At 39.8% G+C, this 70,930-nt stretch overlaps 2 protein-coding genes and 1 pseudogene across 2 annotated transcripts; all 3 read right to left on the reverse strand.

Annotated features, from left to right (window-relative positions):
• Positions 1-25,628: 25,628 nt before the first annotated feature.
• LOC121982030 (GTP-binding protein SAR1A) lies at positions 25,629-30,972 on the reverse strand. The gene is made up of 3 exons (XM_042534880.1): positions 30,739-30,972; positions 30,507-30,638; positions 25,629-26,221 (listed from the first exon to the last, which is right to left on the reverse strand). Exons 1-3 carry the CDS (start codon positions 30,865-30,867, stop codon positions 25,901-25,903), a joined length of 582 nt encoding a protein of 193 aa, XP_042390814.1. The 5' UTR covers positions 30,868-30,972; the 3' UTR covers positions 25,629-25,900.
• Positions 30,973-33,049: 2,077 nt separating this feature from the next.
• On the reverse strand, positions 33,050-33,493 carry LOC121980075. Its single transcript, XM_042532042.1, has one exon. The coding sequence runs from the start codon at positions 33,491-33,493 to the stop codon at positions 33,050-33,052; it is 444 nt and encodes a 147-aa protein (XP_042387976.1).
• A 1,441-nt stretch (positions 33,494-34,934) lies between these two features.
• On the reverse strand, positions 34,935-60,705 carry LOC121983296 (annotated as a pseudogene).
• Positions 60,706-70,930: the final 10,225 nt, after the last annotated feature.

Consider the following 70,930-nt stretch of genomic DNA (forward strand, 5'->3'; position numbering starts at 1 on the left):
GATCGAAGCAACAAAGATGGCCGGACCAAGCATTGTTCCACCAAAATTCGAGGGAAACTTCGCAGACTGGAAGCGTCGTATGGAGGTATTCCTAAAAACAGATTTTGAAATTCGGTTTATCATGAAATATGGTTTTGTAGCTCCAATAGATAAAGATGGAAAAGAAAAAGAAGAGAGCGATTGGACAAAGAAGGAGCAGAATGAGTCGGTAGCAAACAGTCGTGCGGAACATCACCTGCTGAGCGTGTTACCGCCTCAAGAGGTCAACCGCATCGGAAACTATTTATCTGCTAAAGAACTTTGGGAGAAGTTCTTGGAACTCCACGAAGGCACGTCCGAAGCAAAGCTCGCTAGAAGGGACATCCTCCGCAACAAACTGATGAACATCCGTCTGGAGAAAGGTGAGAAAGTAGCTGGTTTACACGCAAAGGTAAAAGAACTAGTTACTGGTCTCGAGAACCTCGGTGAAACGGTAACAAACCGGGACACTATACGCTACGCGCTCAACGCATTTCCAAGAACTCCGGAATGGACATCAATCGTCGACGCCTACTTCATCTCAAAAGACCTTGAGGTAAGCACTTTAGAAGAGTTGTTTTCTACTCTTGAATTGCATGAAACCAGGTATGCAGGAACGACAAAGGATACAACCCAGACTATGGCGCTGAACGCAACCCAGAAGGATGAACTCGAGTCAGACTCCGAAGACGATCAAGAAGCATACATGGTAAGAAATTTTAAAAAAAAATTTAGATCTAATAAATTTAAAATGCAGAATAAAAGGAATCAAAAAGGTGGAAGAAAGGTGCGGTGCTACCAGTGTCAGAAGGAGGGACACCTAAGAGAAGACTGCCCAGAACTCAAAAAGGCCAAAAGGAAGTCTCCCAAGAAACACAACCTAAAAGCAACTTGGGACGACATTTCTTCATCTGAATCAGAAGCTCAAGAATATGCCGGGATAGAACTAATGGCAAGCTACGATAGACAAAGTATATCAGAACCTAGCATCGATGAAGGGGGAGCGACCTCGGATGAAAGCAGTGAAGCAGGGGGAGATTCAAGCTTCAAGTCCGACATGGTAAGTGAGGTATGCCTCTTACCCCTGATCAACTTTATTCTGGCATTAAGGCAATGACTAAATCCATGTATAAATTAGAAAATGAAAATATCAAATTAAAAAATAAAATTTTGGAAACAAAAAGAATTTTAGCAAAATCATGTCTTATAGAGGATTTTGATAAATTAAAAATTGAAAATGAAAAACTAAAAGAAGAAATAGGAAGATTGAAAAAATATAAAAGTTCAAATATTTCTACTTTTAGAAATTATAGAGGTTTAAATTGGTATTATAGATTTCATCAAAGTCAAATTAGAAATATATCAAAAATCTATGTACCTAAGAAATACTTGGTTAACCCTATAGGTAGGAACCTCTACTGGATTCCAAAAACCTGTTTAATTTAAAATTTAGACTTAGCATTTTCAGCAAGGAAATTAAACGACTAATTTCTTTATGAGGCTTTGTCTAAGGAAGTGGTTGTTGCTCCAATAACCAAGAAGGCCTAGTGCCTCGCCACGACCTGGAAGTCAACTATCGAAATGAAAAGTTTAATTGACTAACTGAAAAAGCATTAATTTAAATTACTTAATGCTTTAAAAGAGTTATTCAATTTGTGTTAGAAAATATTTAAAAACTTTCTTACTTAACTTAGAAATTTTTTATTATCTTAGAAATTTTCATGAAAATTGACTTAGAATTGTTTCTTATGAATATTCACTTAGAATTTTTTTTAAAATTTTGAAAAAAATTTTAAAAATAAGTTTTAAACTTTAATTTTTTTTATGACTGTTCTTATCTGCAAAATATTTTTGTTTGAATTTACCTTAGACTTGTTTATAACCCCAATTTTTATGTGATCAAAGGGGGAGAAGTATGTTAAGTCTAGGGGGAGGTACTATAATTTTTCAATTGAAAAATATTTGGACTTATTTTAATATAAATTGTCTTTATTGCATATGGTTACCCTAACTTAACTTGTGTTGCTCACATCAAAAAGGGGGAGATTGTTGGAACCCCAAGGTGTTTTGATGTGATCAAACAAGCTAAGTTAGGTCCTGCGTTTGTTTAACCCTTGTGTCTAAGTGTGCAGGAGCTTAGGAACACAGGAAGTCGAGCGGAAGACGCGGCTAGCGAGAAGGACGGCACGGGAGAGAGCCGACGGGCTCGGTGCGTCTGAGGGACGAGGTGTCCGCGGAAGAGTACACCGGTGGATGAGAAGAGCGTGCGCGGCGCTCGAGGGACGAGAAACCGGGAAGGAAGGCTGCTCGAGGAGAAGGCCGGAACATGGGTTCGGGTGAGCCCTATTCCGGAAGGCCGAAATCACCCAAGCTAGTGGAGCCGGAGCGAACAGACTCGGACCGAGACTGAGACTTAACGGAGAAGTGATCCCGGACAAAAAGTCAACCGCAGTTGACTTTTTGCTCCGGGGCGCCCGGAACCATTCCGGGTGCCCGGAGCATGATTTTGACCAGAATCGCGATTTTCACAATCTGACCGTTGGGGGATAAAGTTTATCCCCCCGGGGGCGCCCGGAACCACTTTCAGGCGCCCGGACTAGTACTATAAATAAAGTTCTGATCCGTACATTAAAAGCAACTACTTGTAATCCAGTGCTTTCATTTGTGTTATTTCTTTCTGTGCTTTCAACGCTGTAAGAGGCTACTCCGCCCAGAGGAGAATCAATTAGTGCGCCTTCTTTGCCTTGGATTAGTAATCCTCTGATTGCAAACCAAGTAATTCCTCTGTGTCTATTTTCTGTTTTAATTAGTCTCTGCCTTTTTAATTACAAGTTCTTTTAAGTTAGTTGAATATCCGAGAAGGGTTTTTGAATTTATCTTGTAGGGCAATTCACCCCTCCCCTCTTGCCGGCCTCCAAAGGGACCAACAAGAACATATAGCATATTATCGTTCATTTATACCTGATTAGGTTGTAGACTGGCGAATGCATCTCGATAGGCATGCAAAACATGCATCGGAACTCTAGTCACTCCAAACTCCACATTCCACCTTAAATATATGGATGGAAGATTATTAAACTTAACACTGCATATATAAAAAAATATAAATAAATAATTTAATCCATTGTATTGAAGTAAACGAACCTCGATCCATAAGGGCGAGTGAAATCGACTTCATCAGTGCGTCGGATGGGTTGAATGGTGGGTAACTGTTCCCAAGCCCACAACTAAAAGAAAATAATATATATTAAAAGAATTAGAATATAATACAAGATATCATTAAGCTATATTCAATTACCTGCAATAATACTAGCGGACCACATATCTCATTCGCCTTTGAATATGACGCTTTGCACAAACGTCTATATAAACAGGCCAAAATAGCACTCCCCCAACTCATAGAAGCACTAACAGACATATCGACCAAATTGATGAGGTGATGCATGTACACAGTGCTACCAGATAAATCAGATAACAAATTACCACCCAACAAATACAAAATATAGACTCTCGCCCGTTGAATATATGATTCATCTAATGCATTCTCATTTAGAGGCTTGCAGATGATATCATACAAACACCTTAGTAGTATTCGATTATTTGATATGGCACCATCCGGAGAAGTAAAACCCATCATAGTCTCACATATATCTATCCACTGCTCTAATGATTTGTTCATATCAGCAGCACACACAGGAGATCCTATAACTTGGAGGCCCCACAAAACCTCAACATCCTGTAGGGTAATTGTCGCCTCACCAATAGGGAAATGAAAAGTATGAGTTTCTGGACTCCATCGCTCCACTAGAGCAGTAATAAGACCATGATCGAGTTGGATATATCCACACCGAATGACACCCTCAAACCTAGATTCTCGTATGTGATGCATTACACGCTGTGGTATATTATCAACATGTCTCCAAAAACTACTATCACATCTTCTTACTTTAAGTGGGTCATACTTGATTTTCCCATAAAATAGATCCGAAGATCTATGCTCTTTGTGTAAGAATAACAAGTCTGGTATCAATGGGCCTGGATTTAAATTATAAACTGGAGGTGATGTCATTGTAAACACCCTACAAAATTAAAAATTAATTAAATAGTATTTAATTTATTCACTGCAGCATAAAGAACTGACATTAAACAAACAATATTCGTAACAAAAAAAAACAAATAAAGACAAAAGTACAAAGTCTTATATCACAGCAACACCAGAAAATAGAGTATAAATAAAGTTGTACAAGGTTTCAAATCCCAAATAACATAAATGTATTTGACTTACTGAGATACAATACAAAATATTAATTCCCATCACATGGTATTCACCTACTAAGATACATTATATTAAAAAAACATCAACTATCGACTTCATTATCAACCCTGGGGTGTGTATTTTGACAATTTCTCCTGTTGTGGCCAGTTTGGTGGCATCTTCCACATCTACGGGGTTCATCAGGGTGCCTCAGATCCATCTCGTTTTGTATTCGACTTTCACGTCTCCGACCCCGCCCATGATTGATCAATCTTGAGTAATCTGCTTGAATCTCCCAACCTGGATTTGTCCAATAATCCTTATGATGAATAGGATAAAACTTGCCAGAATATTGTGCCATGTAAGTCTTTGTGGTGTGAACTTCATCCACAAGGTCAATAACATTATCCCCTCTATGTCGGCAAACAGCAATTGCATGTGAACATGGAAATCTATGCATCTGCCACTTTCCACATGTGCAATCTTTTTCATAGTAAAGAACCGTGTGTACATGACCACCTTTACCATTCAATTGTCTTCTTGTTACAATCTTGTACACTCCATCTGTATAGTTAAACTCATCAATGTGATGTCCTTGTGCATGTCTTTCAGCCTCCATGAATTTGCTCCAATGATGTGGCGGGAGGGCTGTATTACAATGATGGGCTACCTGTTTATACCTTTGAAAAAGTTGAACATTTCTATGAAATGACAGATCAATACATGCCTTAATTGGCAACAATCTAGCCCCTCGTAAAACATTGTTCAAACTCTCAGAAGTGTTTGTTGTAAGACATCCCCATCGATGGTTACCATCGTAAGCAAGACTCCACCGTCTTATGCCAATATCTCTCAAATACTGCCATGCCGTTGGATCAAGTGCCCTAATCTGTCTCCTAAATCTGTTGAATTTCTGTCTTGAGTAGTACTGCCAATAGCCCAACAATAATGTTTCAAAGTGACATTCTTAAACTTTGTAATGAAATTACTTCGAACATGTCGAAGGCAAAATCTATGATATGCAATTGGTTCCTTCCATTCCTCTAAATTTGACATAGCATGAATAATTCCATGGTGTCTATCAGAAATAACACATAATTGTCTATCTTGTGCCACATAATACCTGAATTGTTCAAAAAACCAACACCAACTAGCTATAATCTCCTCATCTACTATAGCATAAGTAACAGGTAATATGTGATTGTTTGCATCCTTAGAAACAGCTATAAGCATCTTTCCCTTATAAGCCCCTCGCAAATGTGTACCATCAACACTGATAACCGGCCTACACATGTGGAATGCATCAATTGCTGGTCCAAATGCCCAAAATATATTTTTGAAGACTTTCACATTTTCAGTGCTACTTGGGTGATGATGCCAGTTAACAATAGTATTGGGATTAGAATGCTCTAAGGCTGCAATATACGAAGGTAGCCCAGCAAAATTACTTTCCCAATTTCCATAAACAATCTCTATGGCTTTTCTCCTCCCATGCCATGCCTTCTTGTATGAAATATCAACATGCAATGATTGTTTAATATCAGCCTGGACATTTTTTATAGGATATCCAGGGTTCACCTCAATTTGATGAATAATGTGAGACGCAATGATAGCTGAAGTTAAATTTCTATTATTATTGCCACTGATGGAGCCAAGACAATTGTGCATATTTACCCATCGAGTGATTTGCCACATCTTATGCGTCGTCTTATGAACTGCACGAATACACCAAAGACACGGTGACCTATAATTCTCAGGCCCAGTGTTAGAAGATATGTCTGACGGCGCCACTTTGCATTTTGCAACCCATGTGTTGATTCTGCTTTCAACTACCTTAAACTCCCGATTTTGACTGATAGACCATAATGTCACGGCTTTCCGCAGTTGAGACTTGCTGTCAAATAGCATTCCTAGCCGAATTTGATTTTTTGATTCACTCCAAATATCAATATGAACTGCATCTTCTCGATCTACATTGTCATCATCATTTTCCATGAAGTGCATCACCCTTTCATTATATGGTGGAATCTCACCACAATTAAGATGAGTATCACAATCACCATCATCAGGAGAGTCATCATCCATAGGAATGCTCAAAATGTCCCCACTATCTTCAGAAGATTGAGAATATTCACTACTCCGTGCCTCATCATCCAACTGCACCTCCGGTGGCAATGGAAAAGGAATCATGGTATCATACATTGGAGATTCTACATGAGGAAGCTCAACAAAATCTTGAGATGGTAACGGAGGACCCATATTGATGTTTTCACCTACAGTCATCTGAATTGTAGGTTCAGATATCAAACTTGGTACATAATTCAGTTCAACAAATCCATTAGAAGATCCAACATGAGACATTGATCCCATAAAGTTATTAAGAAGTGCAACCATGCTCGTGTGTTCGGTTGGCAATAATTCTTCCCGTTGGATCGAACTTTGCGGAATTTCTTCCATCTCAACATAGATGTCAGCCCAAAAATCTATAACTGTCTGGGCCAAATAGAATAAAATTTGCAATGACTTATCATTTGTAATAAGGGTGGATCTGGATTTCCCATTTTGTTCATAATCCAAGATAATATTCATCTTAAAATGTTTTCTATCCACACCAACTTGTTGACAAATCTCATCTACCAGCTCGTCGTAACTCAATTTATGTTCAATCACTATGGTAGCGTTAGAGATAGACTGTCCATGCTTAATAGAATCATTCTCATATTCAATCTTAGCTCCCCAAAACAAGCTCACAGGAATTGGAGGTTCTAAAACCATATTAATAAGCCAAACAACCCTAATTAAATGGTATATGCAATACATCAGTACATTACCTTATGAACTATTTTTAAAAAAAAAGGAAGATTTTTTAGGCGATAAAACTCACTGTTGTTAAGTTGAAGAACAGTTCGATGCCGACGAATTCGACGAGAATCGGGTCTTTATATTCACAGTTGGGCCTTGCCTTCTAATACTTCGCAACAAGTTAGACTTGCCTTCTAATCCTTCGCAATGAGGTGCTCCGGCGTGGCCTGATCAGACAGCTCCTGGGGCGGGCAGCCACGAGATCGCGAGTAGAAGAAGAAGAAGAAAAAGAAGAATAAGGCGGCGACGATTTAAGGTTTAGGTGTTCGGCGTGGCAAGATCGGACGACTAATGGGGCGGGCGGACACTGTGAAAAGAAGAAGGACGAGGAGGCGGCGGCGATTTAGGGTTTAGCGTGGCTTGATGTGGGGTGGACGGGCTGTGAGGAAAAAAAAGAGGAAAGGTGTCGGCAGAAAGAGGAAAGGTGTCGGCAGAAACATTTTAGGGTTAGGCTTACAACTTTCGCATTTAAGAAATGCGAAACAACGAAAGTGGCAAAATGTTAAATAAAACTTTTTTTTTTGAACACCTATAGTTTCGCATTCGAAGAATGCGAAACTTTATTAAATTTCACATTTTGCAAATGCGAAAGGCATACAAGCGCAACTTCTCCAAAAAGAAACATACTGTTATCCATATTTTTAAAAAAAGGTATATTTTAAGAATTTTTCCTGACCGTCAAGGGTCCTAACACTTTCGTCCTAGGCGGAGAAGCATCTTACAAGTGTTGGAAGCACACAAAGTGTTGTGCCCAAAGGATGTCCACATATCTCCACAATGGCATGATATTGTCCACTTTGGGCCTAAACCCTTATGGCTTTGCTCTTGGGCTCTCCCCAAAAGACCTGATGCTAATGAAGATATCCTACATCCTTTTAACCGCATGATCTTTCCCAAATTTTTTCAATGTGGGACTTTGATTGAATCCCAACACAAAGTAGTAGAACACTTAAAGAAACTCATATACAAGTGATTCTAGACTACTGGGATCAGGGTTATATTTATAGCCCTGCTCGGGGAGCCTAGAAGGGTTCCAGGCGCCTGAAGGGGGATAAAATTTTATCCCCATCATGATGGCTCGTGCCACGTTACGTTTGGCTAAGTTTTCAACTCCGGGCGCCCAGAACCAAAAAGTCAGCATCCTGTTGACTTTTTGGTCCGGGTCTTCCGTTCCGGTTTCGCTCGATTGGGTGATTTCGGTCATACGAAGTAGGGCTCGCCCGAACCCATCTTCTGACCTTCTCGAGCAACCTTTCGCTTCGGCTTCTTGTCCCTCAAAAACATTGCGTGCCTTCTTCTCATCCGCCAGCATACTCTTCTGCAACACCTTATCCCTCAGACGCACCGAGCCCATCGACTCTCTCTCGTGTCGTTCTTCTCGCTAGCTGTGGCTTTCGCTCAACCTCCTGTGCTTCTAAGTTCTTGCACACTTAGACACAGGACATTAAAACATAACAAGATCTAACTTAACTTGGTTTGATCACATCAAAACTTCCACGGGGTACTTACACCTCCAACCTCATCCGAGGCGCCTCCAACCTCAAATATTATCTCGTAAACTTTGGCTTTGATAAACTCCGACACATGCAGTCTCTATCTATGTGAGGGCGCCTCTAAGCTCTCTGAGACACCTCCAATGTGCCTCCTAGGTGCCTCCAGGGTGCCTCCGCACCATGAAGCCTTATCTGTAAATTTAATCTCCTTAAGGGTGCCTTCGACAAGTACAGAGCACCTCTGAGCACCTCTGAGGCACCTCAAATACTATTTATCCAAGGTTGATTTTTGCTACTTTAATCCTGCAAAATCAATTAATCAAAAAATAAAGTGTAACCTACAAAACAAATTTAGCACAATATAAAATAACATTATTAATTAGATTCTGTCTTTCCAAGACTAGAATCTAGTCATGGTCTTAGTTTAGACTTCTAAAATGAATCTAAATTAGACCAGTGTCTACAGTTCCAACTGGGACTCATCTTTACTGGATCACTCTCCTCAAGTGAGATACCTCACTTACCATTTATCGTCCTTGACTTGCCTTTTGACCCATCATGTCTTCCCGTCAGTTGTCACGTCCACAAACCCAACTGGATTTCGGCCAGTTGTCAGGTCTCACGGACTCAGCTAGACTTTCCGTCAAATATCGAATCATTCCTTGACCTATCTGTACTTTCCACCAACTATCAGGTCTAACCTGCCTAGCTGGATTTTAGTCCAATATCAGGCCCTCTGAACCTGTTAAGTTCTACACACTTGGTAAAAATGTTAAATCACACAACATCTAACTTTAATCCATTTATCATTCATCAAAAACTGAATTTAATCATTGGTACTAACTACATCAGTATAGATAACATCAAATTCATCGACTGGCATAATGGTGTAGCCAGGTTATATCGTCTTAAGTAGACAAGCTGATAATTTCATCGTCAATGTTGTTTAGTGTCTTTCAATTGAGTAATTTATCTATCATGATATGCATTCTATATCTTTTTCTTCTAGTGGCACAAAATGTGTAGGGATATGTTTTACTCTTAATGCTTAGACTCTGTAAAGTTGGAATTGATCTCAAAAGCTTTGAAGCCAGTGACTTTAGTTTTGGCTAGAAGTACAAAAACTCGAAACCTTGAACTTTCAATTGTTTTGTCCTTGTGAACAGATTTAATTAAACTAGTTATAATTGTTAGCATTAATAACACTTTCATGAGTTCATCTGTTCAGATTTTTGTGATACTTTACATTGAAGTCAGTAGGCCTGTTCATGTACATTTCAATTGCAAGATTGGAATCTTGCTTTCCTCTCAGCTGAATAACAAAAGTTCGACAAAAGTTAATAATAAAATGTGTTAATTTTGGAAGTCAACCATATCATTATCATATTCTTCTTCATCAAATTTAAGCCACGTTGCTCGATTCGATTCGATTCCAATCCAAGTCCATCGCAGATTCTGCGCATCGAAATGGAGTTTGGAATCATCCTGCTCAAAGATTCAATCTTTGTCGTCTAATCGATCGTGGAACTCCGTGGACCAGAGCTCCCTCTCTTTTCCGCCGCGCAATCGCTCGACAGATTGCGCATTAAAGCTTCATCGGCCCGCGCTTTCGGCCGCCGCCACAGCCACAGGGATTCCTTCCCCCCTCGCCGGCTATAAATTTCGGCCCGCCCCCGCCCTCTTCTGCTCGAGCTCTCGGTCGAACCGCGATCCAGTCATGGACGAGGAGGCGGCTGCAACCGGTGAGGGAGGCTCGAAACCGGGGCAAAAGGGCGGCGGCGGCGGCGGGGGGGAGGGAGCGGCAGCGGCGCCGACGACCAAGGGCGCCGGGTGCCTATACTCCTCCCTGGTCGCGCAAAGGGCTCTGTTCGGGCCGCACCGGCGCCGCGCGAGGAAGGCGGCCGGCGCCGGCGACGGCAACGGCAAGGCGGCGCCGAGTAGGCTGAGCAGGGTATCGACGGCGGAGGACGGCGCGAGTTGATGTTGTTCGCCGTGGAAAATTATCGCAAATGAAATGATATAACTATAAATGTTTGCTTTATTATGTGCCGATGAATAAACTATTATTAGGATTTCAGTCATAATTATCATTATAAATATTTAATTATAATTATAAATATCTAATATCATCATCTAAATAAATTATTAATTAATATAACTAAATTTAAAATTAAAAAATATGATCTAAACTTAATTATTATGAATATAATAATATAAATATCATGTATAATTTTTAATTTATTGAACGATCAGATAAATTTATAATTTTATAAATAAGGGTAATGATCCAGAAATAATTTTATATTTAGTATTCCATCGATAAAATCATTATATTTAGTATTCCATCGATAAAAACAAAGGCGTTTTATTTTTTCGGAATCATGGCACATTTTTTTGGACTCCGCCCCCATCAACCTCTGTGAAATGTTTTATAATCTCAGATGAATTTGACCAACAATATTTACATAGTATAAGCTACGAACGATAATTATTATAGTAAATATAAAATCATAATTATTATAATATTATAGTAATTATGATTTTATAGTTATTATAATGTCGATTTATCTGATTCATAAGATAATTGTACCAAAGATGATGGTATTAAAATAATATATTGTAAGACAATTAAATAATTGTACCTGCGTTAATCATTAAAAATTTTAAAAAATATATCCTTTATGATTCTGAAAAATGGACGTCCTTTTATTTTTGCCCATAATTGACATAAGAGTCCATAGAAATCACTAAATTTTATATATGGTCCATCCACTTTTACTATAAGTCCTCAGAATCTTTGAAGTGACGGCTTGAGTGATGGTGCACTTGTGTAAAAGCATCCCAGATGAAATATTCTAGTACAACTTGATATTTCTCGTTAAAGTTTTTTGGTCTCTCTTTATTTTCATAATCGAATTTAGTTTCTGATTATAATCTATTAGAAAGATATTGTCATCTATGTTTAGAATTTATTATCCCAAGGAATCAAAATATCTCTGTTTAGGATCTGTCTTTGTTAGTGATCATGACTGTTTAGTATCTATTAGAAAGATGGGGGATATAATGGAGAAAAAAGATACATGAGCTAATTAATTATAGTTTTTTAATTCTGCTTTTCATCATTATTTTTTTAAACTCTTATTTTAGTTTCTGTTTATGAAAACCATTGATAATATATTGACCAAGGGAAAAAACACATAATTACATCTAAAACTTTGGCTATAGAATAATTCATGCAAAGCTGGCAAAGGAATTTTAGTGGTAAATGATAACATTGATCGAGGATTTTGCTGAAAGTATCTACTGGAAATCTCAAATATCAAGTCATGAAATCTACTAATTTGACAAGATATGAATCCAATGAATATTGATGCGGCGATATAGAGAGGTCCATCTGGCACAAGGTTAACTATTAAGGTAGAGATCAAAGTTAAGGTGATCAACATCAAGATGTCAAAGGATAGAACGGAGGATGATTGTAACGGTCGGTCGGGACAATCAATACCCGACCAGCGCGATACATGTCCGAGCAGACCACCTGTCCAGCTCGGGATAATATGACAAGATACTCACGCTCAATATGGAGCAACAGAACGCCAAGGAGACCAAAAAGCTTGTCCGAATGTGGAGGTCACGCTACTACACAGTCACCGTAGGGAAGAGTGACTGAGACAGAGCGAATGGGTCTTGGCCGAGCGGCTACCCCGCTTGACCAAGCAGCAGGACTGTGGTCATATCACTCGATATCATTTTGAGAAATAGTGTCGTTGACACAAGGCATGGTCGACAGGCAAATCGTACGATGGAAGCTTCTACTGTCTTGTCAGGGATATGCACACCCTGTTAAGGTATGATGTCATAGGTACTTCCCTGATAAGTCCCTTCATGAGACATATTGGAGAACATGCTCACGCCTCAAAGAGTGTGTCGTCACCCACCAGAGCTCTATATAAAGGGGGTCCATCACCGGCGTCACGTATTATTTACTGTTTACGCCTACGTTACTGTTGCTCCGCTTTCCTTCTACACTTCCGGTGACTGAATTGAACGTCAAAAGGCCAACGTCGAGGACCCCTTCCCTGACTCAGCATTAATGTTACTTGTTTTGCATAGCGGAGCGAGGTCTACAGCTTGAAAGCGAAGCTGCCACATCCCCAGCTGTCCACCTTCCTGCTTTCGGACAAGATCATTTTAGCATCATCTGTGGAAATGTAGCCTGCATCCGAACGAGAATATGGAGGACGTTGGACGATTCACCACGGTGACGCTGATGCAAAAGGAGCTCGACATGTTAATACAAGCCCAAGTGATAAAAATAGTGGAACAGCAACAACAACAAGCGTTGCCCGAGCGCCAAGCTCAAGAACCTGTAGCATCAGCCACTGGCCAAGCGGCTGAATATGAAGACTGAGCGGACCAAATATCCACTCGAGAGAAGAACAAGAAACCTACTGGCATGTATGAAGAAGCGCTCAATGCGCCGATCTCCTTCCATCGAGCACTGTTCAGGACCCCATCGGAGGAACGAGCGGACAAGGATCGAGGATCTTCCTCAGATGATGCACCGGCTCGGGACGCAAGGAAAGGAAATGAGCCAAGGGACGACGATTCACCCGAGCGGATCAATCAACAATTTTCGCAAGTGATTTGAATGACCCTCTGCCTAGACATTACACCCGGCTAACGATCGGGGAATATAACGAAAGCACCGATCCAGACGATCACTTGGTCAAGTTTGACAACGCAACCACACTTTATCAGTACACGGACAGGGTGAAGTGTTGGGTCTTCCTCACCACTCTCTCTAGATCAGCACAACATTGGTTCAAGAGACTGCTGATCGGCTCCATCCATAGCTTCACCATTTCCCCAGCAACCATTGCCACCAGAAGACGAGCATGAATTTATTCTCACTGAAGCAAGGGCCCAGGGAAGCATTAAGAGTCTACATACAGTGCTTCAATCAGGTGACTATGGGCATCCCAGCGGTCTCCTCAGATGTATTGGTGAATGCCTTCACCCAGAGGCTCACCGAGGGACAATCAATTAAGTCATGAAATCTACTAAATTTGACAAGAAATGAATCCAATGAATATTGTTGCGGTGATATAGAGAGGTCCATCTGGCACAGGATCAACTACTAAGGTGGAGATCAAAGTCAAAGTGATCAACATCAGGATGTCAAAGGGCCAAACGGAGGACGATTGTAACGGTCGATCGGGACAATCAATACCCTACCAGCGCGAGACATGTCCGAGCGGACCACCTGTCCAGCTCGGGATAATATGACAAGATACTTACGCTCAATATGGAGCAATAGAACGCCAAGGAGACCAGAAAGCTTGTCCGAATGTAGAGGTCACGCTACTACACAATCACCGCAGGGAAGAGCGACTGAGACAGAGCGAATGGGTCTCGGCTGAGCGGCTACCTCGATCGACCAAGCAGCAGGACTGTGGTCGTATCACTTAATATCATTTTTGGAAATAGTGTCACTAACACAAGGCATGGTCGACAAACGGATCATACGGCGGAAGTTTCTACTGTCTTGTCAGGGATATGCACACCCTGTTAAGGTATGGTGTCAAAGGTACTTTCCTAATAGATCACTTCATGGGGCATATTAGAGAATGTTCCCATGCCTCAAAGAGCGTGCATGTCACCCATCAGGGCTCTATATAAAGGGGGTCCATCACCGGCGGAGGTACGCATTATTTACTGTTTGCGCCTACGTTACTATTGCTCCGCTTTCCTTCTACACTTCCGGTGACTGACTTGAGCATCGGAGCGCCAACACTGAGGACCCCTTCCCTGGCTCGGCATTAACATTACTTGTTTTGCATGGCGGAGTGAGGTCTACAGCCTGTCAGCGAAGCCACCACATCCCTAGCTTTCCACCTTCCTACTTTCGGACAGGATCATTTTGGCACCGTCTGTGGGAACGTAGCCTGGATCCAAACGAGAATATAGAGGGCGTTGAATGATTCACTACGGTGACGCTGATGCAAGAGGAGCTCGACATGTTGATACAAGCCCGAGCGGTAAAAATAGTGGAGCAACAATAACAACAGGCGTTGGCCGAGCGCCAAGCGCAAGAACCCGTAGCATCAGCCACTGGCCAAGCAGCTGAACATGAGGACCGAGCGGACCAAATATCCGCTCGAGGGAAGAACAAGAAACTTACTAGCATGTATGGAGAAGTGCTCAATGTGTCGATCCCCTCCCATCGGGCACTGTTCAGGACCCCATTGGAGGAACGAGCGGACAAGGATCAGGGATCTTCCTTAGATGATGCACCGGCTCGGGACGCAAGGAAAGGAAATGAGCCAAGGGACGACGATTCGCCCGAGCGGATCAATCAACAATTTTCGCAAGTGATTCTGAATAACCCTCTGCCTAGACATTACACCCTGTTAACGATCGGGGAATATAACGGAAGCACCGATCCAGATGATCACTTGGTCAAATTTGACAACGCAGCCACACTTCATCAGTACATGGACAGGGTGAAGTGTTGGGTCTTCCTCAACACTCTCTCTAGATCAGCACAACATTGGTTCAAGAGACTGCTGATCGGCTCCATCCACAGCTTCACCATTTCACCAGCAGTCATCGCCACCAGAAGACGAGCATGAATTTATTCTCACTGAAGCAAGGGCCCAGGGAAGTATTAAGGGTCTACATACATTGCTTCAACCAGGTGACTATGGGCATCCCAACGGTCTCCTTAGATGTATTGGTGAATGCCTTCACCTAGAGGCTCACCGAGGGACAATCAATTAAGTCATGAAATCTACTAAATTTGACAAGAAATGAATCCAATGAATATTGTTGCGGTGATATAGAGAGGTCCATCTGGCACAGGATCAACTACTAAGGTGGAGATCAAAGTCAAAGTGATCAACATCAGGATGTCAAAGGGCCAAACGGAGGACGATTGTAACGGTCGATCGGGACAATCAATACCCTACCAGCGCGAGACATGTCCGAGCGGACCACCTGTCCAGCTCGGGATAATATGACAAGATACTTACGCTCAATATGGAGCAATAGAACGCCAAGGAGACCAGAAAGCTTGTCCGAATGTGGAGGTCACGCTACTACACAATCACCGCAGGGAAGAGCGACTGAGACAGAGTGAATGGGTCTCGGCTGAGCGGCTACCTCGATCGACCAAGCAGCAGGACTGTGGTCGTATCACTTAATATCATTTTTGGAAATAGTGTCACTAACACAAGGCATGGTCGACAAACGGATCATACGGCGGAAGTTTCTACTGTCTTGTCAGGGATATGCACACCCTGTTAAGGTATGGTGTCAAAGGTACTTTCCTAATAGATCACTTCATGGGGCATATTAGAGAATGTTCCCACGCCTCAAAGAGCGTGCATGTCACCCATCAAGGCTCTATATAAAGGGGGTCCATCACCGGCGGAGGTACGCATTATTTACTGTTTGCGCCTACGTTACTATTGCTCCGCTTTCCTTCTACACTTCTGGTGACTGACTTGAGCATCGGAGCGCCAACGCTGAGGACCCCTTCCCTGGCTCGGCATTAACATTACTTGTTTTGCATAGCGGAGTGAGGTCTACAGCCTGTCAGCGAAGCCACCACATCCCTAGCTTTCCACCTTCCTACTTTCGGACAGGATCATTTTGGCACCGTCTGTGGGAACGTAGCCTGGATCCAAACGAGAATATAGAGGGCGTTGAATGATTCACTACGATGACGCTGATGCAAGAGGAGCTCGACATGTTGATACAAGCCCGAGCGGTAAAAATAGTGGAGCAACAATAACAACAGGCGTTGGCCGAGCGCCAAGGGCAAGAACCCGTAGCATCAGCCACTGGCCAAGCAGCTGAACATGAGGACCGAGCGGACCAAATATCCGCTCGAGGGAAGAACAAGAAACTTACTAGCATGTATGGAGAAGTGCTCAATGTGTCGATCCCCTTCCATCGGGCACTGTTCAGGACCCCATTGGAGGAACGAGCGGACAAGGATCGGGGATCTTCCTTAGATGATGCACCGACTCGGGACGCAAGGAAAGGAAATGAGCCAAGGGACGACGATTCGTCCGAGCGGATCAATCAACAATTTTCGCAAGTGATTCTGAATGACCCTCTGCCTAGACATTACACCCGCTTAACGATCGGGGAATATAACGAAAGCACCGATCCAGATGATCACTTGGTCAAGTTTGACAACGCAATCACACTTCATCAGTTCATGGACAGGGTGAAGTGTTGGGTCTTCCTCAACACTCTCTCTAGATCAGCACAACGTTGGTTCAAGAGACTGCTGATCGGCTCCATCCACAGCTTCACCATTTCACCAGCAGTCATCGCCACCAGAAGACGAGCATGAATTTATTCTCACTGAAGCAAGGGCCCAGGGAATCATTAAGGGTCTACATACATTGCTTCAACCAGGTGACTATGGGCATCCCAACGGTCTCCTCAGATGTATTGGTGAATGCCTTCACCCAGAGGCTCACCGAGAGAGAGTTCTTCCAATCACTCATTTGAAAGCCATCGAGGGACTTCGACCACATGCAAAAGAAAGCAACATAGTACATAAATGTAAAGGAAGCCCAAAAGGCCAGAAGAAGGGAGGTGTCGAATGAACCCGTAGCAGCGCCTGAGCGACGTCCGTCGAGCAGCCATCAGCCTCCCAAGGGGCCTCGATCGAGGGGAGTGTAGTCACACAATGAGCCCAAAATGGATGTCATAAAACATATGGCGGTCGGTCGCCTAAAGGTTGCAAAAGGAAAAGTGTGGACGTTTATGTTCTGCTCCTTCTACCAGTCGGCAACGCACAACACACGGGACTACTACGACCTAATGCCAATAGCTAGCAGGTCGGCTCGGCGGGGATATCGCCGTCGATCACCATCTCCTGATCAGAGACACAGACAACTATCGGCCAGGCGAAGGGAGGAGGAAAGGACGACGGTCGAACCATGCCCTCATAAATTTCAGAGGAGGAAAAACTAGAGTCCTGCTTGAGCCTCTGTCGAGCGGAGCAGACCTTCGACTCGAGAGGAGGAGAATAGGAGCAATGTCACTCGAGGAGAAATAGGAATGATCGTTGATGGGCTGACATGCGGTGATTCCAACCGAGCAAGGAAGTCGCACGCTCGGTGACTCGAGATCCATGTAGTTGGCTGTAGCAAGGAGAAGGCTGAAGGACTCGAGATCAATTTCGGGCCGAAAGACTTAAAAGGAGTGCAGATCCCTCATGACAACGTGCTGATATCCGAGCGGTAATCGCTAACTACATTATTCACCGAACCTTTGTTGATACAAGGAGCTCGGTGAATATTATATTCAAGAAGGCGTTCGATCAGCTGCAAATCGACCTAAGTGATTTGCTGCCCATGACGACTCCACTCTACGGATTCACAAGCAACAAAGTGTTGCCGATCGACCAAATCCGTCTGGTCATCTCGCTCGGGGAGGAGCAGCTAAAGAGGACAAGGACTATAAATTTCAATGTGGTGGACGCATCGTCGGCCTACAACGTCATATTAGACCGACCAGCACTCAATGAGTTTCAAGCGGTGGTGTCCACCTTTTGCCCGAAGATTAAATTCTTGGTGGGCATCAAGGTGGGCGAAGTCAAAGGCGACCAGCTGACCCTCAGCGATGCTATGTCGAGGTGGTCAAATCCAAAGCAAGGGTCGTTCACTAAAACCCACACTTGGAGATGAACGCTATCACGGAAAAGCCTCCGACGCTGGTCTATGAAGAAAAGGAGGAGGTTCAAATCCACCCAAGCTGGTCAGAAGCAACTACCTTTGTGGTCGCCGACCTGGAAAGTGAGAAGAAGACAGAACCGGTCGCTTGCCTCAGACAAAACCACGATGTGTTCGCCTGGTTGACACACGAACTCTCGAGCATCTTGCCGAACATGGCTCAACACGAGCTTCATGTCCGACCAGACGCTCGGCCGGTAAAGCAAAAGAAGAGGGACTTCAGCGCAAAACAAAACCTGATCATCGTGCGGAAATAGAAAAATTGCTGGAGGTCGGCAACATTCGAGAAGTTCAATTCCCAAGCTAGCTCGCTAATGTCGTACTGGTCTCCAAGCCGGGCAATAAGTGGCAGGTCTGCATCAACTTCAGCGATTTAAATAAGGCGAACCGAAAGAATTTATATCCGCTGTCCAAAATAGATCAAATGGTGGACTCTACAGCGGGTTGCGAGCTGATCTGCATGCTTGGCGCATACCAAGGATACTACCAAGTGTCGCTCACCCAGGAGGATCAAGAGAAGATCAGCTTCATCATGGCTGACGAAACCTATTGCTACAATGTTATGCTATTCGGATTGAAGAACGTCGGTGCCACCTACCAGAGGCTCATGAATAAAGTGTTCCGTCGGTAGATCGACCGTAACATGGAGGTATATGTCGATGACATATTAATAAAATCTCTCCGAGCCACTGATCTTTGTGCAAATATCGAAGAAATATGTCAAACCTTAAGGGCATATGGGATAAAGTTGAACCCAAGCAAATGCATGTTCGACACAAAGAGTGACTGCTTCCTCGGATAGATCGTCACTGAACGGGGCATCGAGGCGAATCCGAGCAAGGTAAGGGCGCTACAAGACATGCCCCCACCCCGCGACTTGAAGGAGGCCCAACGGCTGACGGACGGATCACCGCACTATCAAGATTCATCTCCAAGTCATCCGATCGGAGTCATCCATTCTTCAAGGTGCTGCGTCGAGCGATAAAATTCCAATGGGATGCAAAGTGCGACAAGGCGCTGGAAGAGCTTAAGGAATATCTCAATTCCTTGCCTGTATTGGCCAGCCAAGCGCTGGCGAGCCGCTCTGGATCTACCTGTCATCCACCGAGTATGTAGTTGGCTCGACATTGGTAAAGTAGAATGACCATGAATAACAACCCGTGTATTTTTTGAGTCATATATTGAAAGATGCAGAATTCCGCTACACATGTCTTGAAAAATTAGCATACACATTGGTGCTAGCCGCTCGGAGACTCCGCCCGTACTTCCTGGCACATCTGATTGTCGTGATAACCAACAACGCCCTAGGAAGGGTCCTTCTTAACCCTGAGATGTCCGGGTGGCTAATCAAGTGGACAACCGAGTTAAGTGAGTTCGACATTCAATAGCAGCCCCGAACGGCGATTAAAGCTTAGGCCTTAGCTGATTTCATCACTGAAGTCCAGAATACCGAGCCAGATGCAACTTGGAAAATTTACGTCGATAACTCATCCACTCAACAAGGCAGCGGGATCGACATTCTGTTGATTTCACCTCGGGAGGACCGAATGCAGCTGTTCATTCAGCTGGATTATCAAGCAAAGAATAATGAAGGTAAGTACGAAGCCTTGATAGTCGGCCTATAGACAGCTCGACACGTCGGAGCTACAAAAATCCTTATGCACTCGGACTCTCAATTAGCCGCTCAGCAACTATCGGGGACATTCGAAATAAGCAACTCCCGACTCAAGTTATATGCAGAAACTTTCGAAAAGCTGAAGGCAAATTTCCAAGAAGTCATTATAACGAAGATCCCCGGAGCAGACAACCAGGCAGCAAACAAACTAGCTAAGTTAGCTAGTTCATTATCCTCGATCGTGATAAGTCAGCCGATCGAGCAAGTCTCACTGGTGGCACACATCGATTGGATGGAGGGGATCTCCTTTCCGAGTGACTGTGGACACTGCTAATTTAATTCCTCCGATCAGACAGCACACCGTCTGATCAGGAAGCAGCTCGTCTATTGAAAAAGAGGGTCGAACGATTTACGTTGATCAGAGATCAGCTTTATAAACGAGTTTTCTCGAGGCCGCTGCTCAAGTGTGTTGGATCAGAAGACCTAGAGTACATCCTCCGGGAAGTATATCAAGGCTCCTGTGGAAGTCATCCGAGCGGTCGATCACTAGCTCGGAAGATCCTTGGAGCATGAACCATTTCTAATCCTATAGAGTCGGGTGAAAGGTGCGTGAGTAAATACATATGTACTTGTGTAAGTGTATATCTTGCGGATGCAGGAAAAGAATGAATAAATAGCCCAAGTGTTCCAGACTCTTGTGTTGATCGGCCAAGTTAAAAGTCGAGCTGCGACTATAAACTCTTGTCTACCTCAACCATCGAGCGGTGACGTTAAACCCTCATCTACACAAATCAACCGTCGAGCGACGACGTTAAATCCTCGTATACACAAATCAACCGTTGAGCGGCGACGTTAAACCCAAGTCGTCATCAACCGTCGAGCGGCGACGTTAAACCCTTGTCGTCATCAATAGTCTAGCGGCGACCTTAAACCCTTGTCGACATCAGCGGTCGAGCAGCGACCTTAAACCCTTGTCATCATCAGCAGTCGAGTGACGACCTTAAACCCTTATCGTCGTCAACGGTAGAGCGGCGACCTTAAACCCTTGTCGTCATCAGTAGTCGAGCGGCGACTTTAAACCCTTATCGTCATCAATAGTCGAGCGACGACCTTAAACCCAAGTCTGTGTCTTCAACAGTTGAGTGGGGCTATAAACCCGAGTCTACAGCGAATAATAGTTGATCAGTCGTTCTAAAACTAAGTCTACGACAAACGAAGAGGAACGATGAATATGTAAGCCGAGAATAAGGCTGACCAGGAAACGTGATGCTCGAAGAAGCAACAATTTCCATTAAATTAAAGTTGTTCGGAAGCTTGGAAGTGATCGCTTGGACACCCTAGCGACCGACTACATTGACGATCGGGAGGACATAGCACCACACTTAGAAAATTTTCACAAACGGTAAGTGGTTTGTAGTCCTACTCGAACCGAGCGACAAAGCATGCATGAGTAAGCGTGACAACCAACAAAATAAGAAAACGCCGAACGACTCGTGGCGATGCTTGAATAAACATACTCTGACAAACAAAGGTACGCCGAATGGGCAAACTTACATTAACACTTAGAAAATTTTTACAAGTTATCAAGGGTCAGTACAAAAAAGAGGCAAACTTCGCAAGAGGCGGGCTCACTTGAGATAGTCCAACACATCGTTGGGCAGCGACTCAATCAGTTTATCCCGGTTGATGACCTTGTTGGTCAGAGTGGCAGGAATATGGTCGCCGCCCTTCAACTAGTTGAGCGTCCCATCTATGATGAGATTAAAAAGGTGATGTGCCCGATCGGTTAGCCGGTCATTGAAAGGGTCAGAGTGGAGGTAGTCCCGCTTTATAAGCTCTAACCAGCTCGACTCGGCGTCTTAATAAACCTCCAAAGTCGAGCGGAAGGCCTCCAGTTTGGCTTTCATGGAAGCCAGCGTGACATCCTTAGTGTCCAGCTTTTCTTGCGTCGCTGCTTGTTCAGCCGATCAGCTCTCCCGCTCAGTCTTCAATGTTGCCTCCACCTCCTTCAAACTCTAAACTAGGACCTGAGCTTCTTTGTTCTTGAGCTCAAAATCCTCGATGGCTCGGAGCTTCCTGGTGTTGGCTAAATGGATCTTCGCTTCTAAGGTGTTGGTCTGCTTATTGAGCCGCGCTAGTTGCGGATCCTGCTCGGCACTTTTGTCCTTCTCTGCCACCAGTAGCTCAGCGTTCTTTTGCAAATCGGCCTTTAGTTGAGCGGCCTCGACAATCAGCTGCTCCACATGCACGGCGCACCTCTGAAGCTGCTGATTGGCCACTCAGAGCGTGTAGCTGCTGGACTTCATGCTTCAAATAGGCAAGTCTGTAACACATGATCAGACTCTCTACCCAGAATTGTAGTAATAGGGAAATTGTTAGGGCCGAGCAGATAAAAAGAAGTACCGAGGTAGCGAATATACCCCAGTAGATATCTGGGTTTGACTATTAGAGAGCTCCCTTGGAGAGATGACCGCTGCACGGGCCCGGGCATCGGCCCATATCTACACGAGTGACCCCTGGATGCGTATTTGGTGCTCGGGGGTGTGGGACACCACGTCATCTGGACTGCGCCACTCGTCGGTTGTCAAATCGATAATCGCCATTATTTGCCTCTGGCCGCTCGGGCCAAAGGGTTCCGAGGTCGCCCTGCTCACAGACCGGGACGAGGGGACTGGTCGGATTTGTGACACTTGGGCCACTGGCAAAAATGAAGGTGGCATGAAGGCGACTGGCGGTGTACAAATGGTCCCTTGCAGTAGCCCGAACAAGGACGGCGTCCGGTCGGATGAAAGGGAGGTGTGAAGTGTTGCCTCTGCTTGTTCGGGGGGAGGGGGCATAGATGTCTCGTCTCGCTTGGAGGAAGGCTGTGAAACGACTTGTGTTGGAGTTTGCAGGGTGGAAGTTGCAAAACGGGAGGACGGTTCCGTGCGGTGTCTCTTGCGTTGTTGCAGGGGTTTCGCCGGAAGTGGCTGAATCCGAAGCCACAGCGATTGGAAGCATCGACGGTCGTTCAGGAGGAAGGTCCGTTGTATCGATCGCTGCATCACTCGCCACTGTCTGGCTTCTGCCATCGCTAGCTAGTGCTTGCGTCCCTTCGGCTTCGCCCTGCGGATCCTCGTGAGAGTCGACTGGCTATAAGCCGCGACTCTCCAACTCAACCACGGTCGCGGCGTTGATCTCCACGTCCGCGAGCTTGCTCTTGTCAGCCAGACGTGCTTGCAACATGATTTGAGCTGCAAAAGAGGAGGAAAAATCAATTAGATTCAAAGATTGGGGAAAGAAAGAACATACCTAGAGTGGACGAAAGCTTAGTGCGGATCGGGCTCAAGCCGAACACATAAAGGATGCCCTCCAACAGCATCTTATGAATGTAATACTTCTGATCGGCCAAGCTTGAAGCTGCCTAAAGATAGTCTGATCAGCCTTTATACTTCCTAAGAGATGGTGGGCTCATCACTTCTAGCTGTCAGCCGGTCGGGAAGTCTAGCCGCCTGGGAAAGCGAACAAAGAAGTAGTGGTCCCTTCAATGCTTATTGGAGGACGGTATTTTGTCAAAGAAGACCAAGCCCACTCGGGCTTGGAACAAAAAGGCCCCCGGCTTAAACAGTTTTGGATAATAAAAGTAATGGAAAAACCGAAGAGAAAGGAATACCGTACAGACGGAACAAAACTATGACCCCACACAACAACCTAAAGGAGTTTGACACTAATTGATTAAGAGAAATATGAAAGTATTTACAAACTGCGGAAAAGAAAGAATGAACAGGGAACCACAGACCGGCGGTGAACTTATCCTTAAAGAAATTTAAAAAAATCCAATGGTGGTTCATGTGGTCGGTCGAAGGCAGAAGGAATAGCAATTTGGTAGCCGGAAGAAAATTGGTAAGCAGATTTCAGGCTCTCAACATCGTCCCCGTCGAACCTGGACTCGGTGGAAGTATACCAGAGCCTAGGGATGTGGACGGGGGGTTGCGAGGAACTGGCCATCGAAAACAAGGTCGAGGAAGAACAACGAACAGATTCAAATGAGAAAAAGTGAAGGAGCTTACAGGAAAGATCGCAGGAGAGGAAGAAGAAGCGAAGCATCGCGGAGAAAGCTTGAAGACGAAAGTGTGAGGAAGGAAGAAGACGGCGACCCAAGGAGGTTTATAAACCTCATGGTCGATCGACCTGAACTATCCGATCCAGGGTTGCGAAAAACTAGGAGAAGATCCAACCGTTGAATTTGAAACAGCGTCTGTCACGTCACCAGCGGATATCCGTCTGTCACATCAAACGTGCGGCGGCAGAAAATGGGACACGTGGCATGCAGCTAACGGAAGACATTAATGAGGCTTAATTAAAAGGTATGACCACGTGTCTAGCCATAATTATCAAAGATTTGCACAGTCTTCAAGAAATTTAGATAACGTCGAGGCGATCAATCGAGGGAGCTTAAGGAAAGGAGAAAATTGGCCAAGTATTGTCGCCCATCACCTCGACCGGGCATAGATAGTGGATTTGCACATAGTTGAATTGTCGAGGAATCATCTACTTAGAGAGGCATGATCCGAGCGGCAACTACGGACCCAGCCTGAAGAAACGAAGCCGAACGGCGAAGATGTTTGTGCCGATCAGAAACTGGGGAGCATATATAGGGTCCGATCGGTCGTGTAAGACATCGAAGACGCTAGTTGTCCAGTCAGTCGGACTTGCAACCTCCTTCGACTAGATTTGAGGGGAAGACTTGTGATGCGGCGATATAAAGAGGCCTACCTGGCACGGAGTCAACTGCCAAGGTGGAGGTCAAAGTCAAGGTGGTCAATGCAAGAGTGTCAAAGGATCGAACAAAGGACGATTGCAATGAATGGTCAGGACAATCAATACCCAACCGGCGCGAGACATGTCTGAGCGGACCACCTGTCCAGCTCGGGATAATATGATAAGATACTCAGACGCTCAATATGGAGCAACAGAACGCCAAAGAGACCGGAAAGCTTGTCCGAACGTGGAGGTCGCGCTACTACACAGTCACCGCAAGGAAGAACGACTGAGACAAAGCGGAGGGGTCATGGTCGAGCGACCACCCCGCTCAGCTAAGTAGCGGGATCTGTCCATCAACGAAGCGGAGTCCCGGTCGAGCGGCTACCCCGCTCGACCAAGCAGCAAGATTGTGGTCGTATCACTCGATATTCTTCTAGGAGATAGTGTCGCTGACAGGAAGTATGGTCGACAGGTGAATCATACGACGAAAACTTCTACTGTCTTGTCAGGAATATGCATATCCTGTTAAGGTATAATGTCAGAGGTATTTTCCTAACATGTCCCTTCATGAAACATATTGGAGACCGTGCCCACGCCTAAAAGAGTGTGCACATCACCCACTAGAGCTTTATATAAAAAAGGGTTCATCACTGACGGAAATACGCATTATTCACTGTTTGCGCCTATGTTACTATTGCTCCACTTTCCTTATACAGTTCCAATGACTGACTTGAATATCGGAAGACCAACGTCGAAAAGTCCTTCTCTTGCTCAGCATTGACGTTACTTGTTTTACAGAACGGAACGAGATCTACAGCTAATTAACAAAACCGCCACATCCCCAACTTTCCACATTTGGACAAGATCGAATATAAACAATAATATTACGAATCATGAAAATGTTTGCATTATATTACTAATTACAGCAATTGTTCCATGTCTCAAGACCATGTATCAGTCAAATTCACTAGGAGCAAGAGGTGAACTCTTTTGCTAAATGCAGTCATAGCGGAAAGAACATTGAAAAATTAGGATAAATAGCGCTCACAATGCAGAACTCTTTTGCTATAACAGTAAAGATAATCGTCAAGAGTTTAGAACATAATCAATGGAAGAACCACAAGCTGGCAAAGCTATTTAGTTTCGACTTCAGAGCCTACTTTATGTATTGTGAAACCCACTTGAATCCCTCCCCATAGCCCATTTTACGGACAATGCTACACATGAAGATTTCAAGGGGGCGCACGTTGGAATCCACTAGATTCACCTTGCCCTTGCCGGTTGTGAAATTGTTCAAACCTAGATGGTAGCGTAACTCGTCCTCTGATGCTGCGTATGGAATGTCGATCTTGTTTCCAAGGATAAGAAACGGAACATTTGCCAGGGCATCATCGGATAGAAGTGCATCCAGTTCTTTCTTGGACTCTGCAAATCTCTCCTTGTCATATGCATCCACTAGGTATACCACCGCATCTACCTATTTAGACAAACACCAAACAAATTCTCATATAGTTGATGAATTCCAGCTATGGTAGCAGTTCTCATCAAAAGTTCAAAAGATAGTGTGACAAGTAAATATCCACAAACATGTCAAAGAGAGACATCAGCTCTGATAAATGAAAACAATTTCCCATTACACAACTATCATTACCACTGTAATTTTGAGGAACCATGGGAAAAGTTAGGTGAAGATAATGATCCAACCATATCTTGCAAGTATTGACCCTTTCTCAATCACTGGATGCTCTATCAATTTAGTTCGTATGTGAGCCAATGCATGGTTGATTTCAGTATGGTAATGGGACATAATGAAAAAGAAAATCATTTTTAATTTGTAGAAAAAAAATAGGCCAACCGAACAATAATACTGTGATTACTGAAATTTGACCATACAACTGAATAGTACTTAGATTCTATCTTCATTTTCACTAGAGATTTGGTCTTCTTTAATATAGGTCTCTCCAATCCTCTTATCAGAGAAAGTGGTGAGACTAATTTACTGCAGACTTCCATTTTAGAATAATTAGCACTCAATTACTTGAAACAGGAAAAAAAAAATCAAGACTTTTAAGAAGTCGAAAAAAAACAATATTTCTTTCCCATGTCTAGTAGTATAGAAAATGAGAAGAAAGAGAAATGAGAAAATTGAATAGATTTCTATCCTCTTCTTTCCTCCTAAAAATTAAATCAAACGAGTGGAGGGTTTTCATGTAATTGGACGAGACACTTTCCAACGAAGCAAAACTAATTTTTTCTCCTCCTATTTTCTATCTACCCAAACAACCACATATAATAGAAATTTTAACTAATCTTCTCCAAGCCCCCAGGGCATAGCACATACGGTGAACACATGTCATCTCTAGCGTAATGACCAGGGATCAATTCTAAGGAACTGACGACCTGACCCCACCATGCGCCTAACGCCTATGTACTTGCATGTACCTCCCTTCATATCCGTGGGGCCAGCACTAGGAGGTCCGTTAATGTAGCGGATCTATATTTTTTAATTAATCTTCTCCATCTTTATTTTACCTTCAATTTCTTCTCTCTTGTTTTTTCTACCCTCCCAGAAAATAAAGCCATTAGACTAGACTATAGTCTGTGATCCGCTTAAGTAAGAAAGAATATTGCTTGAGTGAAACATATGAATCTTGGACTAAACTAATTGGATAAGAATTGATTAACATGTAATTGCAACCAACCATAAATTAAATTTATTAGGAAAGAATCATACACTTGTGTTTTTTTGGGGGGTATAACAGTGACGGTGTATATTTTCTGCACCTATTCTGAAACAAAAACTCAAGACAGAAGACAGAAGACAGAAGACAGATGACCTACCATTCACCACCTCACATGTGATTGGACCCTACTAAATGCTGCATGAAGCAACATCACATAAATTCATATGCTTCAATCAATGATCACAATAATGATTGGATGAATCAGTTAATTATTAATGACTGAGAAGAATATGAAAATAGGAAATCACATTGCTTGAATTGATATGATAATGGCACAACAGCCTCTTCTATCTTAGTGGATTCAGATTAATAAATCAGTTTACTATTTGCATCACCATACTGCACATAGCCTTATTCAACAACAATGGGTTCCACACAATTCCTTCAAGTATAGTTCAATGCAGATTCGCATTTAGTTATGTCAGAACTTTGCTACCAACCAGTGATTGCCCAACAACTCTGCTTGATGTCCATCTACAGGGACATCAACCATGTCTTGCACAAAAGCCATTCAATTATCCACATGATTGATGCACGTTGGAGTAATATGCACAAGTTAATCCATGATCTGAATTTAGCAATAGAGTGGTACCTAACCTGAATAGCAGTCTCCTTGCAACCAATCTAGAGTATAAAGAGAGTTGTATCAAGAGGTTGGATGTGCTTGGCCCAACTCCAGTTGGACCATGTTAGGCAAGGCCCCAGACCAACATAGGCCTGAGCTCAGCTATGCTAAGCATCAGCAACAACAACGAAAAATAATAATAATAAAATCTGAGATTATTAAGAATAAGGATCTATTAGATATTTTTCTAAGAGTAAATAAGATTTTAGATTTTTTTTATCATTTGAATGGTATAAGGGAGTAATATAAATTTATTTTATGAGAAATAAATAAAAAATAGAATATGATCCATCGTAGGCCTACCATGGGCTGCGCTTGACCTGAGACATAGGTCATGCTCAGCCAGGAACCATGTTGCGCCTTTTAGCTCGACCTTTTCAAGTTAAGCACGACATGATAATCAGAGGGCTTGCACCCGAACAAAGTGTGTGATCCTCCGCTTCTGGCATGACTCAACCCATTTAGAACTAGACCATGCCATTTTTTTTTTGTGTGTGTGGGTGGACCAGCCCAATTAACACCTCTAGTTGTAACCCAGGTAAAGGAATCAATTAGGGGTTGGGCATCCAGACCTTAACTGGAAAAAATTGAAAAACATAAATGATTCAGTTTTAGTTCATTTTCAATTTGGGAAAATGGCAACAAAGCCAACCGAATGAAATAAATAAGGATGTAAATGCGCACATGCATACATATCATTATGGACCTATATTTGTAAAGATGATACTATTTGATGAACATTGTGTGTGTGTAATCATATTTTTTGGTTTAAATAAAACCAAGCCAAGTATAGGATATCAAACTCCATTTGGCATGCCCATTGTTTACAGATAAAACTTTCAATCCTCCTGCCAATTGCGAAAGCCTTTTCAAAGAATCTCTTAGTGTTGGTCTCTGATTTCCTCTTAACCCAGAGTATCCAACTAATTGGCACCTACCATTGGTTAGTTTTCCTGGAATTATTGGCGAAATATGGTGGCTCTCCTGGCTGAAGATTAATTCTCTAGGAATTGAAGTCACAGAAAAAGATCTTCCATCAAGGTTACCAAATCTGCTTGACCACGTGTGTTGCAATATGTCACTTAGCAGCAGGCGGAAGGCTAAAGGCATTTTGACCTCCATTAAGAGATGGAAAAGGGAGGTCTAAAGGCATTAGACCTTGTCTTGTACAAAAAAAAGGTGAGACATTAACCTATATTTTTCTCATGAATTGTGATCAATGTTTTTATTAATCATATTTTGCTATTAAAATAGGATGTTGAAACTATAGTGTGCATATTAGAGTTAAAGACATTGTAAACTAGAGATCTTTCTAACCTATTCATATACTTTTTTTTCCAATTGAATCTTATGGACTACATATCAATAACATTAATTCTGATACCATTAGTTTAAAAACTTATGAATGATATAGTAGGAGATAGAATTCAATGGTGTAAAATGATCCATATAGCCGATCCACCTAGTGGGAGAAGGCTTGATTGTTGTTGTTGTAGTAATTTAGGTTGGAGCCTCGTTTTTACAACCTTGCTGTATACCAGTACAATCAAGGCGATTTTTTTTCTAAAATAGCCACCTATCTTTTATCCCCTTTAGGCTTTTGTTGAAGAAATTTTTTTCGTTTGATGCTTTTATTCATGGCCTTAAAAGAATAAAAAACATACACTACACATACAGTTATCATAGTTTCAACCTTCCATCCAAAATATAAAACTGAATTTTTTTAAAAAAAACTACAAAGAAAAATTAGACATCAAAGTTATGCTGATTTAAAGAAACTAACTATCAAACTAACACAAGTGATCAAGCGATACTAACAACTATAATAAATCGCATGTGATCCAAGAATCCAACACTAGATGATGGCAGTGACTAAATAATTATTTCATTTAACATAGATAATATCAGAAAGGGAATGCACTGCATGAGATGATAGTAAGAAATGCATTGAGAAATAAGTAGCTATCTTGAAATAATTTTGATGCAAAGAGTTCTCTGGACATATAGACAATCAACTATGTCAAAGTGCTGTCTTTATGATTAGAAGAGGGATACGGACAATGATCCTCTATCAACTACAGATTATATTTTCTCTTTTTAAATTTACCATCTCCCCTTATGACTTCGTTGCTACTTACCCCTATTACCCCAAAATTCCGTCTTTCGAAAAGATTAGAAGAGGAAAATGGACAATGATACTCTCAAATACAGACTATAGTGTCTCTTTATTATTGTACCATTTTCAGTTATGACTGCGTTGCTACTTACCTCTACTTCCTAGATCCTCCATCTATGGCTAACGGGAAGTCACTGTGGAAATATCCTGCTCCATCATCGGGGGAGAGGGAGAGAAATTAAACGAAGAAAGGCAAAACTGGGGAAAGACAATTGACCTTGGCGTAGTAATCCTTCCAGACACGCCGCGCGATCTGATGACCGCCCAAGTCAAATGCCTTGAACTTGATCTTCCCGATGCTCAGCTCCTCCGATGTCGGATACTGCGTTGGCTGGTGCTGAACTAACCTCTGCATTCAAATAGACACGAATCCGAACGAATCACCTACAGATTAAAGAAAAAACAGGCAACAAAACTCAATTTGTAGATGGAAACCATAAGGATCCAACCTCATCCTTGAGCATGTGAAGTAGCGTGGTCTTCCCGGCGTTGTCCAACCCCAAGAAGAGGATCTTGGCCTCCTTCTGCCACAGTCCGAGGGAAGCAAGGACGCCGTAAAACCAATCGACAAGGAACATCGTCGCCGGGAGGAAGAATTTAGCGACGAGATCTAAGGAAACGAAACCCTAATCAACAAGTAGTAGGAAAGTTTGGAATCGCTATAGGGGCCAAGACGACGAAATAAATACTCAACGAACCTTCCCGAATAAATAAATAAACAATCTATTGTTTTAATATTTATTTTTTAATTTATGTTATTTAAAAAATAAATATATACTCTATTTTAAAAAAAAAAAAATTAGCCAAAGGTTAAAATTTGTTAAGTTCTAACATTTGTTAATATTTTTCAACTCTCCAGCATTCAAAAACCTTGTGCGGCTAATTGGCTGTTTATATTTAACAAAATTATTGATAAATTTGGGATTTGAGTAAAAATCTTGTCAAAAATCAATTTCCAAATTGGCTCGTGAGGGAATTTTGTGCATTTAAAAAGATAGGAGAGGGCTTTGATAAACTTTTTCTTTTTATAATTTTGGAGGATATACCGGGAAATGACTAAATAATTTATTTTTTAATCTATTGTATTGTTATTTTTGTTGTAATTTGATGATATATAGAGAAATAAAAATAAAAATTTATCCGATCAATTTGAAATGTTAGATAAATCAGTAACCTTACAATTTTATTAACAATTTATATTTTTTATTAATTAATTTTGATGTAGTTTAAAATAAAATTATGTTAATATTTTATTAAAAAAATATATTTTTATTAATTAATTTTTATAATTTTGACGAAGCTTAAAAGAAAATTATGTTAATATTTTTTACATAAAAGTATTTTTAAGATTTATTAATAATTTATATAAATATATCAATCATAAATCTAGAGTTTAAAACTGAACTGTATATTACTAGGAATTTTTTTTTATAAGCAGTTATCTAGAATTTGAGATTCAACTGCGATATATTATTAGAAAAAATTTTCATTAATCAATCAATATAGAATTCGAGATTTAACTATGGCGTCGTATTATTAAAAAAATTTCTTATTAATAAATTAGAAATCTAAAAAAAAATTTAGTCTCATATCTTAAAATTAACGGAGCTTCTATGAATATCTTGGATCGACGATATTAGAAAACATATTTTTCTTGACTTTTTGATAAGCATGATATTAAATTAATTTTTTATATGGGAGAATTCGTTACATTAGCTTACTGTCTAACGTGAGAGAAGATCTCCTGATCCACATAAAAGTGGACCAGGGGATGGTCTACTCCCAATTACGGCCAGATCGCAATTGTGATCTTGCCGCAATTAGTTACGATCCCTTTATGAGTTCATCGTCCCCATCAAGTTATAGTTTGAGTCGAAACGGACGGTCAGAGACCGTTGGAAGTGGGCAAGTGTCCAGATTGCGGGGCGCCAAGTAAAGGGTAGCCTTCGGCCGCCCACTCCGATTCAAACTATAACCTGGTGGAAACAATGAACCCATAAAAGGATCACAACCAATTATGATCAAATCACAATTACGATCTAACCGTAATTAAAAATGGATCATCCTCTTATCTATTTTTTTATAGACTAGAAGATTTGACCTTATTTAGCGCATCCTTATCTAATTTATGAACCATCTTTTGATTAAGATTAAAGAGGCCGGTCCAAAGGATCTCATTCTAAGATTAAATGTAGTATTTATTATGAATTTAATATCAAATATAAAAAATTAAATTAATTTTTCATGAAAGAGAATTTGTTAACCACACATATTTACACGCACAAATAAAATTATAAAATATTAAAATTTTGTCTTACTAAAAAAAATAAAAATATAGACAATATTTAAAAATTAAAATTATTTTCTTGGTATAAAAGACCAAGCTCACGAAACGCGTTTGCAACAGCAACAGCAACAGCAACAGTCATAATAATAATAATAATAATAATAATAATATCAAGAAATTCATGGCTTTGGGCATTTTTAATACCGCATTTGCAGTAAACACCGAAGTAATTTTGAATTTATTAGGAAGATTCAATTATCAGCCAATCGAATGATCGTGCAAATTGCGTGAATTAAATGTAGAAAAATAAAAAATTTAGGGTTCAGTCCCTGGTTTCCTCCCCTGATTCCTGAACAGAGTTAACATCATCGTCGAGCTCTTTGTTCATAAGAAAAACTACAATCTGTATAAGCTACAAGCGATCGAAGCTAACCATTATTCTAGAGGAATATTAAATGCGAATAATTTTACCTTCAACGGTCTGGCATTTGCTCCTCCACCTCAAATGCCGACGCCGGAAAAGCCCTAACCAACCCCGCCGGAGTTTTGAAGGTGATCTTCCCGGTGGGAGGGTCGCCGGAGGCGGAGGCTTCGGAAATCGAGATCCACACCATCATCTCCTTGGTCTTGACCCCGGTCAGCTTCTTGATCCGGCATTTCTCCACCTGGGCGGTGATCTCGCGCCCGTACCGCACCTTCCTCCCCACCTTGTCGAAGTAGTGGTGGATCTCGCGCTCCTGCTTGATCCACACGAGGCCGGTCGCCTCCACGAAGCCGCACTCGGTGATGTCCTTCAGCGGCAGGAGGCCGCCGGGGAGGCCGAGCTCGCGGAGGAGCGACCTGGACTTGACTTCGCAGATCTCGTGGTCGTAGTAGACTTCCGCCTTGGAGTCGAGGTCCTCGGAGACTAGAGACATCTTCGCCTTCCTTTGTGAGGGTTCGTTTTCGATCTGGACACCGGCGGCTGCGGCAATTTACTGAACCGTGCAGTCAATTTTCCCAAATACTCCGTACCTAAGTTTTTTATATTTATTTCCATCCTCCCAAATAAAACACAGTGGTAAGGTTATAAAAATATTAAGATTATGAAATCCGAATCTAAAAGATTACACTAAGGTTACGTTTGATTGGGTTTGATTGGGTGTAACGTAATAATGTAATCAAATTTATAATGTAATATAATCTTGATTATATTACTATATTTGGTAATATAATATATGTAATCTTTGATTACAAGGATGATTACATTTTTTTTATTTTGTGTCCATTATTTTTTATAAAGAATGTAATTCGTATTATTATAAAATGATAAAAATATCCTGCGATCTCTACCGACGGTCGCCGCATCTCTGCCAGAGCTTGCGGCAACCAACGATCGTCGTCGTTGGCCTCCTCCGTAGGCGGCGGATGGTGGTTGCCGACGACCAGACCGGCGGTGGTCTCCGGCGACCGGCGGTGGTCCCCGGTGACCGGCGGTGGTCGCCGGCGGCCGGCGATGGTGGTCGCCGGCGACGACCGGCAGGCGGGGCCAACGGCCGGCGACCGACGCCGGGGTCAGCAATGGTCGCCGCCGGCGGCGGTGGTGGTCGCCTGCGGCGGCGGTGGTCGCCGGCGGCGGCGGTGGTCGCCGGCGGCGGCGGTGGTCGCCGGCGGCGGCGGTGGTCGGCGGCGGTGGTCGCCGGCGACTGCGGTGGTCACCGGCGGCGACCGGCAGGCAGGTCCGGCGACAGCCAATGGCGGTGGGCAACGGCCACATTGGACTAGGGGTATATTCGACATTTAAATTTTAGTTAAACGATAACCTCGTAATATAATCGGATTACATAACATTTGCTTTGTAATCCAGATTACAAAACTTTACTACCTTTTGTAATATAGATTACATTACATTACAAGTTTAAAACTAAACCAAACAAAATAATCAGCCTTGTAATGTAATCCTGATTACATTACAAGGCATATTACATCCTATCAAACGCAGCCTAAAAAATATAGGGAATACAACCAATCGAATTTAAAATGTTTGTAAAATGCTTAAACTATCAGTGAATGAAGTAGATATATGCTCATCACAAAAGAATACAAGAAAGTGGTGAGAAGTAAAATGTTGAAGAAAATTTGATGCTGATATTTCTCATCACTGGTACATATTGTTCACAACAGCATTCAATGCAGAGCCCTTCACATTTATACAAAAATCTTTGAAATCAAATGACATCAGGAATTATAGCCCCTGCCCATCTCCTCACTATTTCCATAGTCTGAGACAAGCATGCATTTTGAGCTATTTCTCACATGAAAAAGGAAAAAAAATGAATACAATCAGTTAACAAAATACAGTAGGATCTTGTCACTGGATCATGAGTAATCATATAACGAGATGCTCTTGTCATCGGACACGCTAGCAAGTCCCACACGCACACCTGTTCCATCAGGCGGCCGGAATGGCACACCCCATACAGCATCGGAATGGTTTGCCGTAGTCTGAACCGCAGACCGCATGCTGATATCCCATAGCTTAACAGTTCGATCGCTAGACCCTGTAGCTATCGCCGCATCATCCGGACTGGCATCCATGCTAAGGACCCAGCTGGTGTGTCCTGACATTGCACCTGCCAAATTCTTTCCCTCAGCATCATACATGTGGATGTTGGTATCGTCACAAGCAGTAAAGAGCACCTGAGGATCCACTGGGGAGAAGGCCATGGACCTCACTGGCATGTTATGGCCTTCGAGGTGGTGAAGGAACTTAGCATGGACAACATCAAACACGGCAATTGTCCCATCCATGGATCCACAAGCTAAGTTTTTTACCATCAGGACTCCAGGCAACGGAAAGGACACATTTGCCACTGCCGGTCTTATTAGGACAGGCACCTTCTGGGCGAGGAACAGCAAGGGTAGCAACAAGTTCTCACGTTGGGTATCCCACAACTTAGAGTATCTCTAATAGGGATATTTAGAAGGATATTTCTTCAAATATTTCCCCTCTCAAATATCCCTCATTAGAGGGAATATTTATAGGAAAATTAGAAATCACCGAGCACAAATTTACACCGATGATTTCTCTTTTGTGGGGTCCACTAAAAAGTGGGTTATAATTTCTTTTCATTTTTTTATTTTTCAAATTTAATTAATATTTTTAATATTTTTAATTTAATTAATGTTTTTACCCAAAAGGTGAGATAGATATTTGATTATGAAGTTGGAGATATTTGAGAATAAATATTTGATAAATGGAATCTATAAATATTTGATTTGTGAGATATTTCATTGTGAACTTTGGAATATTTAAATAGTAGGATATTTGAAGAGTGACGTGAAAATGAGGATCACAAATACTTGGATCAGTGGTTGAGAATATTTCTCCAAGTATTTGTAGTTCCCACTTCCATATCACTCTTCAAATATACTATTATTTAAATATCTCAAATTTCACAATGAAATATCTCACAAATCAAATATTCACCCATCAAATATCTCATTCTCAAATATCTCAAACTTCACAATCAAATATCTCACTTTTTTTATTAAAGATATTAATTAAATTTTTTTAAAAAAAACAAAAATATTAATTAAATTAAAAATAAAAATAATGAAAAGAAATATAGCCCACCTTTTGGTGGATCTCACAAAAGAAAAATTACCCGGCACAAACTTATACCCGGTGATTTCTAATCCTCCTAGAAATATCTCCTTTAACGAGGAATATGTGAGAGAAGAGATATTTAGAGAAATATCCCCTCTAAATATTCTCATTGAAAATGCTCTTAATTAAACCACTGCCACCTGCAGCAACTGCCAAAATGGTGCCTGGAAGGGATAAAATTAACATGAGATACTTTGTGCAAATTCTCTAAATATTCCAAAGCAAGTAAAAATCATCATAGCAGAAAATATACACATTACTAAAATATACAATCAAAACATAAAAAAAAAAAAAAAATTACTAACTCACTCAAAGAAGACACATTAAACTTCATAAACCAACATAGCTAGTTCTTAAAAGTTGGAACAGAATCTAAGTAAATAAAAATTCTAAAATAAATTCATATCAGCAAATGAAGGTTTGATGCAAATTAACCTAAAATAGCCGTCTAAATATCCCAAGGATGTATAAACACTTCTATTATATGAAAGAAAACACCTAATTTCAAAACATTTTATTTCCCCATATGGTGGAAAATATCAGGCAAATGAAATTTCTTCAGATGACTATGTAAAATTGTTTCAGCTTCATCAATCTCCTTATAACAGCAAAAGCAGTTACCATGTTTGTATATGGTAGATATATCAAGCAGTGTTTGAAGTGTCGAGTTGTGTCGTCCAAAACTGTCAAAATTTATCATTCCGGTGCGGAAACAGAATCAATACCGCACGTGAATAAATTTCGCGTGCATCATTTGTGCGTGATCGACGATCGCGGGACGCCTCCGCATAGCCGGGAGCATCACGGGATGCTTCTAACACCGCAATCAGCGCCAAAAGCATTGCGGACACTTCTGGTGTCGCCTCTGCGACCGTTGCAATGGTGCTGCTGTTTGGGAAAAGAAAAAAACAGATTTAATTAATTTAAATAATTTCTAATTAGGTGTGATATTTAGAATAGTATTTCATAAACCCTAATTAAATTATCCCTATAAAATATATAAAAATATATTTAAAATTAAAAAATTATTAATTGATATTATAAAAATTCTTTTTTTACTATTTTAAATTTTATTTAAAAATTCTAAAACAAATCTAATAAATCATATTTATATTCTGATAATTTATTATTATTTTTTTACTATTTTAAATATATATTATTTAAAATAATAATTAATTAAATGAATAAACAATTAATTTATATAATTATGATATATCAATTTTAATTCGAATTATTAATACATCTTTAAAGAAAACTATACTTAATTATTTTTTCTAACCATATTAAGTTGTTCAAATAACTTATATAAAATCAATATACAACTTATTTTTAAATTATAATTAATAAACATATTTATTTAATAATTACTATATATAAATAAAAAAATATTAAAATCGTATCGGCACGGTACGATATGATATTGAAAATATATCGTTTCAACCTGGGATCGAAACCTCGACACAGATCAAAATTTTAAACGTTGATATCAAGCATAGTTCTAGACTGAGCATTAACTTGAGCAAGGATTCAGGTCATTAGCACAATGGTCTCATACCAATGGATCAACAATCAAGCCACACTTAAACCTAGGCATCAACTCCGTCAAATTCACTAGTCCAACGGACCTAGGTTGATGTTGAAAAGGATGAAACAGAAATTTGCAAAATACACTCGACAACATATAAGAGAGAGATTAGTTGATTAATGGAAGATAGTTCCCTATTAAGTACTAACACTAACTATAGTATCAAATGCCCTCATATTTCCACAAAATATCAAACAAATTTATTAAGCATAATAAACATGTGTTTCAACTTCAAACTGAACAATATTGCTATTTAAAAAGCATTATCTTAAGAAAAATAATAATCTCACATAAATAACTCTTTCAGCTTTCGTTGTGCAATGTGGACAATGTACATGAGAAGGGTTGAATCAGAGAGGAAAGGCAAAGGACAACAACTTTGCAGTGAGGATCATGGGAAATCTATTACACACTTAGGCTCCGTTTGGTAGGATGTAATCTGTTGTGTAATATAATTAAGATTACATTACAAAGTTGATTATTTTATTTGATTTAATTTTAAACTTGTAATGTAATATAATCTGGATTACAAAAGGTAGTGAAGTTTTGTAATCTGGATTACAAAGCAAATACTATGCAATCGGATTACATTACGAGGTAACCGTTTAACCAAAATTTAAATGTCAAATATACCCCTAGTCCACCGTGACTGTCATCCACCGCCTGCCGCCGGCGACCACCGCCCAGCGCCGCCACCGCCACCGCCGGCTGCTGACGACCACCACGCGGCCGCCGGCGACCATCGCCGGCCGCCGCCGCCGGCGACCACCGCCCACCGCCGCCACCGGTGAACACCGTCGCCGCCGGAGATTGTCGCCGGCGACCACCGTCAACCGCCACCGGCGATTGTCACCGTTGCCAGTTGCCGATGGCGGCTGCCGGCCGAGGAGGCCAACGACGACGACCGTTAGTTACCGCATACTCCGGCAGAGGTACGACGGCCATCGGTAGAGATCGCAGGATATTTTTGTCATTTTATAATAATACGAATTACATTCTTTATACAAAATAATGGACACCAAACAAAAGAATGTAATCATCCTTTTAATCAAAGATTACATATATTATATAACCAAACGTAGTAATGTAATCAAGATTATATTATATTACATTATAAATTTAATTATGTTACAAATAAGATTACATTATATCCAACCAAATGTAATCTTAATGTACAATGTTGGCATCTGAACGATACAAGTTCTGCTGAACATGAATACTAAAATATAAACAAATATTGTATAGTTTTACTATTAATGGGATTGTTAGAACAATTTGCTTTTGTGCAAATTTAACTTCATCTATAAGGTAGTTTAATTGTTAATATTAAAATTAACAGAAAAATCCATAAAAGTTTAAGGCCTCTTCGTCGTATTTTTTTTTCTATGGGAGAAAATGAAAGAAAATAAAAGCAAGCTGTTTTTTTTTCTGCATGCACATGAGGTTCTCAAACTAGCTAGCTGTCCAATGTTCACCAAAGCTCCATTATTATAATGGTCCCTAAAAAAAATGTGGTTGCAACATGAACAAAAAAAACTGAAACCTTCGGGCTGTACGAAGATTGTTGAATCACAAATAAGTCACCATAAAATTGTCCATTGGTTGCCATGTATTCAGCCACGCAGCAACTTAAATGTCTCACTGGTAAATTTTATCCAACAAACCATCAATAAAACACAGAAAAGAAATTTGAGATCTAAAAATAAAGTTTGGAAGTTGATAATGTATTATGTCAGTAGAGCATTTACTTATGGTACATGCTTAGGGCAAATAGCTTGACTGTTATTCTAGTGTATGCTCAATATATCGGAAAAGTTCTTAAAATATACCAATTAATTAAAATATGGAAAACAATGTGTTTATTTTTTGAGAAGGTACGTCTCTGTGCATTTTGCATTTGCAAAATGCGAAACTTAATAAAGTTTCGCATTTGTAAAATACGAAATACGAAACTAGAAATACCAAAAAGATTTGTTTAAATTGTACTGCTTCGCATTTATTAAATGTGAAAGTTGTATTTATGGATATTTATAAAAAAATTAGAAAATGTGAATAGAAAATTACAAAATCTGATTTCTGATATTCTCTCACGTATCAAACCCTAAAGCCGCCGCCTCTCCTCCTTTTGTTCTCACAGTGAACGTCCACCAGATCAAGCATCGCCGGAGCGTATAAACCCTAAACCGCCTCCGCCTCCTCCTCCTCCTTCTCTTCCTCCTTCTCACAGTGCCTGTACGCGCCATGAGTTGTTCGATCAAGCCACGCCGAAGCGCCTAAACCTTAAACCGTCGTCGCTTTCTTATTCTTCTCGCGATCTCGTGGCTGGCCGCCCCATGAGTTGTCTGATGAGGCCACGCCGGAGCGCCTCATTGTGAAGGATTAGAAGGCAAGTCCGACTCGTTGCGAAGTATTAGAAGGCCCAACTGACCTGATTCTCGTTGGATTCGTCGGCATCAAACTATTCTCCAACTTAACAACAGTAAGTTTTATGACCTAAAAAATCTTCTTTTTTTTTTTAAAAAAAAAATACTGATGTATTGCATATACCATGTAATTAGGGTTGTTTGGCTTATTAGTATGGCTTTAGAACGCCCAATTCCTGTGAGCTTGTTTTGGGGAGCTAAGATTGAATATGAGAATGCTTCAATTAAGCATGGCCAGCCTATCTCTAACGCTACCATAGTGATTAAACATAAATTGAGTTACGACGAGCTGGTAGATGAGATTTGTCAACAAGTTGGTGTGGATAGAAAACATTTTAAGCTGAATATCATCTTCGATTATGAACAAAATGGGAAATCCAGATCCACCCTTATTACGAATGATAAGTCATTACAAATTTTATTCTATTTGGCTCAGACAGTTACAGATTTTTGGGCTGACATCTATGTTGAGATGGAAGAAATTCTGCAAAGTTCGATCCAACAGGAAGCATTATTGCCAACTGAACACATGAGTATGGTTGTGCTTCTTAATAACTTTATGGGACCAATGCCTCATGTTGGATCTTCTAATAGATCTGTTGAACTGAATTATGTACCAAGTTTGATATCTAAACCTACAATTCAGATGACCGTAGGTGGAAACATCAATATGGGTCCTCCGTTACCATCTCAAGATTTTGTTGAGCTTCCTCATGTAGAATCCCCAATGCATGATACCATGATTCCTTTTCCATTGCCACCGGAGGTGCAGTTGGATGATGAGGCACGGAGCAGTGAATCCTTTCATTCTCAATCTTCTAAAGATGGTGAGGACATTTTGAGCATTCCTATGGATGATGACTCTCCTGATGAAGGTGATTGTGATACTTATCTTAATCGTGGTGAGATTCCACTATATAATGAAAGGGTGATGCACTTCATGAATGATATAGGGGAGGAAAATGATGACGACAATGTAGATCGAGAAGATAATGTTCATATTGATATTTGGAGTGAATCAAACAATCAAATTCGGCTAGGAATGCTATTTGACAGTAAGTCTCAACTGCGGAAAGCCGTGACATTATGGTCTATCAGTCAGAATCGGGAGTTTAAGGTAGTTGAAAGCAGAATCAACATATGGGTTGCAAAATGCAAAGTGGTGTCGTCAGACATAGATTCTAACAGTGGGCCTGAGAATTACAGGTCATCGTATCTTTGGTGTATTTGTGCAGTTCATAAGAAGACACATAAGATGTGGCAAATCACTCGATGGGTGAATATGCACAATTGTCTTGGCTCCATCAGTGGCAATAATAATAGAAATTTGACTTCAGCTATTATTGCTCTCACATTATCCATCAAATTGAGGTGAACCCTGGATATCCTGTAAAAAATATCCAGGCAGATATTAAACAGTCATTGCATGTTGATGTTTCATACAAGAAGGCATGGCATGGGAGGAGAAAAGCCATAGAGATTGTTTATGGAAATTGGGAAAGTAATTTTGCTTGGCTACCTTTGTATATTGCAACCTTAGAGCATTCTAATCCTAATACGATTGTTAAGTGGCATCATCACCCAAGTAGCACTGAAAATGTGAAAGTCTTCAAATATATATTTTGGGCATTTGGACCAGCAATTGATGCATTCCACATGTGTAGGCCGGTTATCAATGTTGATGGTACACATTTGCAAGGGGCTTATAAGGGAAAGATGCTTATAGCTGTTTCTAAGGATGCAAACAATCGTATATTACCTGTTGCTTATGCTATAGTAGATGAGGAGACTATAGCTAGTTGGTGTTGGTTTTTTGAATAATTTAGGTATTATGTGGCACAAGATAGACAATTATGTGTTATTTCTGATAGACACCATGGTATTATTCATGCTATGTCAAATTTAGAGGAATTGAATGAACCAATTGCATATCATAGATTTTGCCTTCGACATGTTCGAAGTAATTTCATGACAAAGTTTAAGAATATCACTTTAAAACATTATTGTTGGGTTGTTGGCAGTACTACTCAAAGACGAAAATTCAACAGATTTAAGAGACAGATTAGGGCACTTGATCCAGCGACATGGCAGTATTTGAGAGATATTGGCATAAGGCGGTGGAGTCTTGCTTACGATGGTAACCATCGATGGCGATGTCTCACAACAAACACTTCTGAGAGTTTGAACAATGTTTTGCGAGGGACTAGATTGTTACCAATTAAGGCATGTATTGATCTGTCATTTCATAGAACTGTTCAACTTTTCCAAAGGTATAAACAGGTAGCCCATCATTGTAATACAACCCTCCCGCCACATCATTGGAGCAAATTCATGGAGGCTGAAAGACATGCACAAGGACATCACATTGATGAGTTTAACTATACAGATGGAGTGTACAAGATTGTAACAACAAGACAATTGAATGGTAAAGGTGGTCATGTACACATGGTTCTTTACTATGAAAAAGATTGCACATGTGGAAAGTGGCAGCTGCATAGATTTCCATGTTCACATGCAATTGCTGTTTGCCAACATAGAGGGAATAATGCTATTGACCTTGTGGATGAAGTTCACACCACAAAGACTTACATGGCACAATATTCTGGCAAGTTTTATCCTATTCATCATAAGGATTATTGGACAAATCCAGGTTGGGAAATTCAAGCAGATTACTCAAGATTGATCAATCATGGGCGGGGGTCGGAAACGTGAAAGTCGAATACAAAATGAGATGGATCTGAGGCACCCTGATGAACCCCGTAGATGTGGAAGACGCCACCAAACTGGCCACAACAGGAGAAATTGTCAAAATACACACCCTAGGGTTGATAATGAAGTCGATAGTTTATGTTTTTTTTAATATAATGTATCTTAGTAAGTGAATACCATGTGATGGGAATTAGTATTTGTATTGTATCTCAATAAGTCAAATACATTTATGTTATTTGGGATTTGAAACCTTATACAACTTTATTTATACTCTATTTTATGGTGTTGCTGTTATATAAGACTTTGTACTTTTGTCTTTATTTGTTTTTTTTTTTTGTTACAAATATTGTTTGTTTAATGTCAGTTCTTTATGCTGCAGTGAATAAATTAAATATTATTTAATTAATTTTTAAATTTTGCAGGGTGTTTAAAATGACATCACCTCCAGTTTATAATTTAAATCCAGGCCCATTGATACCAGACTTGTTATTCTTACACAAAGAGCATAGATCTTCGGATCTATTTTATGGGAAAATCAAGGATGACCCACTTAAAGTAAGAAGATGTGATAGTAGTTTTTGGAGACATGTTGATAATATACCACAGCGTGTAATGCATCACATACAAGAAGCTGGGTTTGAGGGTGTCATTCAGTGTGGATATATCCAACTCAATCATGGTCTTATTACTGCTCTAGTGGAGTGATGGCGTCCAGAAACTCATACTTTTCATTTCCCTATTGGTGAGGCGACAATTACCCTACAGGATGTTGAGGTTTTGTGGGGCCTCCAAGTTATAAGATCTCCTGTGTGTGCTGCTGATATGAACAAATCATTAGAGGAGTGGATAGATATATGTGAGACTATGATGGGTTTTACTCCTCCGGATGGTGCCATATCAAATAATCGAATACTACTAAGGTGTTTGTATGATATCATCTACAAGCCTATACCTGAGAATGCATCAGATGGATCATGTATTCAACGGGCGAGAGTCTATATTTTGTATTTGTTGGGTGGTAATTTGTTATCTGATTTATCTGGTAGCACTGTGTACATGCATCACCTCATCAATTTGGTCGATATGTCTGTTAGTGCTTCTATGAGTTGGGGGAGTGCTATTTTGGCCTGTTTATATAGACGTTTGTGCAAAGCGTCATATTCAAAGGCGAATGAGATATGTGGTCCGCTAGTATTATTGCAGGTAATTGAATATAGCTTAATGATATCTTGTATTATATTGTAATTCTTTTAATATATATTATTTTCTTTTAGTTGTGGGCTTGGGAACGTTTACCCACCATTCAACCCATCCGATGTACTGATGAAGTCGATTTCACTCGCCCTTATGGATCTAGGTTCGTTTACTTCAATACAATGGAGTAAATTATTTATTTATATTTTTTTATATATGCAGTGTTAAGTTTAAAAATCTTCCATCCATATATATTTAAGGTGGAATGTGGAGTTTGGAGTGACTAGAGTTCCGATGCATGTTTTGCCTGCCTATCGAGATGCATTCGCCAGTCTACAACCTAATCAGGTATAAATGAACGATAATATGCTACATGTTTTTTATTCTTAAACAATAATATGCTATATTCGAAAGTTACAAGGAATCGAAGATAATATGCTGTAAACATAAAATGACACGTAGGATAAGAAGCTATTGGTTAAAGAAATAAGCTATTGGACCTATTACCAGGTTATAGCTTATATGCTGTAAACCTCGCTCACCTGCTCACCTGGTTATAACCAGGTAATAATATTATTAGCATATTATATGCTATAATTACCAGGTGAGAAATAATATTACCAGGTTATTATGTTATTATGTTTACATCATATTATACGTTATTCCCTTAATATTAACATAAGAGAACCTGGCTCACCTGGTAATAATATTAAGAAAATATTATTCCTCACCTGATAATATTATTACCAAGGAATAACTTCTTAATATTAGCATTCGTCAAAGTTTATTTCTTAAACTTGCTATATTACAGATTGTTTAAACCAGGTAGTGTAAACAATTTAAGTTTATTCTTAAACTTGCTATTTCTGGATGGGTTTCTTTTCCTTTTCAGTTTATCTGGCTACCGTATGAAGAACATGTTCTTGAATTATTGCCTTCGTATTGTACAAGAGGTCGAGCATGTTGGAGATCTGTCACCTATTTGATATGTTGGGAGATTGTTGAAGCTCACTTACCAAACAGAGTCTTACGACAATTTGGTATGCATCAACCGATCCCTATTCCTCGCCTGTTAGATAAACATGTTGCATTGCATAAAATGACACGCAGTGGTAGAGCCAACACTAATTGGATAGAGACACATCAACAATATATTGATCATTGGCGTGATTCACTTAACCATGTTGAAAATGGCGAGTTAGTGAATGATCCAATGCATGCCTCTGTAGAATATATGTCTTGGTATTGGCAGCGGACAATTATATACATTACAAATCCGAGTCAACGATTTTCTTCTAGTGGCTTTCAGGGTGATGGAGAGACTACTGAGTATTTGGTATTTTTTTCCTATATTAAATTTTTAGTAGTACCTATTAATTCGCATTTATTATGTTCATACTAACTAATTCATCTATGTATATATTTAGATGGATGGCATGTGCCGAGTGTTCTACACATCATTAGACTTGATGGCGATCAGTGATGCTAAGCATGCTGGATATTTTGCACAAATTCGAGATATAGCTAGCCACTACATGCACCAAGCCAGAGGACAGCAACGTTTGGATATTAGGCATTCGCATGTACTTGACCAAGTTGATCAACAAAGTTCACTAACACAACAGATTTATAGAGAACCAAGAAATGTTCAGCGGGGAAGACAAGGTGGTAGGAGATACCGAACTCTACCTACTCAATCTCATTTTTCAAATATTGGTCTTGGAGGTTCTTCAAGTAATTTCGAACATGGTAGTCACTCTGATACTACATTACCAAACCTGACCCCCACAATTTGTCCATCGCCTATTACTCCAATTCAACTTTTTGATCAAACACTTGATTCTCGCATAACCAATGATAATGCACACAATGGTGGATCTAGTCAATTCCAAGTAAATGATAATGAGCGGGATGAGCAAAATGACATTACCGTTGAACATCATGGTGATCTCCCAATAGCTCTACGCAAACAAAAAAGAACAGTAAAACATATCGGTTGTGGTACAGATGGGAGGCTAGGGATGGGGCACTAATTATTACTTAACAAAATGTAAATTTTCTTTGGACAATAGTGTATTATGAGAAAAGACTAACTTATGTTGGATGGTTTCAATTGGTAGTAGTGTATTTCTTAAGTTGTAGATTTTCTTTGGACAGTAGTGTAAATTTTCTTTGGACAAGTGCTATGTTCTTGTAATTGGCTGTATTTTGCAGTACAGGTTTGGTCCATGTATAGTGTGTTTGATTTTACATGTGTAGTGTGTTTGATTTTGTATTTGACAGTAGTGTATTTGGCAGTACAGGCTGTACTTGTGCAGATTTTGCATTAATATGTTAAAGGATAAATTCATGTGTAGTGTGTTTGCTGGATTTTTTGTTGGCCGAATATGGATTTCTTTTTGGTGTGATGAATCTGAATTATGTGTAGTTGCTGCTGATTGTAAATTTATGGTCTTTTTTTGTTGCTAATATCAGGATATTTTTGTTGGTGGAATTGGATGTTATTTGGCTTTTGGTGGATTCTTGTTTGTGTCATCTGATCTTGGTGCTGTGGAGATCTTACAAGGGCCTGATGACTTGGTAATACTGTTTGGTTGACGAATATGGATTCTTTGGCTGCTCGTGGAAAAAAGAGATGGAGTTTTCTTTATCAAAAAGAGGTTTTCTTATACGAGTTTTTCTTATTTGGAGAGTTTATTGATTGGTTTGGATTGTTTTGGGGTTAATAGTCTACAAGGAAGTGTTTTTCTTGTTAAAGAGTTTGTAAGTATTTTCTTGTTTTGAGTGTTTGGAATATAAGTATGATGAGGAGTTGGTTTATTTTAAATATTCATGTAAATCTTTGCAGTCCTTGTAAACTTTAGTATGAGGTTAGTTTTGGTCCCCTCATATGGTTCTTTTTTCATATGATATTTCTTTAAAAAAAATTGTACTCAAGAAAGCAGCAAATGCGAAAGCATTTACACTAAGAATTATATTGTTTGCCGCAAAAGCATTGGTTTAGCATTTAGCAAACAAAAAAAGAAAGAAAGAAAATCCTTAGTTCTTGGAGCAGAAAGCAGCAAATGCGAAAACATTTACACTAAGATTTTTTTTTTGGCAAAAGCATTGGTTTCGCATTTATTAAATGTGAAACTAATGCTTTCGCATTTAGCATTTATTAAATGTGAAACTAATGCTTTCGCATTTAGCAAATGCGAAATCAATTCTTTGAACTACTGCTTTTGAAGCAAACAAAAAAATTCTTAGTTTTAATAGGAACACTGTGCACTAAAACAAATTCTTTCTTAGTTTCGCATTTACACTAAGAATTTTTTTTGTTTGCCGCAAAAGTATTGGTTTCGCATTTAACAAACAAAAAAAAGAAAATTCTTAGTTCTTAGAGCAGAAATAGCAAATGCGAAAACATTAAGATTTTTGTTGGCAAAAGCATTGGTTTCGCATTTGCTAAATGCGAAACTATTGCTTTCGCATTTGTTAAATGCGAAAGCAATAGTTTCACATTTAACGAATACGAAATCAATGCTGCAAAAAATATTCTTAGTTAATACGAAAGCTAAAAAATTCTTTCATAGTTTCGTATTTATCAAATGCGAAACTAATTAAATTTCACATTTGGCAAATGCGAAACGCACATATAGGTAATTCCTTAAAAAATAATCGTATTGTTGTCCATATTTTAAATAATAGGTATATTTCAGGAATTTGCTCCAATATATCGTAGTTCTTATTCAACAAACGCAATCGTATACACATCATATCCTGGAAAAAAAAAGGCATAAAGAGCTTAGGATAATAAAGCGGATCAAAGTTGAATAGGATTGACCAGAACGGATAAAGGCTTCACCTTTGGGTCAAACTGCATACTCCAGACCTCAGATGGAGGCGACTCGAGGGTGGCAATGGAAGCATTTGAGTCAACTTCGAACACGCGGATAAAACTATCCATCTAGGAGGAAGCCGCCACCGCGCCGGAAGGGTGCGCCGGGACGACGACCGCCCCAAGTGAGTGTCCCCTCAATGGCGTCCCAACTGGGACGAGCTCATCAGGGAGCCACAGCTGCAGTGTCTCATCGAGCGACCCAGTCAGCAGGAGCGCCGGTCTCTGATAGGAACCCGAGGGCCTATCATGTGAAAAAATCGAAAGAGAAAGGGAACATGGGATAGGGTGATCGCTTCGAGGGGATCGGCCTCCAATAATCAAACGAAATTGATTAATTAAAAGGGAAATTACTTATCTTCCAAAGTTACATAGCGTCTCTTTAAATAGAGATCTAAACTACCTTTTCAAAAAGAAAAGGTCTAAAAGAAAAATAAAATAAAACTACCTTTTCAAAAGAAAAGGTGTAAAAGAAATAAAATAAAAATATATTTTCATGATAAAATGTCAGATTAAAACTTATCTAGAATAAAAAAGAAAAAGTCTAAAACTTATTTTAAAAAGGAAATAAAGTTAATGGATTTATTTGAATAGATCCATTAAAGGATCTTATCATTCCACCGCCCTTTAAAACAACCTTGTCCTCAAGGTTGTTTATCAATAAACTCTGGAAATTTTTCTTGAATGGTATCATATAATTCCCATGTTGCATCATCGATAGATAAATTGTCCCATTGAATTAATAGCTCAACCGTTGCTTGATTGTTCTTCTTCACAAGTCTCCTTTCTAAAATAGCATAAGGTTGAAATTTAACTTCACCATCTGAATTCACTTCAGGAAGATGTTGTTGAGGAATAAACTTATCGCCTAGTTTCTTCTTTAAACAAGACACGTGAAATACATGGTGTATTTTAGAATCTTGTGGAAGCTCCAAGCGATAAGCAACAGGTCCAATACGTTCTATCACTTTATAAGGGCCATAAAATTTCAGTGACAACTTCATAGAGTTTGAACGACGAATTGAAACTTGTTTGTATGGTTGTAGTTTTAGAAAAACCCAATCTCCTATTGCAAATTCTCTTTCCGAACGATGCATGTCGGCCAATTGCTTCATTCTTGCTTGTGCATCGCATAAGTTGTTTTTCAAAAGTTGCAATATTTGGTCCCTTGTGCGTAGATTTTGGTCAACTTGATGCACATTTGTTGATCCACGTGTGTATGAGCTAACTGAGGGTGGTATACATCCCCATAAACGACCTCAAATGGGGTAATCTTAGTAGCTGAGTGGTAGGTCGTATTGTACCACCATTCTGCCCATGGAAGCTAACGAACCCACTCCTTGGGTCTATCACCAGTTAAGCAACGTAAATAATTCTCTAAACATCGATTAACAACCTCTGTTTGTCCATCAGACTGTGGGTGGTAGGATGTGCTAAAATTAAGTTTAGTACCTTGCAATTAGAATAATTCTCTCCAAAATTTACTTGTGAAAACCGGATCTCTATCAATGACAATAGATCTTGGTAGACCATGTAGTTTGATTATATGGTCAACAAATGCTTGAGCAACACGAGCAGCAGTATAAGGATGTGATAATGTACAAAAATGGGCATACTTTGTCAGACGATCAACGACCACCATAATAATACTTTGTCCTTGTGAAGTGGGTAACCCATCTATGAAATCCATGGAAATGTCTGTCCAAATTTGTTCAAGTATAGGAAGGGGTTGAAGAAGACCTGGTCTTGCTACATTTTCTCCTTTGTTTCTTTGACATATATCACATTCAGCAACAAAGGTTTTGGTATCCTTCTTCATTCCCTTCCAATAGAAAGCTCTTGAAATCCATTTATACGTACGTAGGAAACCAGAATGCCCTGCAATTGGTGAACAATGAAATTCCTCCAGTATTACTTCCTTTTCAGCTGAGTTTGCTGGAAGGAAGATTCTATTTTTATATCGTAAATTTCTCCATCCCAAGAATAGTGGGGTTCTGGCGATGAATTTTGTAATATGTTTTGGATGAGAGCCTGTGCCGCTAAATTTTCCTTTTGCTCTTTTTTTATGTTCTCCAAGTTTTTGCAAGTTACTAAGGATATAGCAGTGAACTCTATTTGGTTAGGAAGGCGAGATAAAACATCAGCTACTGTATTTTCCGTTCCCTTCTTGTAAACGATTTCATAATCATATCCTAAAAGTCTCTTGATCCATTTTTGTTGATCCATATTTGAGATACATTGATCCAAGATGAACTTAAGACTCTTATGATCAGTTCGTATTTGAAAGCGTCGGCCAAGAAGATAGGGTCTCCATTTTGTAACGGCATGTATGATAGCCAACATTTCCTTGTCATAAATTGACATATGTTGATGTAGAGAAGATAGTGCCTTGCTAGTAAAAGATAATTGTTGTCCTTCTTGCATAAATACTGCTCCGATTCCAACTCCAGATGCATCGGCTTCAATGACAAATTGCTTATTGAAATTAGGTAGTGCAAGAACTGGTGTTGTCGTCATAGCCTCCTTTAAATTTTGAAATGCGTTTTCAGCTTCAGGACACCATCTAAATGTATCTTTCTTTAACAAAGTCGTTAGTGGAGCGCTAATCTTTCCATAATTTTTTACAAATTTACGATAATAACCTGTGAGACCCAGAAAATCACGTAATGCCTTGATATTCTTTGGGGTGGGCTACTCCTTCATAACTAGCACCTTTGAGGGATCAGTAGCTACTCCTTTTTTACTTGCAATATGACCAAGGTATTCCACCTTAGTTATCCCAAAGCTGCACTTAGATCTTTTCACAAAAAGAGAATGCTCACGTAAAAGAGTGAGTACTTTATAAAGGTGATGCAAATGATCTTCAAATGATGAACTATAAACAAGGATATCATCAAAGAAAATTAAAACAAACTTGCGGAGATAAGGCCTAAAAATATCGTTCATCAAACTTTGGAATGTAGAAGGTGCTTTAGTTAAATCGAAAGGCATGAATAAAAATTCATAATGACCATCATGAGTTTGAAAGGTTGTTTTTGGAATGTCCGACTGATAGATCCTTATCTGATGGAAGCCTGAGCGAAGAACCAATTTTGAGAAGAATGAGGAACCTCCTAATTCATCAAGTAATTCATCAATGATGGGGATGGGATACTTATCTTTCACCGTAATTTTATTGAGTGTCCGATAATCTACACACATTCGCCAACTTCCGTCTTTCTTTCGCACAAGCAGTACTGGAGATGAATATGGGCTTACACTTGGGCGAACAATACTAGCTTGAAGCATCTCTTGTACAATCTTCTCAATTACCTCCTTCTGTATGTAAGGGTAGCGATAAGGTCTAACATTTGCTGGTGCACTCCCCGGTATTAGAGGTATACGATGATCATGTGGACGTGATGGAGGAAGTCCCTTTGGCTCAGCAAATATCATAGAAAATTTAGAAAGAAGTGCCTCTAATTCTTGAGGGGTATATGAGGTACCTTTAGGATCCTTTTTGATGGAGAGTTGCATGAGAAAAATGGAGCAATCTTTCTTTAATAGCCGCTCTGCCTGATAACTACTGATTGATGTGATAGTATCATGTCTCTTACCTCTGATGCAAACTTCTTTTCCTTGATCTTGGTGTTGGTGCGAGAAGCATCCGACGATCGAACCCAAGTTTTGATAATGGCAAAGGGTTCAAAGTTAAGTCGTGTTGTTATCTAACATGTTGAATGAGTGTTTCAGGAAAGTCCTAACTGCGGTTAGGCAGGTGAAAACCCTAGGGGGTGGTAACCCTAGGTCCTAGGGGGCGGTAACCCTAGGTGGAGAAAAGTCCTAGCTGCGGTTAGGCAAAGGGAAAACCCTAGGGGCGGTAATCCTAGGTCATAGGGGGTGGTAATCCTATGCGGAAAGTCTTGGCAGGTCGATGGCTTCAGTCAAAAGTCCTAGGGGTGGTAACCCTAGGTGGAAAGTCCTGGTGTCGTGAACCAGGTGAAAGACTGGACTAGCCGGGAAGCGGATGTCCAGTAGAAAGTCCGGAAGCGTTGAGTGCTGAGCAAAAGTCCAGTCGATCTGGAGGATCGCACTAGCAACAGGTAAATCTCTTGAGTGGAGTAGGTGAGGACGGGTTCCCCGTAGAGGGAACAGTAGGCGTCGGGTCGACCTAGGATTTCCGGTTGGAAACCCGAAGTCAGACTCGGACAGTCCGGAGACTGTCTATACTTCATTTATCATATTTATTGTGCTAACTTTGTGTTGCAGGATAGTGTTTGGGACTAACGTATCTTGCAGGTGCAAAGGAGCAACCTAAAGCCTCGGATGAACAATGTTCGAAGCGCCTCCATGGAGCTTGGAGGCGCCTCGGGTGCAAAAGCTGACCTGGCTGCGAAGCTTCAATGGAGGCGCCTTGAAGGGGGTTTAAGGCGCCTTGGAAGGCGCCTTGAGCAGGGTATAAGGCGCCTTAAACAGATGAAGTTCGACCAGTTCAAGTTTCATCCACGCGGAGGACTTGGCAACATGGAGGCGCCTTGAACAGCCTTCAAGGCTCCTTGAACACCCTTTATAAGGGGGTTTCGACCAGCACTTCAAACAATCAAGTTCCAGGCTTTCTGTCTTCAACGTGCTGCTAACAAAATCATTCTGAAGTGCTGCTGCAAAATTCCGACGACCCGGAGCTCTGTTTTCTTCTTCCTTAAGTTGTCGGTACAAAGTTGTTTTACTACTTTCATTGTAATTTGTAATTCTTATCGAGCTTATAGTTGTTGCCCACCGGAAGCGATCAAGGATCGCGGGCCTTCGAGTAGGAGTCGCCTTAGGCTCCGAACGAAGTAAATCTTTCGTGTCTTTGTTTGCACTTGTTTCTGTTTCTTTCCGCTGCGCTTATACTCGAACGACTTACTCGATACGATTCCGATAATCGAAAAACGAAATAGCCACGAGCGCTATTCACCCCCCCTCTAGCGCGGTCTCAATCCAACAATTGGTATCAGAGCGGGGTCGCTTTGAACTGGTGCAACCACCATGCAAGCATTTTTCGTGGCTTTGTCGTTTGTATAGGGTATACGCCTTTCGTTTTTTCCCTCCAAAATTATTTTCGAAAAATTCATTTTCATCCTTTCACGGGTTATTAGTATTGATAAAATATTGAATTTGGCAAAATTTAAAATAATATTTTTTAAATATTTTTTAATAATATTTTATTATTATTTTATTATTATTTTATTATTATTTTATTATTTTTTCTCGAAACTGGTGAACTTCTATTTCTATCCTTCCATACCGCACTGCTAATCCAGGATCAAGTCCTGGTACATTTTTTTTGCTATTTTTTGTGTGCAAGGTTCTTTTAAAATGGCATTCCACGACCGCCGCTCTTTTCTGGCGAGGACTTTGGATACTGGAAGAACCGGATGGAATACCACCTCAAGATGCAAGTCGAGATGTGGATCATCATCCAGACCAGACTCGAACTTCCACGTGACGACATCGGAGAACTTATCTCATGCATCAACTGGGATTCTAGCACAATGAAAAAAGTTGAAGCCGATGCCAAAGCAACCTGCATGCTACAATGTGGCCTAACCAATGAAGAACTGAACCGCATCGGGCCCTTCGCAAGTGCAAAAGAGTTGTGGCAAAAGTTGATGAAATTACACGAGGGCACTTCCGACGCTCAAGTAAGTAAGCATAATTTAATAAATGATTTATTTGAATTAGATGAGCAGAATAATACTACTTCGACCGAGGAAGGTATTACGATGATTGCAGGTACAAGTAAGACAGAGGAAAAGATATGGTCCGAGTCTTCAGATGAATCCAGGTCCGACGTAGAAGAACCGACGAGCTTCCTCGCTCTACTAGTACTAGCAACCGTGGCGGAAACTGAGTCCGAGTATGAGTCAGAAACCGAGAGCGAATCCGAGACTGAGTCTGATCGAAGCCACGAATCCGCATTTGTTTCCGAAGGACCAAAACCCACTGTAAGTTCACTACTCGCAAAATTTCAATTAGATAACATGCATGAATTATTACCTTACTTAGTAAAAAAGTTGGCTAAATCCAACGTCTGGGTTAAGTCGCTCCAAAAGGAGGTAACAACCCTTAAGGAAGCGACTGACTCGAGCTCTTTAACTGAGTCAGTTCAAATTGGAAGTTCAACTCAAGTCCAACAACTTGAGGAAGAAAATTCCAATTTGAAAGCTCAAATTAAAGAACTCAAGGACACGTTGGAACGGTTCACCTTGGGCTCCAAGAATCTGAATCTGATTCTTGGAAAACAGCGAGCCGTTTACAACAAAACTGGACTTGGATTTAAAACTAAAATAAAATACAAATCATATTTATCGCTAGTTAATAGAAATAATAGAAAAATTGTCCAAGCATGGGTGTCAAAATCCAACTTGGTTAATCAAGTTGGAACTGGTCACTATTGGGTCCCCAAGGATCAAGTCTATTACCTTGATAGACCATATCGAGGCTATGATCCAGGAGGAGCTAATAGAAAAACAATATTAAGAACATAATTCAAATTAATATTCAAATTAAATTTGAAATTAAATTCAAAATTCAATTAAAAATTCAATTCAAAATTCAAAATTCAAAATTCAAAATTCAAAATTCAAAATTCAATTAAAAATTAAAAATTAAATTCAAAATTCAATTAAAAATTTGAAATTAAATTAAATTCAAAATTCAATTCGAAATTAATTCAAAATTAAAAGTAAATTTCAACTTAAGTTAAATAAAAATAGATGGAGGATCCAGACTCGCTGGCACCCCCAACTAAACTACCCGATAGGGTAACTGAACCTAATCTACCCGAAATGGGTAAAACGAGAGTAGATTACTCGGCAGGGTAATTAAGGTTAGATCAAAACGGGCTAGGTTTAACTTGACCCACGGTACTGGTGAAGTTTTTGGATGATAATACGTTAGGGAAGCTTGGGCATCACATGTCTAGGAAGATATGGCTTCGACCTGGTGCATTTGGCCAAGTGGAACTGACCGAAGCTACCCTTAAACGGATCTTAACTAGTTAGACTAAGATTTAGTATTAAGTTCAATGGGTAGGACTATTTGGAAAACCTCGAAGGCATGGTTACTTTAATGAGTTCCTTGTGACTCACCATAGCCCAGAAGTTTATCCAAATAATGTTTACTTGTTGAACCCAAAGCTAAACCTGAATCTAACACAAGGTTAAACAAAACCCTTAAATTGAACCTGAATTCATCTCACAAAATATTATAGGATTACCTGATTGAAAATTTAGATCGGGTGAGATGACTAATTAAGGTTAAAATTCTAATTTAGACTCATAACTATAATTAATTCAAATTCTATAAACATTTTCAAAATTAATTTCAAAATTATTTTAAAATCTTTTCAAAATTAATTTCAAAATAATTTAAAAATCTTTTCAAAATTAATTTCAAAATTATTTAAAAATCTTTTCAAAATTGCTTTCAAAATTATTTAAAAATCTTTTCAAACTCAATTTCAAAATTATTTAAAAATCTTTTCAAAATGAATTTCAAAATTATTTAAAAATATTTTCAAAATTAATTTCAAAATTATTTAAAAATCTTTTCAAAATTACTTTCAAAATTATTTAAAAATCTTTTCAAAAATTAATTTCAAAATCATTTTAAAAATCTTTTCAAAATTACTTTCAAAATTATTTAAAAATCTTTCAAAATCAGTTTAAATATATTTTTAAACTTCATTTCAAAATTATTTAAAAATATTTTCAAAAATTAATTTCAAAATTATTTAAAAATCTTTTCAAAATTACTTTCAAAATCATTTTAAAAATCTTTTTAAACTTCATTTCAAAATTATTTGAAAAAAACTTTCAAAATCATTTTAAAAATCTTTTTAAACTTCATTTCAAAATTATTTAAAAAAACTTTCAAAATCATTTTAAAAATCTTTTTAAACCTCATTTCAAAATTATTTGAAAAATCTTTCAAAATCAGTTTAAAAATATTTTTAAACTTAATTTCAAAATTATTTAAAAAATCTTTCAAAATCAGTTTAAATATATTTTTAAACTTCATTTCAAAATTATTTAAAAATATTTTCAAAATTATTTAAAAAACTTTTCAAAATTACTTTCAAAATTATTTAAAAATCTTTTCAAAATTAATTTCAAAATTATTTAAAATCTTTTCAAAATTAATTTCAAAATCATTTTAAAAATATTTTCAAAAATTAATTTCAAAATTATTTAAAAATCTTTTCAAAATTACTTTCAAAATCATTTTAAAAATCTTTTTAAACTTCATTTCAAAATTATTTGAAAAATCTTTCAAAATCAGTTTAAAAATATTTTTAAACTTCATTTCAAAATTATTTGAAAAATCTTTCAAAATCATTTTAAAAAGTTTTTTAAACTTCAATTCAAAATTATTTGAAAAATCTTTTAAAAATCAGTTTAAAAATCTTTCAAAACTTAATTTCAAAATTTTTTGAAAAATCCTTCAAAATCATTTTAAAAATCTTTAAACTTTAGGGCTCTGATACCTGATCAATACCAATTAGATAATTTGATTTTTATTTAAACTTAACTCATGCTTGGACTTAAGGACCAACTGAATAAATAACCTAAAATTTTAGCTACTCTCTCTCTTCAACCTAAAAATTAACAAGTTCTTTTTCAAAAATAAGTATTATTTTATTCAAAATTAAGCTAAGTCCCTTTTTCACTTAAGCTATATTTTCAAAATTTAATGTTTGCAAAAGGCTCAGCTAAATGACTCATATAGCAACTTTCAAACTTAGCCATCTTTATGAATTTTTTGCTGAGTTACCTATTAGATTCATTCTATACTTAGCTAAAAGTATTAAAAGCATATTCCTTTACTTGCAAAATTTAACTCATGGCTTTCAAAATTTTTTTTGCCAAGTAAAAAGAGCCTTCAAAATAATTTGCCTCCAAAATTCTTTAAAATTTAGCTAAGTTTTTCTAAACTTAGTTACATATTTTTTTCTCTTTTCCTCTAAAACCAACTAAGTTTACAAAGAGGCTAAAGTCATCCTTCAAGTCATCCATAAATTAGCCTTTTTAACTTAGGAGAAAAATAACTAACAAATTTTTCAGTTACTAGCTAAGTGTTTCACAAGCATTTTTCCAAAGACTAAAACTACTTTTTTCTAAAAACTTAAAACATGCTTTCCAACTGGCTTATTTTTTGATATATGGCAAAGGGGGAGAGTAGGAAATTCAAAATCATTAATTCAAAATCAAAAGTAAAAAGTGTTTTATTAAGGGGGAGAGTAGGTAATTCAAAAATAAAACTTTATTCAAAAAGGAAACCCTGTATTAAGGGGGAGCTTCACAAAAGTTTAAGTGTTAGCTTAAGTTAGGCGTTCATTTGAATTTATATACTTAATCTTGCTCACTTAAAACTTTTTAATATACTTATGCATTTGTTTTACTTAACTTTGAATTTGGGTTGTCATAATCAAAAAGGGGGAGATTGTTGGTGCGGGAAGCATCCGACGATCGAACCCAAGTTTTGATAATGGAAAAGGGTTCAAAGTTAAGTCATGTTGTTATCTAACATGTTGAATGAGTGTTTCAGGAAAGTCCTAACTGCGGTTAGGCAGGTGAAAACCCTAGGGGGTGGTAACCCTAGGTCCTAGGGGGCGGTAACCTTAGGTGGAGAAAAGTCCTAGCTGCGGTTAGGCAAAGGGAAAATCCTAGGGGTGGTAACCCTAGGTCATAGGGGGTGGTAACCCTATGCGGAAAGTCTTGGCAGGTCGATGGCTTCAGTCAAAAGTCCTAGGGGGTGGTAACCCTAGGTGGAAAGTCCTAGTGTCGCGAACCAGGTGAAAGACTGGACTAGCCGGGAAGCGGATGTCCAGCAGAAAGTCCGGAAGTGTTGAGTGCTGACCAAAAGTCCAATCGATCTGGAGGATCGCACTACCAACAGGTAAATCTTCTGAGTGGAGTAGGTGAGGACGGGTTCCCCATAGAGGGAACAGTAGGCGTCGGGTCGACCTAGGATTTCCAGTTGGAAACCCGAAGTCTGACTCGGACAGTCCGGAGACTGTCTATACTTCATTTATCATATTTATTGTGCTAACTTTGTGTTGCAAGATAGTGTTTAGGACTAACGTATCTTGCAGGTGCAAAGGAGCAACCTAAAGCCTCGGATGAACAGTGTCCGAGGCGCCTCCATGGAGCTTGGAGGCGCCTCGGATGCAAAAGCTAACCTGGCTGTGAAGCTTCAATGGAGGCGCCTTGAAGGGGGTTTAAGGCGCCTTGGAAGGCGCCTTGAGCAGGGTATAAGGCGCCTTAAACAGATGAAGTTCGACCAGTTCAAGTTTCATCCACGCGGAGGACTCGACAACATGGAGGCGCCTTGAACAGCCTTCAAGGCGCCTTGAACACCCTTTATAAGGGGGTTTCGACCAACACTTCAAACAATCAAGTTCCAGGCTTTCTGTCTTCAACGTGCTGCTAACAAAATCATTCTGAAGTGCTACTGTAAAATTCCGACGACCCGGAGCTATGTTTTCTTCTTCCTTAAGTTGTCGGTACAAAGTTGTTTTACTACTTTCATTGTAATTTGTAATTCTTATCGAGCTTATAGTTGTTGCCCACCGAAAGCAATCAAGGATCGCGGGCCTTCGAGTAGGAGTCGCCTTAGGCTCCGAACGAAGTAAATCTTTCGTGTCTTTGTTTGCACTTGTTTCTGTTTCTTTCCGCTGCGCTTATACTCGAACGACTTACTCGATACGATTCCGATAATCGAAAAATGAAATAGCCACGAGCGCTATTCACCCCCCCCCCTCTAGCGCGGTCTCGATCCAACACTTGGAAGCGCATTGTTAGTTGAGAGAAATTACATATTATGTCTCCTAATGTTCTCAACCATTGTGCTCCAATTACAACATCGCATCCATCCAGGGGTAGAAGAAAAAGATCTGTGATTAATTCATAATTTGGTAAGATAATTTTAATACCTTCGCATTTTCCTGGACTTGTATGTGATCTTCCATCCGCCACCTTAACATCAAATGTAGATGCTCGCTCTATTTTTTGTTTAAGCCTTCTTGCTAAGGTTGAGTCTAGAAAATTGGTGGTGCTTCCTGAATCTATAAGTATCATTACTGGTTGCTTTTTAATGAATCCTTTTACCTTCATTGTTTGCGGAGTTTGTAGTCCTTCTAAGGCATGTACTGATATTGCCATAGAGTTATCTTGTACTTCGTTGATATTATCTTGTGTTTCACTTTCATAGAAATCATCTTCTTCCTCAGAGTTCTCTATTGGTTCAATCATCATTATTCTCTTTTGCTTGCATTGATGACCACGGTGCCACTTTTCATCGCAATGCCAACATAATCCCTTTGCCATCCTTTCCTTGATCTCTTCTTTTGTCAATCTACGAGGTGTTGAATAATGTGATGGGTTTTCACGAATTACCTTGTTATTTCTTCTTCCTTCCTTATTGATCTTCTCTTCTTGTAGTCATGCAAAGGATAAGGCAGCCTTCATGGTGCGGGGTTGATTCATTTTTACTTCTCGTCGTATATCAAGGAGAAGTCCTTCAATAAAAGTGCCCAGTAGTTACTTTTCTGACCAATCACGAGTTCGATTAGAGAGTCGCTCGAATCTCCCTTGGTACTCTAGTATGGTTGAAATCTGTCGAATTTTGGCCAATTCTCCATCAACATTCTCATAACCGGAGGGACCAAATCGATTAATGAGTTCTTCCTTGAATTCCTCCCATTTTGGAGGCCCATGGCATGCTTCAAGCCAGTCATACCATTGGATGGCATCGCCTTCAAGATTTATAGATGCTAGTTCTACCTTTGCATTGTCCGACGTGCTGTGGAAGCGAAAATATTTTTCAGCCCTTTCATACGTAGATGGTTGTGCTCTCGATCTTCATTTGAGTTTGCTCCTTGGTCATATTGTTGTTGTCGAGATTGTTGATTTATTCCCCTTTTGATTAGTATGCTTGAGCTGGAATCTGCTTCTAAACGATCCTTCAATTCTTGCACTATTATGACCAACGATGCCATAGTTTTTTCAAGTTTATCCATCCTTGTCTCGTGCTTAGCTTCAAATTCCAGAGCCCATTTGGCGTCAGGATGAGATCCTCCGGTCTTCATGACAGAGTGAATTTTCTTTTCTTGAAGTCGGGTTAAGACCATACGCTTGTTGAAGTTGCTGCGAGATACTATAGGACGAAGATGAAATGAACTCACTCTGATACCAAGTTGATAGGAACCCGGGGGCCTATCACGTGAAAAAATCGAAAAAGAAAGGGAAAAGGGGATAGGGTGATCGCTTCGAGGGGATCAGCCTCCAATAATCAAACGAAATTGATTAATTAAAAGGAAAATTACTTATCTTCCAAAGTTACATAACGTCTCTTTAAATAGAGACCTAAACTACCTTTTCAAAAAGAAAAGGTCTAAAAGAAAAATAAAATAAAACTACCTTTTCAAAAGAAAAGGTGTAAAATAAAAATACATTTTCATGAGAAAATGTCAAATTAAAACTTATCTAGAATTAAAAAGAAATAGTCTAAAACTTATTTTAAAAAGGAAATAAAGTTAATGGGTTTATTTGAATAGATCCATTAAGGGATCTTATCAGTCTCAAGTTCGTTGTCGGGATCCACGCTGTCGCCCATATCGATTCCTTATGGGCGTTCTCCATCGATTTTAGCACCGCCAGCTTCATCTCGTCGTCGTAAAAGCGATATATAAGTGGATCGAGCCAGAAGCAACACTATCCGTAGTCGAATCAGGAAAGAAAACCCTAATTTTTGACAGTGAAACAATAAAAAAACCCATTGCCTAAATAGACCCGTGTCAAGGAATCATGTGTCAGAGGCAGCCCAGCCAGCACGGATTAGCAGCCAATCAAAATCCCGAATGCGAAATATGCATTCAAATAAATTAACGGACAAAAGCCATCATTATTTTCTAAATGCTCTTATATAAAATCTAATATTAAGTCGGTTGAGATCACACCACAACAATAAAAAAAAAACCATCGAAAAAGAAATCAAAATAGAAGAAGACTCAAGAGAGCGAGAAAGAAGAGAAGATCATATATTCATATTCGATGATATATTTACTCCACGAAATGACTAATAACTCTCTAAAAAATTAGGTTTAGAGTTACAATGATGCTATTTATACAACCCAAATTCTTACATTATATTTTAGGTACCTACATTGTATTTTGTACCTAAAATATCATGTATTATATGAAATTCCATAAATCTCGTAACTCCTCGTCGCCTCCCGAATGGTCAAGCCGTGTTAAAGCCTCGGTGCTACTCCAAGGTACAACCAGGCCCTTGGGTACATGGGCATGCCCGCTCCAAATAAATTTGGACACAACTCGGGCATGTACGATGGCATGGTTGTGTCCGCAGGCACGGTTTGACCATGCACGGTGACACAACTGTGTTTCTTTGAGCTTGTCGAAGACCTATACGTGACATGGCCTGGTCGTGCTCCCAATCACGGTCGTGTCACAACCTCGCCGAAACTGGTACACCCTAGTCGTGCTTCCAAGCACGGCTCTGCCCAACTCCAACTCCATATGAGTCATCTTCAATAATCTCCATCTTGGTGAATATCCACTCCCTCGGAGAAAACACAAGTGTCTGGGAAGAACTCCACCTAGAACGACGAGTTCGGGCTGCAATCATCTAACAACTAGAGAAATGGATCAAGTTCAAGTAATACTTGAACTTCTCTTTTGGTAACTGACTTTGTCAACATATCTGCAACGTTTTCAGAAGTGTGGACCTTCTCAAGTAGTATCTCCCCGGAAGAAATCAACTTCTTGATCTTGTGAAATCTCACATCAATATGTTACATGATTCTTTTCTAAATAGATAGCACTCTGTCTATCACAATACACCTTGACTTTACTTTGTTGAACACGCAGTTTTCTGACCAACCCTGTGAGTCACAACACTTCCTTAGTTGCTTCAACTACTGTCCTGTACTTTGACTCAGTAGTGGACAATGCAAGGTTGTATCATGGACTTTCTAACAAATAAGTCCTCTCATCATAGTGAACACATATTCTGTAGTAAACCTTCTCATGCAACTATAGGTCATTCATATCCCCTATATAGTTTGCATCCACATATTCTATAACTAAAGGATCACTCTGTTGTCTGCTAAACTCAATCTCATAATACGTAGTATTTTTTTTAAGTATATGAAAATTCACTTGATAGTATTTTAATGTTGTCGACCAGGATTTGAAAGAAACTTGCTTACCATACTAACAGTATGTGTCAAATCAGGTCTTGTGCAAATCATGATATATATCAAACAACCAACTGCATTGGCATAAGGAACCTTTGACATGTCTAAATCTCCTCATCCATCCTTGGACACTGTGCATTAGATAATTTAAAATGATATGCTAAAGGTGTACTTACAAACTTCACATTTTCCATGTTAAATCTATCCAATACCTTCTCAACATAACTCCCTTGAGATAGGCATAATCTCCCAGAGACTCTATCTCTCTTTATCTCCATCCCAAGAATCTTCTTGGACACACCCAAATCCTTCATGTCAAATTCTTTACTCAGCAACTTCTTCAATTTATTAACCTCAATCAAACTCTTCGCAACAATCAATATATCATCAACATAAAGTAACAAGAAGATAAGTGAATTATCATCAAGGCTCCTCCACATAAATCCAATAGTCATACTCACATCTTGTGTACCCATTTTTAATCACGTAGGAATCAAAACGCTTGTACCACTATCTTGGAGATTGCTTTAGCCCATAAAGTGACTTCTTCAACTTACAAACTAAGTGCTCCTACCCAGGCAGACTAAAACCTTGTGGTTGTAACATGCAAATCAGCTCCTCCAAATCACTATGAAGAAATGTCATCTTCACATTCATTTACTCTAACTATAAATCATGATGTACTACCAAGGCTAATATCGCCCTAATAGATGTATGTCTGACCACTAGAGAAAATATTTCATCATAGTCAATTCTCTTCCTCTGTGGAAAACCCTTTGCTACTAACCGAATCTTGAACTTCTCTTCCTCATTTACTAAGAAAGTTTCTTTCTTCTTGTATACCCACTTACAATCTATAGCCCTCTTCCCTTTAGGAAGATCCACCATATCTCATATTTGGTTCTTATGCAATGACTCTATATCCTCCGCCATAACACCCATCCACTTGTCTTTTTTTGAGCTATGTACTTCCTCTTTAAAAGTAGTAGGATCTCCACTATTGATGATAAATGCATAAGATAGAAACCAAATCCTCAAAACCATACCTCATGGGTGGTTTTATGGTATGTTTGGTCTTGTCTCTAGCTATAGTCTGATGCTCCATGTGCTTTGAGCTACCACCATCAGAAAATCATGAGTTTCTAGCTCCACCTACACAACATCCTTGTTGTTGCTATTTTCTAGTATTTGTTTCTCTTCCTCATGAGTACCCTATAACATGGCTCTTTCATCAAATACCATATCTCTATTGATCATCACCATGTTTGCCTTCAAATGCCAAAGCTTTAAGCCTTTTTCACTCCTTTCTTATAACCCAGAAAATACATTGTCTAGACTTTGCATCCATCTTTGACCTGTCTTCACTAGAAATGTGCATGTAGGTTGTACATCCAAATACCCTCAAACCACAGTAATCAATCAGATTTCTTATCATACATCCTCTAATACTTTGTCATCTAGTGCTTTCCTCAATGATCGATTAATCAAAAAACACGTCATGTTTACTACCTTTGCCTAGAAGTTCTTCACAAGCCTTACATTCAACCTGAGACATCAAGCTCTCTCACTTATTGTTCTATTCAACCTCTCTATTACACTATTTTGTTGTGGTGTCCTACGAACTCTGAAGTGTCTCTTAATATCATGTTGCTCACAAAATTCCTAGAACTTCACATCTGTGTAATTAGTACAATTGTCTAATCTTAGACATTTGAGTTTCTTTCTAGTTTGATGCTCTACTTTAGTTTTTCACATCTTCAACTTTGAAAAAAAAAATCTGACTTGTGACACATGAAGTACACCAAAACTTTCCATGAGTAGTCGTCAATGAAACTCACAAAATATAAGTGTTCATAATGTGATTTACATTGGTCGGTCCCCTAAAGATACGTATGAACATAGTCCACAATTCCCTTTGTCTTGTGTGTGGCTATCTTGAACCGCACTCTACTTTGTTTTCCAAGAACACAATACTCACATAACTCGAGCTTGCATGTCTTAACACCATTCAATAAATTTCTTTTATGATGCTCCAGCATCCTATGCTCACTCATGTGACTCAACCACATATGCCTATCTGATTAAGATTCTACAGTAGCAACTCCACCTATAGCTGTAGTTGTAGGACCGTTGGGCCGGCTAGAAGGGGGGGTTAAATAGCCCTGCAAAAATCAAAACGCAAACACCCTTCTCGAACTCTTAAACTAACACTTGTAAAATAAGAGAAATAAATAAAAGCAGAAAAGTAAAAGGCACACCGAGATTTACTTGGTTACAACCGGGAAGGTTGTTAATCCAAGAAAGCGTAGCACTAGTATCTCCTTCAGGCGGAGAAGCCTTTTACAGCAATGAAGCGCACAATAGAAGCTTAAAACAGAAAAGCGTACAAGTGTAGAAAGAATGCTTGAGTTCTCAGTTGATTGACAGCTTCTGGACTAAGGCTATATTTATAGTCTTAGTCGGGGCGCCTGGAAGGGTTCCGGCGGGGGATAAACTTTATCTCAACGCCCGAACGCGAAGACGCGTTTGGTCAAACTCACGCCCGGCGCCCGGATTCCGGCGCCGGGCAAAAGTCAACTCGGTTGACTTTTGCGCCCGGACCTCTGCTCCGTTTAGTCCCCCTCGGTCCGGGTCTTCCGCTCGGATCCGCTTACTTGGGTGATCTCGCCATCCGGAAAGGGCTCACCCGAACCTAACTTCGATCTTCTCTGCGTTCCTCCGGCTTTCGTCCCTCGGAATTGCAGTGTGTTTCCTTCTCGTCCTCATCCGTAGTCTTCGTCCCTCGGTCATCGACCTTCTCGCTAACTGCGTCTTTTGCTCCCGAGCAATCTTCCGCTCGGCTTTCGTCCCTCGAGCCACCGCTTCTTCTCGTCCACCGGTGTACTCTTCCAAGACACCTCGTCCCTCGGACTGCCGTCCTTCTCGCTAGCTGCGTCTTCCGCTCGACTACCTGTGTTCCTAGGCTCCTGCACACTTAGACACAAGGTTAGAAACAACGCAGGACCTAACTTAACTTGTTGATCACACCAAAACAACCTTGGGGTTCCAACAATCTCCCCCTTTTTGGTGTGATCAACCCAAGTTAAGCTAGGGTCAAAACTAGGCATAAAATTAAAACAAGTTATTGCAATAATGTGCAACAAAATTAAATTTCAAAAATTTTCAATTTTTAATTTCTACCTCCCCCTAGACTTATACTAATTCTTCTCTCCCTTTGATCACAAAAAATGGGGTTTAAAAAGAACTAAGGGTTAAAGACTTAGAGTAAAAAAATTTCTTAAAGACTTTAAGCAGAAATTTTCAATTTCAAAATGGTCTTTTAACTTAAACAAAATTGTCTTATGAAAATTTTCTAAATTAACAAAAAATGAGAATTTTTCTAAGTAACTTAAGCAGAAAATTTTTCTAAGTGAAAACTTTGAGAATTTTTCTAAGTGAAAATTCGACTTTGGCAAGAAGTATTTTTCTAAGTATAAAAATATTTTGAAAAAATGTTTTTTTTTAAACATTGAAAGCATTAATTAATTCTAATTTTAATGCTTTGACAGAAAGTTAATTAAACATTTATTTCAATATTTTGGCTTCCAGGTCGTGGCGAGACACTAGGCCTTCTTGGTTATTGGAGCAACAACCACTTCCTTAGACAAAACCTCATAGAGAAATTCATTGTTTAATTTTCTCACTGAAAAGCGCTAATTTTAATTTTAAAACTTAGACTAAGCAAGATTTAGGAACCCAATAAAGGTTCCAGCCTACTGGATTGATTAAAAATTTCTTAGGGACATATTTTCTAGAGATATTCTTAATTTGTCCCGGGTGATATCTATAATACCAATTTAAATTTTTAAATTTTCTAGAATTAGATGAACATGCATGGTTTTTCAAATTATCTATTTGAATTTTCAAATCATTATTTTCATGTTTCAATTTTTCATTTTCCAATTTTGATTTATCTAATTCTTCTAGAGGGCAGGATTTAACTAAGATTATTTTTAAATTTTTTATTTCTTTTTCTAATTTACAGCAGTCTTTAGTTAATAACTTAACAAATTTATAAAGTTTATCGGGAGGAAGTGAACGTACCTGACTTACCTTGTCGAGTTCGTTTTCCATGTCTCCCCCTAAACTACTGCTTTCCTCTGACGAAGCTCCCCCTTCATCGATGCTCTCGATGCTCATTTCGGAAGAGCTTGACTCACAGTCGTCGTCTTGATAACTTGCCATTAGAGCAAGTCCGGAGAATGCCTCGACTTCCGACTCCGACGACGTATCATCCCACGTCGCCTTTAGGGCTTTTCGCTTTTGGATAGGCTTCTTACCCTTTTCCTTGTTCTTGTTCTTCAGCTTGGGGCAATTGTCCTTGACGTGCCCTTCTTCGTCGCAGTGGTAGCAGCGGATCGTCCTTTTCTTCTTCCCCTGTGGATGGTTAGTAGATCTGGATTTACAAAGCTTCTTGAATCTTCTTACCATCATTACCATTTCCTCGTCATCGAGAGAGGATTCCGACTCTGGTTCGTCTCTCGAAGCTTTGAGGGCGACGTTATTCTTGGGCTCCTTCATTCCTGCACATCTTGACTCATGCACTTCAAAAGTAGAAAAAAATTCTTCTAACGAGATCTTTTCTAAATCTTTAGAAATATAAAAGGCATCTACTAGTGATGCCCATTTTGAATTTCTAGGAAATGAATTTAGTGCGTACCTTAGTGAATCTCGGTTACTTACCGTTTCTGCGAGATTCGATAGTCCGGTGATGATCTCTTTGATTCTCGAGTGCAAGTGCGCGACTATCTCATCTTCCCCAAGTTGCAGGCTGGTGAGCTGATTCCGAAGCAGATCTCTTCTGGCGAGCTTGGCTTCGGAAGTCCCTTCGTGCAGCTCGAGGAACTTTTCCCAAAGTTCCTTTGCAGAGTGGTATTGTCTGATTCTGTTGACTTCTTGAGGTGGAAGAACGCTTAGCAGATGGTATTCTGCTTTGCCGTTCGCCTGCTCATTTTTTGTCCATTGACATTTTTCCTTACCTTCTGATGCTACAAAACCGGATTCCATTGTTAAAGTTAATTCAAAGTCTGTGGTAAAAAATACCTGCATCAGATTCTTCCACGTAGCGAAATCTCCTCCATATTTCAGCGGGTGGATGCTTGGTCCGGCCATTATCTTTGCTTCGATTGGCGGTTAGTCCTACTGAAGCGTCTTGGCTCTGATACCACTTGTAGGACCGTTGGGCCGGCTAGAAGGGGGGGTTGAATAGCCCTGCAAAAATCAAAACGCAAACACCCTTCTCAAACTCTTAAACTAACACTTGTAAAATAAGAGAAATAAATAAAAGCAGAAAAGTAAAAGGCACACCGAGATTTACTTGGTTACAACCGGGAAGGTTGTCAATCCAAGAAAGCGTAGCACTAGTATCTTCTTCAGGCGGAGAAGCCTTTTACAGCAATGAAGCGCACAATAGAAGCTTAAAACAGAAAAGCGTACAAGTGTAGAAAGAATGCTTGAGTTCTCAGTTGATTGACAGCTTCTGGACCAAGGCTATATTTATAGTCTTGGTCGGGGCGCCTGGAAGGGTTCCGGGCGCCCTGGGGGGATAAAACTTTATCCCCCAACGTCCAGAACGCGAAAGACGCGTTCTGGTCAAACTTCATGTTCCGAGCGCCCCGGACTGTTCCGGGCGCCCCAGACAATTCCGGGCGCCCCGGAGCAAAAAGTCAACTCTGGTTGACTTTTGCGTCCGGGACCTCTGCTCCGTTTTAGTCCCGCCTCGGTCTGGGTCTTCCGCTCCGGATCCGCTTACTTGGGTGATCTCTGCCATCCGGAAAAGGGCTCACCCGAACCCAACTTCCGGTTTTCTCAAGCGGGCTTCCCTCCGGCTTCTCGTCCCTCGGAATTGCCGCGTGTTTCCTTCTCGTCCGCCAGCGTACTCATCCGCAATCTTCGTCCCTCGGTCGTCGACCTTCTCGCTAGCTGCGTCTCTTGCTCCCCGAGCAATCTTCCACTCCGGCTTTCGTCCCTCGGAGCCACCGTGCGCTTCCTTCTCGTCCGCCGGTGTACTCTTCCGCAGCACCTCATCCCTCGGACTGCCGTCCTTCTCGCTAGCTGCGTCTTCCGCTCGACTACCTGTGTTCCTAGGCTCCTGCACACTTAGACACAAGGTTAGAAACAACGCAGGACCTAACTTAACTTGTTGATCACACCAAAACAACCTTGGGGTTCCAACAGTAGTATCCAGCAACCTATAGATATTCTCTACTAGTTTCTATCCTTTCATCACGGTCAGAGCACCTTTACTAACGTTCATTACTCCACTAGTAGATTTATAACAACAACCGCTCTCATCCAGCATGCTCAATGAAATCATATTCTTCCTCAGATATAGTACATGTCTAACATCTCTTAATGTTCTAATAACATCATCAAATATCTTGATTCTAACATTTCCTATTTCAATGACTCTGCAGGATGCATTGTTACCCATCAGAACAAAAGTAGAATTCACCAATCCATAGGTGTCGAACCAATTCTTGTTAGGCATTATGTGATAAGAACATGTTGAATCCAAGATCCAAGACTTGAAATGTTGAATCTAGGATCCAAGACTCTGTCAATTGCTCTGAACTTGATGAAACTGAAAGCATACATCACCATCGTCACTCTCTGAATTTTCTTCTTTCATTATGTTTGCAGACTTCAATGAACCATCTTTACTCGCTGCATTGACTTTTTTATTCTCTAGACAATTTCTCTTGATGTGACCTTTTACCCCACACTTGTATCATGTGATCACCTTCTTTCTCGATTTAGATGTGGCCTTATTATCATTGCCCGACCCATATCAAGTCTTGTCTTCTACCACATTCCTTGTTACTTCTAACCACAAGTCCTTCACTTTATGAATTCTCATCACTAGGTTTCTTCCGTTGATGAAAACCCAACAACACACTTATAACCTTCACTAGCTTGAGAGTTTACTTCCTCCATATTAGAGTCGTAACCAAATTCACATGCATAGAAGAAGATGATAGAGAATTTAACAACATCAATGTCCTATCTTCATATTCGATCTTCATATCAATTCGTTTCAGATCACTTATGATTTAATTGAAAACATTGATATGTTTGCTCAGATATTTGACATCTGACATCTTAAGCCCAAACAACTTTTGCTTAGATAAAACTTGTTTGTTGGAGATTTGGACAGATACCAACTTTCCAATTTCTGTCAAACTGCCACCAATGATTCCTCGTCCATAACGTGAAACATTAGTTCATTCGTTAGACAAAGTCTGATCGTTGTCATTGTATTCGCCTATAGTTCCTCCCAATCTGACATTTCTATCTCTTCAGGTTTCTTTTCGTCTAGTGCCTTCACCATGCCTTATTTTTTTAGTAAATCTTTAACCCTCCTCTGCCACAATCCGAAATTTCTAGTTCCATCAAATTTCACTATATCGAACTTGACAAAAGAGATCCTAGACATGATGACTTGATGCTCTGATACCACTTGTTGAGATCAAGCCGCAACAATAGCAAAGAACCACCGAAAAAGAAAAAGAATCAAGAGAGAGTGAGAAAGAAGAGAAGACGAAGGATTACCGTGATTTGACGATGTGCCTACTCCATGAAATGGCCAAGAACTCTCTAAAAATTAAGTTTAGAGTTACAATGATTCTATTTATATAGCTTAAACTCCTACATGATATTTTGGACCTAAAATACCATGTATTATATGAAATTCCATAAATCTCATAACTCCTAGTCTCCTCCAGAACGGGGTTCGATCAAGCTGTGCCCCAACCTTGGGGCCGCTCCAAACAAATTTAGACACAGCTTAATTGTGTCATGTGGCACGACTGTTCTCGCTGGCACGGTTTGACCGTGCCCAGCAACACAGGCGTGTTTCTTTGAGCTTGTTAAAGACCCATACATGACACGATCGTGTCACGTCCTCACCGAAATTGGCACGCCTTGGTCATGCTTTCCAGCATAGTTGTGCCCGACTTCGACTTCATGAGTCATCTTCAACAAAGTCATATAAAGCCAATGTAATAATATATAAATACAATATTTTTTAATAGTTAATATAGCAAATATAATAGTCCTTTATCCTACCTTTAATCTTGAAATATAATATACAAATTGCATTGCATTAGTATTAGTGTATTAAAGTTAAAACAAGGATATAAATTATAATATTATTAAATATTTAATTAATAAAATTAATCCTATTCCAAATTCGAAGAAATGGAAAGTCGGGGATGTGGTGCTCCCGCTGACCACTTGTAGACTCCGCTCGGATCTACAACACAAATTATGTCAGTGTCGAGCCAGGGAAGGGATCCCGGCATTAGCCCTCCGACGCTCAAGTCAGTCACCGGCGATGAAGTATAAGGCAGAGCAACAAGAAGACTGTAGCACAAACAGTGAATATTGCATACCTCCGTCAATACTTGGACCCCCTTTATATAGAGCTCTTGTAGCACACATGCACACTCCCCAAGGCGAGCATGCTTCCTAAAGTTTTTCCTGAAAAGATATGTCAATAAAGTGTCCCTGACACAGTACCGCAACGGGCTGAGCATATCTCTGAAGTGACAGTGGAAGCTTCCATCGTACGATATTCTGGCTACTCATGCCCGGTGTCGACGACACCAACTCCCAAAACGATGTCAATGGAT

The sequence above is a fragment of the Zingiber officinale genome, chromosome 5A (assembly GCF_018446385.1).
Source record: "Zingiber officinale cultivar Zhangliang chromosome 5A, Zo_v1.1, whole genome shotgun sequence".
Classification (NCBI taxonomy): Eukaryota; Viridiplantae; Streptophyta; class Magnoliopsida; order Zingiberales; family Zingiberaceae; genus Zingiber; species Zingiber officinale.

Bases quoted from the DNA above. Each gene is read 5' to 3' on its own strand.
- LOC121982030 (XM_042534880.1), bottom strand. From the start codon at position 30,867: ATGTTCCTTGTCGATTGGTTTTACGGCGTCCTTGCTTCCCTCGGACTG. The intron at 30,639-30,738 runs GTTGGATCCTTA...ATTTGAATGCAG, and splicing joins TTCACATGCTCAAGGATGAG to AGGTTAGTTCAGCACCAGCC. The intron at 26,222-30,506 runs GTCAATTGTCTT...TTGTCTAAATAG, and splicing joins GGAAGGATTACTACGCCAAG to GTAGATGCGGTGGTATACCT.
- LOC121980075 (XM_042532042.1), bottom strand. From the start codon at position 33,493: ATGTCTCTAGTCTCCGAGGACCTCGACTCCAAGGCGGAAGTCTACTAC.